At 49.9% G+C, this 70598-nt stretch overlaps 1 protein-coding gene and 1 non-coding gene across 2 annotated transcripts; one reads left to right on the forward strand and one right to left on the reverse strand.

The window, feature by feature from the left end:
• Positions 1-6990: 6990 nt before the first annotated feature.
• SLC9A1 (solute carrier family 9 member A1) lies at positions 6991-54205 on the forward strand. The gene is made up of 12 exons (XM_006196839.4): positions 6991-8162; positions 41392-41852; positions 44622-44872; positions 45767-45984; positions 46958-47160; positions 48747-48836; positions 49297-49367; positions 49487-49660; positions 49944-50058; positions 50203-50304; positions 51640-51712; positions 52345-54205. The coding sequence occupies exons 1-12, from the start codon at positions 7811-7813 to the stop codon at positions 52677-52679; spliced, it is 2445 nt and encodes an 814-aa protein (XP_006196901.2). The 5' UTR covers positions 6991-7810; the 3' UTR covers positions 52680-54205.
• On the reverse strand, positions 24730-24801 carry TRNAT-GGU (transfer RNA threonine (anticodon GGU)). The gene has a single exon. It is a non-coding gene; the product is annotated as a tRNA-Thr (tRNA).
• Positions 54206-70598: the final 16393 nt, after the last annotated feature.

Below are 70598 nucleotides of genomic sequence, written 5' to 3' on the forward strand. Positions count from 1 at the left end.
TGTCTGTGAGTCTATCTCTGCTTTGTAAATAAGTTCCTTTGTATCATTTTTTTAGATTCCACATATAAGTGATATCACATGACATTTGTCTTTCTCTGTGTGACTTACTTCACTTAGTATGAAAATCTCTAGATCTATCCATATTGCTGCAAATGGCATTATTTCATTCTTTTTATGGCTGAGTAGTATTCCATTATATACATCTTCTTTATCTGTTTATCTGTCGATGGACATTTAGATTGCTTCCATGTCTTGGCTATTGTAAATAGTGCTGCTATGAACATTGGATGCATGTATCCTTTCAAATTAGAGAGAGGATGTAGGGGTCAGAAAAGGCCTCATTGAGAGATAATGTCTGAGCAAAGATCCCAAGGAAATGAAGGAGGAAACCATGCAGATATCTGGGGTAACTGCATTCCAGGGAGAGGAAACAGTATGGTCAAAAGCTCAGAGGAAGCAGTAAACCTGGAGTGTTTGAAAAATAAATAGCAAGGAAGCCAAGGTGGCTGAAGCAGAGGGAATAAGAGGAAATAAGGCAAAGAGAGATGAGGCCAGAGAGACGTGGGGGCTAAATTAGATGGGGCCTTATAAGTCATACAGACCTTGAAGGGATCTGAGCAGGGGATGATAATATCTGATGCAGGCTTTAAAGTGATCCTTCCAGCTATTTTGTTGAGACAAGACTGCTCAGAAGCTATTATAATAATCTGGACAAGAAATGGTGATGGCTTGGAGGTGGTAAGAAGCAGTTGGATTCTGGAATGTATCTTGAAGATCAAATTGGCTGTGTTTGCTGAGGGTTGATATGACAGAGAGAGAGGAGTCAAGGATGACTCAGGTTTTCGGCCTGTGTAAGTGGGAAAACAGAGGGACTGTTTCCTGGATGGGGAAGCCAGTGGGACAAGCAGGTCTGGGGAGGGTGTGGGGAGGCCTGGAGTTCTGTTTGGACATGCTGAGTTTGAGATCTCTGTTGGACAACCAGGTGGACACGTTGAGTGTTCAGTTGGACATAGTAGTCTGGAGTTTCGAGCAGAGTAAATAAAAATCTATGTATTATCTGCATATAGATGTTACTTGAAACCACAAGAAAGGGTGTGATCACCAGAGAAATGAATACAGACATATAGCAGTGAAAAGGTGAGAACTGAACCCGGGGGCCCAGCATTCAGAGTTTGCTGCTGAGGAGGAGGAAGAGGAGAAGGGGAAGGATTCAGCAACAGGAGACTGACAAAGAACTGCCTGTGAAGTGGGAGGAAAGCCAGGAGAGAGAGCCAGCTAATTGAAGAAAGTGTTTCAAGAAGGATCAAGTGATCAAAGATGTTGAAGGCTGTTGATAGGTAAAGATGAGGACCAAGAAATGACCATTTGATTGAGCAACATGGAAGTGTAGGGTGGCAGAATGTGCCACCCCCAAAGATACCACCTTGGCATAAGAATTATGTTGAGCTAAAGGCAACTGAGAAGAAGCAAATACAAGAAAGTGCTCTCTGCTCTTCTCTAATTTGCATAAAAGCAGGACACAATGTTTATAATGTTTTATAAACGCCTACCCAGACGTTTATAAAGGTCTACCCAGAAGGACAAAGTTAATCACAGAGACAACTTCAGACCTGTATCAGCCTGGAGTCCCCACCGGAGGAATCTATATAACAAACTTTACTAACTAACCTTTATCTACCATCATTACCCATATATTTGCCATCCCTCAATTTGCCTCCCCTAGAGTTGGGTCCTTTTCCTTCGTCTTGTCAGTTCTCTAAAAGTTTATTTTTCCTTTGCTGAGATGCTAAGTAAGCCTGAGTTCTGACTAAACCTTTGAGTCACTCATCTCTGGGTCTACAATGCACATGTTTATGAACTTCTGTTTGTTTTTCTCTTGCTAATCTGTCTTTGGTCAGTCTAATATAGCAGGCCCCAGCTGGAGAAACTAAGATGAGTAGAGGGTGAAATTTTTCCTCCCCTAAGGAGGTCATTAGTGACACTGACAAGAGCAGTTTAGGTACAGCATATGAGGGTGAAAATCTAATTGAACCAGATTTGAAAGATTGGGAGATAAATGGTGCTGGCAGTACAGTCAGCTCTCTCAAGTTTTTGGCAGTAGCTGGAAGCAAGTGTAGGGTGAAGAGATGTGTGTTAAAGTGTCAAAATAACGCACTACATTCATGATACAGGTTGCTGTCATTGACAGAGGTTGATGTACATTCCATTCATGATAAGAGCTGATGTCAATGAAGGTTCAAAGAGACTTTAAAATTTGATAAAACAGGCCAGGTATCTATAAGAAAAAAATAGAAGCATCAAATACAAAAAAAAATTTAAAGCAAATGTAACAAACTGTAACAGCTGATAATTCAGAAAGGTAAAAATGTTGGTGTTTGTTATATTAACTTAATACTTTAAATTTTTCTTATAATTAGGGGGAAAAAAGTTTGTAGGCCTAAATGTGTGAAGTGCTGTGTCAGGAATGGGGCATGCAGCTGTCTAAACAGGGGGTGACCGTAGCTCAGAAAATTCTCCCTGAAAGCTGTGTGTAGGGCAGACTGGAGGTGGGAACAATAAAAATTTTACTTTAATAGTCCAGGCCAGAGCCTTCCAAAGTGTAGACAGGACCATCTGCATCAAAATCTCCCAAGTACACTTAATAAAATTCAAACCCTGGGCCCTTCCTCTCCAGCCTACTAAATCCTAATGTCTCTGTTAGGGCCAAGCAAGTCTGAATCTGACAACGTGGGGTGGTAGCAAGTTCAGGGGAAAGTGGGGGGTGGGAGGCTATGTTTAGTACCTGTGGAGATGGAGATGCCCACAGGACTTCCAGCCTGTGAATGGACACAAGAGTTTCAAGTTCACTGCTGGGTGTTTATCAGATTTATCATAGAGTCTCCCACTGCAGAGGAAGCACAGAGACTTGCACATAGTAGGTGTTAAATGAAAGAATTATTGACTGAATCTTGATTTTAGCTTAAAAGCCATTCACTGAATCCCAAATTCTACCTCCTTACCGGTTCTCTCCTTTTGCCTAGGGCGTGCATGTGTTTTCATGGTGATTATCAGCTCAGAAAGGTGAGAAAAGCCTGGACTTCAGAGTCAGACTGACTTAGGTCCACACCTGGCTCCCCTTCTTCCAGCTCTCTGGCCACAACTGACTCTGCTCTTGGAGTCTTGGTTTTCCAATAATGTACCCTCTGATTCATTCATTCATTCATTCATTCGTTTATTTGGGTTCTCCTGCTCTCCTGGAGCTCACATCCTAAGGAGGAGATGGCCTTAAATAATAAGTATAGTAACTAGGTTTATTATACAATATGTGAGAAGGTAAAAATTGCTATAGAGAAAAGAAAAAAAAGGAGCAGAGAGAGGGCTGGGACTGAGTGGTAGTGGTCATGGTGGTCAGGTGGGGGAAGCATCGTTATTAAAGTACCACGTAGTAGGCCATATTGAGAAGGGAGATTTGCAGGAAGGCTTAAGGGATGTGAGGGAGTGAGTTAAGCGGATATCTGGGGAAGAGTGTTCTAGGCAGAAGAAACAGCAAGTGCTAAGGCTCTGAGTCAGAAATGTGGCTGGCGGTGTTTGAGAAATAGCGAGGAGGCAGCATGCTTGAAGTGGAGTGATGGGGAAATTGGAAGAAGAGGGCCTCACAGTGGGTGACATTATATAACAAAGGAAAGAAGGAAATAAACAACAATGTGTAAGAAACTGAGCTTGACCTACATCAGCCACTTAATTCTTGCCATAACCTCAAAGGCAGGTACTACGACTTCATCCATCTTTCATACACATGAACAAATTGAGTGACAGAAACAAAATATGACTTGCTTAGCGTGTACAGCTAGGAAGAGGCCCAGGGGATCCTTTCCAAGTACCACACATCGTTTACTGTGTATCAGCCATAGATATAGCTATTTTATTCCATAAAATTCCCATTACTTTCAGTAAAAGGATTCAGTGAGGGGGACAGAGGAGCAGACATGGCCCAAGCAGAGGGAGATGCCACCCAGACCCAGGCATCATGGGATCTACAGAGGGGAGAGTCTGCAGAGCCCTGGGCCCTCTGAGTCAGGAGCAGTGTGGGCCTACAATGGTTAAAAAATGAGGACTTGCCATAACAGGGTTACAAATATTGCAGCATATTTTAACTGATTGCCTTTACCAAGATTGTGCTTTTAAAATGCATAATACACAGCAATATAATTTATCTAAAATTATTAAATTCATAGTACACAGCTGGTGCGGGATGATGGTGGGACCAGTTTCACAGATGGGAGGGACTTCTTTCTAGCCTGTGCCTCTGCGACTGAATGTGTAACTCCATGTGGCCCTAACACCAAAAGTCTGCATTTGAGGCCCTCAGTACATGTCAATAAAGATAAAGATGGTGAATATATGTGGTACTTGCTGGGTGCTGCCCTGAGTTCTGTTGGCTAAGACCCTCATAAGAGCCCCCTGAGACTGGTGTTACTGTTGCCCCCATATGATGGAGGAAGAAACTGTGGAACAGGGAGGTTAACTGATTTACCTAAGGTCTTCTAGAATGAGTAATGGTGCTGGGATTTGAACATAGACAATCTGGCTAAATTCTTAATCTCAACTCTTAGGCTATACTGTCTGGTCCAGGCTGGGCCATGGCCATGGGCTGTTCCAGGTGGTTTCTCTCAATGGCTCTTTCCTGACACTGTCATGTTGTTATAACCTTCTCCAGGTGGTGGAGGATCTCAGGGCTGATATTTCCATGGTCTGGTCTATGTGGGATCTGCTACCTCCCAGGCTGGTACTCAAGGACTGACTGCGGACTGGAGTGAGGAAGAGTCAGACAGGACAGAGGATCAGAGAACACCAGGGAATCTTGCCTTCAAGACAGGAAAGGACTATAGGTCTCAGGGTCCTGCACCCATGCCACCTGTTCAAAGTCCCTCCACTAGCCCCAGTCTTCCCTCCTTTCTTCTACATTGAACCTGTGGTATTTTGAAAGGGCTCTGGATTAAGACATTAGAAAACTGACTCAAGTCCTGGATCTGCTATCTAAGAGCTGTGTGACCTTGGACAAATCGCTTCATGTCTCTGAGCCTTAGTTTTTTTCATCAGTAAAATAAAAATGAGAATAAGAGCTACTATTTATTGAACACCAGGACTTGGATCATCAATAAACCTGGGGCATTTGGTTGTAAACTATAAAGGACTGAACCATTGTGAGGCATATTGTTGTTATTCTGATCCTTGCCCTAAATGGTTTCCTCTCTTTGGATATTTCCATTGTAGCTGATGTTCTCTTTTCATCTGCTTCCGGGTGAAAGGAGAGTATATCTCCTGAAAAGTGCAAAGATTATGCACAAAAAAGTGCTCAGTGAGTTATCACAAAACAATTACATCTGTGTAACCTTTGTAGTCACGACCCAGTAAAGAAATAAAACATTATCACACCCTAGAATCCCCTGTTGTACCCACTTTGTGGCCCCTCCCAATCACCACCACCTCCTTCCTACCTATGTCTATGTCTGTGTTGCCAGAGCCCAGGACAAAGCCTTATCAAGAGTTGCTAAACTGAACTGAACCCCTTTGAAATCATTTTGTGACCTTGAACTAGTCACGTTGACTTTCTTGGCCTTGATTTACTCTTCTGCAAAACAGAGATGGCATTTCAGTAATTTCAATAGTTCTCAACCCTCGCTATACATTAGAATCACCAGAGGGGAGCTTCTAAAAAACTATCCATAGTGCTTGGGCACTGCTCTGGAGGAAGTGGATACAAACCTCTGAAGGTCTCAGGCAATGGTAGTTTTTTAATTTTGGAGGGGGTGGGGATTAGGTTTATTTATTTTTAATGGAGTTGCTAGGAGTTGAACCCAGGCCTCATGCATGCTAAGCACTGCACTCTACCCCTGAGCCATACCCAACCCCAGCCCACCACTGCAATGGTAGTTTTTTAGCTTTCCAGTTATTCCAGTATACAGCCATGACCTCTTGAATCTTACCAATTCCAACCAATACCATATGTTCAAATCTCGGTTCTACAGAATACTGTCATTATTCTGCTGTGGGTTGAATTGCGTCATCCTCAAAGATGTTGAAGTTCTGTCAGTATATGTGAATGTAGCCTTATTTGGAAATAGAGTTATTGAAGATGATCAGGTTAAGATGAGATCACTAGGGTGGGCCCTTAATCCAGTGTGACTAGTGACCTTATAAAAAGGGGAAATCTGGACCCAGAGACAGAGAAACAGGGAAATCACCACGTGAAGATTGGAATTACACTGTCAGAATCAAGGAACACCAAAGATCGTTGGCAAACCACCAGAAGCTAGGAGAGAAGCATGGAATGGATTGTTCCTCACAGCCCTCAGAAGGAACCAAATCTGATGATACCTTGATTTCAGACCTCTAGCCTCCAGAATATGAGACAATAAATTTCGTTCTTTAAGTCATCCAGTTTGTGATACTTTGTTACAGTAGCCCTAGCAAACTAATACAACTATTTACATACTAGCTAAGGAACTCTAGCTGTTTCCTCATCTGCAAAACTGGAACCATAGTAATGGTCTATGTTTTGGGCTCCATTCTAAACACTTTAGATAGATTATCTCATTTAATCATCACATATACTACACTACAATATATGAGCTAACGAGTACTTATATGTATTCTTGTTACCTCCACTTTTTCAGTTGAGAAGGCTGTGGAACAGAAAGGTTAAGTAATTTGCTCAAGGTCATATGGTAACTAAATATATAAGATAGTACATCCTCCACAAGAATATTAGGAAGTCACCATGAGACTGTGGGTGGATGTGAAAGCCCTTTGTAAATAGCAGAGCATTTTACCCGTGTTATTAGAATCTTTGTAGATTCAGGACTTTTTTGCCATCTCTGACTCTCCCTCCTCTTTCAACGCGATACTTCCTCCCCTCGGAGACAGGGGTCGCTGCACCGCGCGGACGCTGACAGATCCTTCTAGCCCGCTGCACTGTCTGCTCGCTGGTGCCTATAAGTGGCAGCGCCGGGTTCAGCAAGGCATCAGTCAGCTGCCGCCGGTACTGGGGCCGGGGCTGGAGTTGGAGCTGGGGCTGGGGCTGGAGCTGGAGCTGGACGCGGAGGAGCTGAAGCTGGGCCGGGGCGCAACGCAGCGCCGCGCCGGGGCCGCAAGGAGGGGCGTTTTGCTGCTGGCCCACTGTGAGCCGCCCCCAGCCCGCGCCGAGGCATCCTCTCGCCAGGCCGCCTGCCTCCGCCTTCCGCCTCCCTCCATTTCCCCGGAATCTCAGCCCGGCGCGCCTGCACCCAGGTCCTTCTCTGGGTGGGGAAGCTCCCGGTCGCTTTCCGGCTTCACTCCTTCCTCGCAGCCTGGGCTCTCAGCCCCTTCTCTTCTTCTAGACTGGATCCCACCCGCTTTGATCCGCTTCCTTTAGCTCAGGCTCCCTGAGTCCCAGCTCCTCAGTCACTTTCCTCAGCCGAGGGTCCCCGCCTTCCCTTTTCCTTTTCCTTGCCTGGGGTCCAACCCATCCTGTCCCTTCCTCTGTCCCTTCCTCTGTCCCTAGGACGCAGTCTCTCCCCTCCCCCCACTCCCTTTCCCAGGCCTGGAGTTCCAGATCTTTTAATCTCCTCCTATGATCCTGACTGGGTTCTTGTCCGTCTTCCCAGTTTGGAGTTCTAGATCGTGAACCCCCAGCCTTCCTCCACCTCCAGAGGACTGCTTCCACAAAAACACATCTCTAAAACATGAACTTTGCCTAGAGACTACCCCAGTCTCTTCCTCCCTACTGACCCATTACTACCTATGTCCCAGGTCTTATTCTCACTTTGCTAAGGGTTGAGGGAACAGCAGGATGCTTCTGCGGTCTGGCATCTGTGGCCTCGCTCCGCCGCGAATCTTCCCTTCCTTGCTCGTGGTGATAGTCTTGGTGGGGCTGCTACCCGTTCTCAGAAGCCATGGCCTCCAGCCCAGCCCTACTGCTAGCACCATCAGAGGCTCAGAGCCGCCACGGGAACGCTCTATTGGGGATGTCACCACTGCCCCACCGGAGGTTGTCCCTGAGAGCCGCCCTGTTAACCATTCCGTCACTGAACACAGCATGAAAGATCGAAAGGCCTTTCCAGTCCTGGGCATCGACTACACACATGTGCGCACACCCTTCGAAATCTCCCTCTGGATCCTGCTGGCCTGCCTCATGAAGATAGGTAAGTCCAGTCTCCCCTATGCTTACGCTGCCCACAAACGGATGAGCTTTATGCCCCATCCTCACCATTTGAGGCTGCCCAGGAATAAGGGTCTGGACCTCTTCCGTAACATAGGCAGCCTCCATCCTGCCATCTTGGTCCTTCTCAGACTTGAGCTCTGTGGCCTCTGTGGTCTGAGGCCTCCTAAGATTGGAGCCAGCATTGTTCTTGGGAGAGAGCAGGACTGGAGAATGGGATGCTTCTGATACTAGGTACCTTCAGCGAGGCTTCCAGGCCTGGCAAGTCTCCCCTGGCTGGGCCAGACCCCAAGGGGAGCTAGGCACCCAGCTGTGTGAGGCAGAAAGTGTCTTCAGTAAGTGGCACAATCTGCTCTGTCAACAGCGACCAGTGCAATTACACGCTTCATGGGAGGGTGTTCCAGAATGGAGTATATTTCTACTTGATCTGTCTAAGGAGTTTGAGTATAATGAAGGACCTGTGTGCTGGAGACTTACAAGTGTAGTGGAAGATGAGGCATCCCCATGGTCTCACCTTCCTTCTTTCCCAGAATGTTATCTGTCAGCTCTGCCTGTCCAGACTGGCTGGGAGCCCCTGAGTCAGTTTCCTGCCCGGGAATGCATTCCTTATACAATTTATGGGCCGGGGGCCTTGGAAATTTCTGAAGTCTGGTTTGGGGATGGAAGAAGAGTGGAGGAGGTCCAAGCTCAGTCGGGCCGCAGCTTACCTCCAGGTTGGCACCCAGCTGTGTCTCAAGGTGCTATCTGGGCCAGCCAGTCATGTTGGCCTGCTGACTGCTCAACCAAGTGAGAGAGGGACAGGTAGAAGGGCTCAGGGAATGTTCTGGTCTGAAGAGACTTTGACACGTTCTTTTTGGGAGAAGGAAGCAGCAAAGTTGTTCCCTTCCAGAGTATCTCCCTGCTAGGCCTGAGCACTCTGTTCTGCTAGGTGATGGATGGGACTCATCAGAGCCTGCACAGCCCAGAAGTCCCTGGAAGTGGTATCCAAGGGGGCTTTGAAAGCTGCCTTTGCTTTTTTAGTCCCCAGCTAGCTGTGGATGGTACAAGGGCCTGGGACTCTGCTGGTTTGGGTTTGGAGAGTTTGTGACTCTTGGCAGGAAGCCTTGCAGCTTTCCCAAGGACATGCAGGAGCTGAGTGGCGATGCCAGGCTGATATGAGGCAGGCTCTGGGACATGCTGCAGGAGGGCACTGGTGACTCTGTTTTAACATATCCAGGAGGTGGTTTCCTGATACGGGGCTTTGGTGCTATGACAGTAGCAGGCCTGTGCATGGAGCTGGACTACCAGCACCTATCCCCTGGTGGCAGCCAGCTTCCTGGAAAAAATCAAGGACTGGGCAAGGAGAGCCAGGTGTAATGATTCTGACAAATACATGACCTTGAACAAGCCAGGGTCTTTTTCTGCAGGTCTTACCCATCTGTGAAACTGGCAAGAATCTCTAAATTTGACCAGATCAGTTGAATCACGAACCCTTGTGTCTTAATTTTTTGTAAGAAGCTGAAGTGACTGATGTGTCATTTGTCTGTGTGAGACCAGGAAGAGGCTTCACAAGCACTATTTATAAATTGCCCTTCTCTCTCCAACCCCCTCACCTCCCAGCCACACCTGGCATTGTGTTAGGGCACTGCAAGCACTATGGGTCTCAGTACCTACTGGTAGGTGGATAGCATGACCACCAAGATCTACTGTGAACAGTCAGTAGTTTGTCACTGCAGGCCTAATTATCTCTAATCCTAATGGGGTCAGGCTTGGCCTGCTTTGTCCCCACCAAAACCTGTGCCCGGGCCCCTGGGCAGCTGGAGAGCAGAGGTGGTGCCATAGCAAGGGTATCATCTAGAAGTTAGGAAACTTGGCCTCTTGTCCCACCTCCCTCTGTGACCTTGGGCCAGTCACGCCTTTCCATTTGTCAGTTGATCTTTGTGGCCTCTTCCAAGTCTGACATTTCTGCCATTCCACTGACTTGGGTAACCCTGGCAAGTCACTCAGCCTTGGGCCACTATTTTCCCATCATAGAATGAGGAAGCTGGATATGGTCTCTGAGGGCCTTTGCAGTTCTAAAGGACTGTCTCTGGCATGATGGGGCATTTTTCTGCCTCTGAAACAGGTGCCCTAGCATCTGGCCTTCCTGGAGAAGAGAATAGAGAGAAAGGTGGCCAAAAGATCTTGAGGGTCCCTGTTCGGATACGAAAAAGTGAAAGCCCACTATCCCCTTTACCTTTGCAGTGTTGGATCAAGGTTGGCCCCACTCTGCCATTTATCTTCCCTGAGCCTCAGTTTCCCCAAGTATAAAAAGGGCGAAATAATAGTATCTAGCTACAGTGCTGCTGATGTTATGATGACATAAATTCATGCACATAAAGCTGACTTTGTACCTACAGGAAACACTCAGTGAGTTGCAGGTGTCCCTGTTGGGTATGTTAACCAGCTAAGGTAAATTCATCCATCCCTACATCAGCCTCCTACGGTTTTCCTCTGAGCCTGGAGGATTACAAATCTCTCAACTTAGGCTGCCACTGGGTGTCCTTCCTTAAGATTTCAGGGTTTAGGGTGTGTCCTACTGCCTTTGCTCTTCCTTTCACTTAAGCTGCCTCCAGAGCAGGTCCTGGGAGGAGGGGACATGGCACCAACCGACTTGGGGGAAAGGGGTGGGGGGTTGAGGCCATGCTCCCTTTGCGCTATGAGATACTCAAGTTCCTAGGAGCTCATTTTAGGGTCTTGCCTCTTCTCTCAGCGCCCCAGCGTGGGTAGGAGCTGTGTTGGAGGCCTCATTCTGTCATCTGTGGCAGCTGCTTCCCTTTCAAGGTTCCCCTCCTTTAAGAATAGAAAGTGCTGTGTGCAATTCTCACTCCTGTCCTCATGGTTGAGCAGAGCCTCAGGTAGACTCTGTCAGAGATGGGTGTGGGAGGGGTGGGGTTACAGCTGAAGTTCTAGGGTAGATGCTTCTGGGTCCTTTTCTAACTGATTCAGTGGGTGACATTAGGCAAGTCGCTTCCCTTCTCTGGGCCTTTTTTCTCTCTTCAACAGGCAGGGATTCTTGCCTTTTCCTTGGTAGGGAGGGGCCAGTGGCATGAGTAGGAGTCAGACTGTTGGGAGAAGTGTGAGAGTGACCCCAAGCCTTAGGTAATCCCATGCCCCCGCCCCACATTGTGGTTTGGACGCTGCATGAATTCTGCTTTGTCCCTGTTCGCCTGGCTCCTGGTCCAGAGCTTGTTTCAAGGAAGAACCTCACCTTAACCCAGCTCATTACTGGCACCCCTGTGTTTGTTTACCCACATTCTTGACCCGGACCTCCTGGCGGCCCACGAAGCAGGTATTCATGTCTCCTCCTGACCAGAGACCAAAAAAGCCTTCCTTTGTCCCTTCACATCTTTTAGCTTTTTTTGGTTTTGGTCTTTGCAAGGTGTGTCCTGCCGTTTCCCCTTAGAAGAAGCCTGTGAGGAGGGGAGGTGGGGATGGTTACTGCCCACTTCACACCTGTGGAAATCAGACCCAGCAACTGGTTTCCTGTATCAGATTAGAACTCGCCTCTCTCACTTCTCAAAAGGACAGAGGAACAACTTAAAGGTCACCTTGAAACTATCTCAAGAATCCCAGATGGGACTCTCTAAAAAAAAAAAAGGTGACCTTTTTCTCTTTGAGAAAACAGCTAAGTGACTGCAGGATGGAAGGGGAGGTCAGCTGGGGACTGGGAGGAAGCTGCAGGTAGGACAGATGTGTCCTGAGGTGCCAGGGCACTTACAGGGCCTCTGTTGGTCACATTGCTCAGACTTCACTCAGCTGAGCTCCCACGAGGCACACCTTTCCTCTGCTTCCTGCCCCACCCAGCTCCTCCAGCTCTGTGGAGAGGATAGACCTGGTTACAAAGCCTGGGCTCTGCCCCTGCTTCTCAGTACTTGGGTTGCCAGGCGTCTGGTTTCTCAGAGCCTGACTTGCCTCATCCGGAAGCTAAGGATGATGCCTCTACCTTCCAGGATCGACGTAGAACCCGAACATGGGAATGCCCAGCATGGTGCCCCTATCGCTTTGGCAGCTTTCAGGTCCTGTTCAGATTCTTCCCCTTTGGGCGGTCTTCCCAGGCCACTGCAGCCCACAGCCATTGCTTTCATTTCTCCCCCAAAGCCGTATCCCTTATTGTTTATCCACAACTTTGGCGTTACGCCTAGCCTGCCCTATGACATCGCTTCTGTTGCGGGGGGGTGGTGTTTTAATAAGAATTACCATTTATTGAGTATCTACAGAGTCATGTCAGGCACTTTATAAAAGTAATCTTATTTAACTCCTACTAAGATCATATGAGATAAAGGCTATCTCTGTTTCACAGATGAGGAAACAGCTCAGAGGGGTTATCTGCTGTGATGCTGAATTGCCATTTATTTTCTGTTTGAGTCTTGGCATAGCCTCCTCGAGAGGTGCAGCTGCATCTCCTGTCCCCCATGTTCCCCCAGCAGATGCTCGGGACCCTGCCCGGAGGCGGGGCCCAGCTCACTGCACCTGCATTCAGGAATTTTAAGAGTCCCTCTTGGGGCTGGCAGGTGTTGGTGGGAGCTCTCCTTGCCTTGAAAAGCTGTAGAGGTTCTGTGCTGGCTTTGCCCATCCTCTGTCCCTGTGAGTCTGCATGTGTGCCCCTGAATCCCACAGCCAGGCTGGACCTATCCCTGTCCTTTGGTGGTGACCTTGCCTGTCATCTCTTTGCTATCTCAGTGGTCTGACCAAGCTTGCTTCTTCCCTGCTTTGGCAGGGGAGTGCCAATTAAATGGTAGTTTCCTTTAGCCAGCAGAGGGTGGCTAACCTGTGATTGCCATCCCCTGCCTCTGGGCTGGAAGGGGCCTGGGCTGCTTTTGGTTGCCCTCAGGGCCCAGCAGGATCCCCTGAGGGGCAGCCTCTGTGTTGGGAGCAGATGGCACAACTTTTTTTAGCCCTATAAGGCAGGTGGAATTTTAGCCGTAATTCTCATTAGTATTGTAACTTATTTCCAAAGCACTTGTATATACAGTATTTAAAGCTGATCTTCTCAATGGTCCTGTGGGCCAGAATAGCAGGTGGTACTGATGTACCCATTTTGCATCTAAGGAAGCTGAGTCTCAGGTTGAGACCTGCCTGAGGTCACTTAGCAAGTAGTGGCAAACGACACAATCCCTTGACTTCTAACCCAATGTCCTGTCCTGTTTCCTGCCTGGCTGACATGTTGGGTCATTGTGATGATCAAGGGGACCCGAGGTCCCAAGGGGCTTTAACCAGAGTAAATGACCAGGTATATCCACATTGGTAACCTGAGTGGTTGACAGGTGGGACACTCCTCCTGGAGCAGGGAAGGACTGAAGGAGCAGGGTGGTTTGGGGTGGTCTGGAGCCCAGTTCGTAAACCCTCAAGTACGTGTGTATTTATATGAAGAAAGAGTATGAAGGCTGACTTGGACTTGGGAGCTGTCATTCTCATGGTCTATGGTACAGCAAACTTTTGAAATGGAGGGCTTTTCCTTTCCCTTGATGTGTTGCAGGCCCTCTGGGAGGAGAAAGGAGAGGCAGAGAAGTGAATTACAACAGAAAACATGCCTGATGGGGCTGGAGGGGGAAGGTCAAGAGGCCTGAGATCTGGTCTGAGCTCTCTGCTGCCTAGCTGTGTGACTCAGGCAAGGCACTACTTCTCTGAGCCCTCGTTTCCTAATTTGTAGTATTTGTGTTAAATATTTGTTAATTGTATTAGCTGTCACTTGCTAAGCTCCTGTTTCAGAGGCTGTGTCAGGTCCTTGCACAGCCAGAAAACACTGGGGTTGAAGTCCAGATCTGTGTGACTCTGGGGCTCATATTCTTTTCATCATCATGCCTTGATCCCCTTTCAATTCAGAAGTTTTATTTTTCCCATAATCCTTTTGAACAGGGAAGGTTTAAAAGTTTTAGTATTTCAAGTCTTGGCTGCTCTCTGTTCCTCATTTCTTGGGTTTGGAGGGAAAACTGCGACCCTCTCCAAGTCCTACCATGAAGCAAATAGCCCTTCTCAGAGTTGGTGGCATTCAGAAACACAGGAGGGACAGGGAACTGGAGCTCAGGGGCCCTGGGCTCCCTTTGGGAATGCCAGCCTGTCCACAGCCGGCAGGCCTGCTTCCCTCCCTCCCTCCTCTTGTCACCCCACTTCCCGACCTGCCCCCTTTCCTTCTGTGGTAGGGAGAGAAGGCTCACTCAGCAAACCCAGGACCTGGGTTATTCCTGAGTCATCCATCGCCTGTGTGGGCCTCTTTCTGCAGCACTCACTCCCCCTGCAAATGTCTGAGTCAGACATGTCTCCCCAAGGTTGTCTGCACACACCGCGCTGGGCCAAACCGTCTCTTTGGATGCCGACAAGCATCAACTGATGCTTTCAGGCAGCCCGTGATTATATGTGGGTATTTTTAATCTTACGGGCTAATCTAATTTTAACTGAACTAAGTTTTGAGTTGGGCCAGGATCAGTGGGCTGTCCCTCTTCCCTGGGATCATGCTGACTTCATTTCCTTTCCCCTAAAGCTCTTTTCCATACGCTGGGCCAGTTTTGGGGTCTGTTGGGCCAGACATGACCCCTGAGTTCTAACACTGACTTTCTGAGAATCTGGATTTCCCCCAAATTACCCAGGCAAACTCTTGTCTGAAAACATATTTCCTTAAGCAGCTGTGAGTGAGGTCCAGGATGAGAAGTCTTGTTTCTTCCCAAGTCCCTTTTCTGGTCATTCCCTTGGGGGGCATTTACCCCTAAGTCCAGACTGGCCCTTCCACAGTACTCAGCCGGTTTGAGACCAGGCTGCTGAAGGCAGAGGTGACATCACAGCTGTGTGTCAGGCAGAGCCCATAAGCTCACCAAAATAATAAGTAGCTAACACTTAACATAGCATTTACTGTGTGCCTGGCACACTGAGACTGTGGCTTTGGGCTGGCCAACCAGGACTGAGCGCAGCTAATTAATTCGCCTGTCTGGGGTCAAAGAGGCAGGTCAGCTGAAACTGGCCAGCAGGCTTTGCGCTTGTGGCACAGAGAGGAACCAAGATTGAGACCCAGGCCTGGCTCACCAGGAGCTTCCAGTTTGCTTCGATCCCTGCTGAGGGCTGGGCAGACTTCTGGCAGAGGCAGTGTTCAGAGAGAGCAAGAGGTCCCTGAGGGCACCAGTGGTCAGGGAAGGTTTCTCAGAGGAGGTGGAACTTGAGCCAGTCTTGAAGATGGAGAGGAATTAGGCACAGGGGCAGGACAGAGAGAGCTATTCTTAGTACTTGATTCCTACAAGAATATAATCCCCTTGAGGGCAGAACCATTGTTTGCTTTCCTCTCTGTGCCAGCACAGATATCTGGGGAACAAATGAGTACATGACTGATTTCCATGTAGAGACAGGGTCCCTGTGAAGCCTTTGAGGCAGACGAGAAACCAGCTGGACACAGAGCGATGCTCCAGGCATCAGTCAGCCTGTGGGTACATGCTGCTGCCGCTCCCTCTCCCACTGCCTCCCTCGGCTTGGCTCTAATGGAGTGTCTGCAAGGGCATCCTCTCTGGGCTGGGTGGGGTCTTTCTGGGAAAGTCTGAGTCTGTTTGGTCTGCCCTCAATTTGTATAAGTAAAAGCAAGATATCAGAGCTTCCTCAGGGAGCTGCCGAGAGCCCTAATTGAATTAAGCTTTTCCCGGGAAGATTCCTTAAGCCATCAACTGCACCGTGACTGTGAATTCATGAGACCAGTGGCCGTAAACTATGCAAAAAAGCAATCTCATTAATTTTGTAGTTGTACCTGGACAAGTTGACTTATGGCTTCTCTTTGTTTTTATGTGTGTGTTGGGAGTGGGCTGGGGCCAGAATCTTCTTTCTGTGGCAGATTTATTTTTATAATTTGAATAAATAAAACAAGTTTGTGGTAAAAGAAAACAAACAAAAATAAAACCCAGCAGTACAGAGGGTGTTAAGGTAAAAAAATTTCCCTTGTCACTTCGCTGACCGTCTCTGCTGTCATACTCCCTGGACTGCTAACTTCCTCGTACATCTTTTCAGATATTCTCTCCTGCATATATGAATGTGGGAGTGTGAGGACAGAGTTAGTTTTCATAAGGCCACTTGTGTAAAGGAAGAGAGCTCTAGGCTGGGAATTAGGGACCAGGGACCTGGGTCCTGGTCCTGGGTCTGCCTGTTTCTGGAATATTGACCTATGGCATGTCATTTTGCCTCCCTGGGCCTAGTTTCCCTATTTGTTGATTTCAGTTATTGAAAGTCTCTCTGGAACTTTCTCGCAGGAAAGGCAGTCTCCCAAAGGAGCCCCTACTCTGGTGAGGCCTGGGCAGAGATCTCTACAACCCCATCCTTTGGGGGAATGGGCCACTGCTGTCATGAACCCTGGCCTCAAAACACAGAATTCTCAAGTTCATGATCATGGATCATCTCCAACTCCAGCTCAGGGTTATGGGGAGCTCAGGGTTATGGGGTTAAATGAATGAGTCTGCAGAGAGCCAGCTCTCTTGCTGGGGAAGTCAGACAACACACAGTAGAGAAGGCTCAAGTGGGAAATTGTGTGGCTCAGGCTGGGTTGCTGAGGGGCTCAGAGAGGAGCAGGAGAGGTGTGGGAAGGCTCCCTGAGGGAGGTGATCCTGAGCAGTGGGTCAGGTGAAAAGGAGCATCACTGGATGAGGGGCTTGCTCTTAGAAGGGATTTTTGGCTTAGGAGGGAGAATGGACTGGGTGACCTGCTGTTCTTCTAGGATCTAGGTTCCTAAGGGTCTTCCCTGAGTCCTTGATGAACTTCAGGGGACCCATAGGATCCCCCCCGACAAATAGTCTGCAGATGTGTATATTTTTATCAGAGGAAGAAAGCCCATAGTAGCCACAGATTCTCAGCAGGGTCTGTGCCCCTCCTTCCCCCGCTGCCACACACACACACACACAAAGGTTAAGAGCTTTAGCCCTTTCTCTTGTGGGAATTTGAAGAAGGGTAAAAGACTTTCCTTGGACGAAGTGGGATGAGTGGGGTTTGCCTGGGGAACTGCAGAACTCCTTCTAGGCAAGGAGATTGAACTCACTCTGCATGAATAAGCTGTGTCCTAGGAGAAGAGAAGGGAAAATGACTCCATAAAGTAGAGAAGAGCTTTTCTGGATTGAGGATCAAAGCAGACAAAGCAGTCTCGCCCTGCCCAGTGTAGACAGGGAAGGTACTGGGTTCATTCTGCCCCCTGGGTCTGCTGGGTTTCCAAGGCAAGCCAAGCTGACACCCCAGGAGGTAACTCAGGCCTCTCACCCTTTTTTCTAAAGTGGCTCCGCCCCAGACATACCTCTGAGACTTGTTAGGGGAAGCAGCTGCCTTGGAGGCAGCAGAAACAAGGGGTGATTGCCTCTGAAGGAGACAGACTTTGAGGGTGCAATGCTAGGTAGCCCTAAGTAGCCTCTGGTGTTTTCTGGATTGAGGACCCCTATCTCCTACTCCTTGCTTCTGGGAGTAAAAGTAGAGAATATCATTCTACCTCTAGAATTTTAGAGATAGAAAGAACCTTATCATAGCTATGGTCCCAGGACCCAAAGGGGGAATGGAGATGTTTTGATCCAGTTCTCTCACCTTCCCATTAAGGCCTAGAGAGGATGTGCCCAGAGCTGCACATGAATTAATGGCAGAGGGAGAGCCTTCCCTGCTCTGCTAACTAACCCAGGGGTCTCTAGGCAGTAAGAGCTGGACCAAGAGGTGGGGCCGTGGTCTTTGGCCTGGATGTTGGTATCTAAGCGTTGGTAGCTCTCAAGTGGGCCCTAAAAGCTTGAGGAAGGGCAGATTCCTGCTGGAGTATCCATCAGAAAGCTGTTTCTGTCAGGGAAGCCATTTGGCTTTGGCCACACAGGTCTCTGCAGGACAACCGAGTGCAAGGCTCAGGAGCCAGAGGCTTCTACCCTCACCCATCAAATTCCTCAGGCCTTTGTACTCCATCACAAGCCAATATTGAGCCTGAGTGCTCTGCTTTTATAACATCTTTGCCATCATACCAGGGAATGAGATCTTACCTCCTGAGTCCTAGGCCAGGGCCCATAGGAATCTCGATGCTGTACCAGGTAGGCAGCATGAGGCAGGGCCAGCTCACCTAGCTGAGTCCAGCCCAAGACTCAGGTTACAGTTCAGAGGGGAAGGGAGCTGGCACCCTACAGCACCCTTCTGGGCCTGCCTGGCTGGTGGAACAAACAGATGCTCAAGAATTGCTTCTCTCAAGGAGCTCAGGGACTGGTCTGAGAAATTTAATACAGATGCACAGGAATCAGGAAGTAGAAAGTGAGTGTGATTCCAGGTACAGACGGAATCCTTTTAGGGTTTAGAGGAGGCAGTAAGACCTTCCCACCTGGGAAGACTGGGGAGGCTTTATGGAGGTGACTGGTGAACTAGCCCCTGAAGGTTAGGTAGGATTTAGATGAGATGCTTGTGTGAAATGGCTCACTGGGCACTGCCAGAAGCTTCCACTTAGGGCAGGACCTTTGGATTGCAGAGGAATGTCTCCAAGCAGTTACCTTTGGAAACATGATGACTTTGCAGCTTGACAGACCTGGATTCAAATCTCAGCTCTACTACTTTGTAGCACTGTGACTTTGGGTAAGTCACTTCCCGCTATTTGAGTCTCAATATGATCATCTTGCAACATGGAATGACACTGGCAGGTATGTTGGGAGCATTCAGGGAGAGCACCCGTGTAAGATGCGTGGCATAGAGTTTGACACGTTCCGAACACATGATAAATGGTGGCACTTAGGAGTACCTCTAGGATCAGGAGGAGGGGAAGTACTGACTTGTTTTCTCTGACTCCTGAATCTCCCAGCAACTGAAAAATCATTCAGCTAGACTTACTGATGGCCTGCTGTGTGTCTAGTGCTGTGCTAAATGCAAGGGTGAGGTGGCTATGGATAAATAATATTTATCCTTTTAATGAGGTGGGTAGAACATTTTCTAGCATGTATCAGGAAGCCTTTTGGGGAGATACTGTCATTCTCCTTTATATAATTGAGGAAACTGAGGCCCAGCAAGGTTAGGTGACTTGCCTAGGGTCATACATCCTGACTGCGGCACAGCTGAAACCAGACCCAGGGCTTACATTTCAAGTCCTGTGCTGTTTCTCCTACATAACAGTCATTTCACCACTTTAAGCAAGACTTATCACTTGAAACATTTAATGAGCAAAGCGCGATTTTCTATGACAAGTTGATGTGTAACTATAAAAGCACTAAATTTTGCAGAGCAGATGATGGGTTTTAAAATAGGCCCAGCTATGATGAGGTGCCAGGTGATCTGTGCACATGTTAAGGGTAGAAGATTTTTCACTTCTTAACTCCATCACCTTGTCCGAGCCTCAGTTTCCCCAATCAAATGGGGTTATGTCTGTAAAGCCCCGAGCAGATCATAAGCTCTCAGAAATGGGAGTTGCCACTGTCCTGTAGCATTAAAGGAACAGATGAGAGTGAAGTCTAGCAGTGGAGGATGATTTTAGGTATGTAGGCCAGAGGGTACTGGGGTAGGGCTGAATGTCTCCAGGACTGGGGTGGGCATGCAGATGAGACCGTGAACAGAAATATCTAAGTTTGGTCTTCAGTTGGAAAAGGGGGAGACGCATACTCAGTAAACACTGATTCGTGCCTGATAAATGCTATGCTGAAGATGGAATGATGAATAAACATAATGCCAGCCTCCCAGGAGAGGCTGGCTGTAAATAGGCACTTGTGATGTGCCTGTGTGAAGTGCCACACACAGCAGGGGCCCATGGGCTGTAGGGGCATGGGAGGAGTGGGGCTGGGGGTGGATTAGGAAGATTTCCGAGACCTTGAAAGTTATGAGGAGTTTGCTCATCTCACATGGAAGGAGGAGCTGGAGAAAGGCAGACATGTGGATAATGCAAAGCCATAGATAATGCAGAGCCATTGACCTTTGCTTTGGGAACTTACTGGGGCATTCGTCACCCCCACCTCACCCCCACCTCACCCCCACACATACTTAACCCACCTGCCTGGCTGGGCAGAGAGACTGAGCCTCCCTGTAGGGCAGTGAGCACCAGGGATGGGTGCCCTCGTAGATAAGTGGTGAGGAGGGAGCTACCATTGATTGAGGATTGAGACCTACTGGCAGCCTGGCCTGGTGGTGGGGGCTCTCTGTGGCACATCATTGTCTGAGTGTCCTGACAACCCCGAAGGGTGCAAGCTGTGGTGTCTGCCTTTATCCAGCTTACAGCTACCTTGGGAAAGTGAAAGAGGGATAATTAAGTACTTGATGACTGTTGGGCCGCTGCCTCAAACCCAAAGCCCAGAAGGACTTCAGGGAGGGGAGGAATGTGGCTGGAATGAGCAGGGAACAGGGGCCTTTATGCAGGTGCCTTCACCAGACCCTCAGATAGGGAGGGGAAGTGGCAGCGGAGGTAGAAGTTCAGGCGAGGGTCGCCGCACAGCTCAGGCTCTGAACAGCCAGTGTATGGGTGGGCACCTGAGAAGGAGGCCCAGCCAGCCTGGGGGAAGTCTGGGCTGGGTCAGTGAGAAATAGGATTGAGTAGGTGGGCTGGGCTGGATTCCTGAGCATCTGGAACTCCAGGCAGAGGGATGTAAACTCGACCAGGCCTCTTGGGCTGGTGGAAAGCATGGCTCCATGGATTGAATGCCTGCCCCTTCCCTCCATTTCCACTTCTGCTCTCGCTGCCCAAGCCATGAGCATCTCTAACCTGGGTGACTCCAAAGGCCTCCAGCATGATCTCCTGGTCCCACTCCCCTCTGCCTGTAATCAGCTCTCCATAAAGCAGCCAGAGGAATGGTTTAGAAATGTAACCCAGAACGTGGTGTTCTCCTGCTAAAACCTTTAAATTGCTTCCTGATGAACTTGGGGTAAAAATCCAGGAAATGTATGCCCTATACCTCTCTCTCCTTCACTCCCCACTGCTCTTTCCTCTACTCCACTCACACCAGCTTCCCTGGGTTCCTCAAACACCAAACCTTGCCAGGCCTGTTCCTCCATACAGAACCCAGAACCTGGAAGGCTGCCTGGAGACCGCCGCAGGCCAACTGCCTCATTCAGGCTCTGGATCAGATGCCGTCTCCTCAGAGGCCTCTCTGGCCACCTGGTCTAATGTGTAGCACAACCCACCCCATCCCACGCATGTCAGACACTGTGTGCTGAGGACACAGCCAGGAGCAAGAAGAGGAGGTTCCTGATGTCAGGGGCTCCCAGGCCAGTGTGGGATGTTGGACAGTGGACACAATGTCAAGCTGTGTAAGTGTCCTGAAGAAGATAAATATGAGAAAGACATGCTACTTTGGATGGCCAGTGAAAGCCTCTCCAAGGAGATGGCTTTTGAGCTGAGCAAATGATAAGAAGGAGCCTGCCTTTCAAAGATCAGGGTCCCTAAGGAGAGTGTGTTTGAGGAAACTGGAGTGGAGTAAGAGGGAGGCGTGGTATGAGGACAGAGAGGAAGGTAGGAGTCAAACCATTTACTGCCTGGGGGCCTTGGGTTAGGCTCAGGATTGGACCTGGTGCTATGCAGTGCCACTGAGCAGGGCGCTGTGGTCTGACATAGTGAGGGATGTACAGAGCAGCCTAGGGGGCCAGAGGTGACTCCCAGCATTGGTTCCATCTTTGGGTTGGCTGCAGCAAGCTTAGCAAAGCAGGTCCCTGGCCCACAGCTACTTGACCAGGAAGTGTGAAAGAACAAGAACCAAACTTCCAAACAGGCACCCCTGGCTGGGCCAGAAGTGAGATGGAGGGCCGTGTCCAGAAAGAAGTGGACAGGGAGCGGAGCAGAGCAGGAGAGGGTGAGAGCGTGTGGGGAGGGGAGGGGCTGAGTGAGGTGCCAGGTTCTGCTCCACTCCTGCCGCCTCCCCTGCCCAGCCCAGCGCCCGCAGGCAGGATGTCACCAGACCTGTCATGTGGGAGGGCCCTGACATGCCTGCTCCTGGCTGAACCTTGTGGTCTCATGTGGCCTGGGGAGTTATCAGGCCCAGAGGGGCAGGTTTGGAATCAGAGAGTCAGAGTTTATTATTGGGAGGGAGCCTAGAGACAGAGTTAGGACCAGGAGGTGTAATGGAAAAAGATAAGGGGGTTGGGGACTAAAAGGCCTGGACTCCAATCCTGGCTCCTGCTCTTGCAGCTGTACGGTGACTGACGTGCAGAGTGTGGAGTTTCAGTGATAAAGCTGTGGAGGGCATCTAGCAGTGAGGGCTTGGCCAGCAGTGACAGAGCCTGGCCCTCATCTCACAGAGGAGGAAGCAGAGGCCAGAGCGGAAGTGACTTGCCCACAGGCCACGGTGGGTGGTGGCAGAGCTGGGGTTGGTTCAGGCCTTCCAACCCCCAGTCCAGAGCTCTTCTGTGGTGGCGTAAGTGGTTCTTCTCTCCTGCACTGTTCCCTCCGGGACAGTGCCCTGTTCCTTCTGCAGGGGCGAGGTGGTGGTCCCAGGCATCTCACCTCCTCTTCAACTTGCCTCTGAGCACCTACTGCGTATCCGCACGGCTGTGTGGGAGGTGGTTCCCACCCTTGCAGTGCTGACAGTTTTGTGTGGGAGATAGACATGTAAACAGCTTAAATACGAGGCAGGCTGAAGTGACACAGGGAGGCAGCACAATGCAGCGTGGGCCCTGGTGGCAGACGATCTCAGTTCTGGCACTGCCACTTAGAATGGAGCAGTGATGAGGCCTGAACCGAAGTTGGGACGGATCAGGAAGGCTTCTGATTCACTGCAGAGTAGGGTGGACTCTCCTGTAGTGGCGGGAACTGCAGAGGTTCGGGAGGGAGGCGTGGCCATGACTGTGTTTAGGAAGAAGGCTCTCCTGGCAGGTGGAGAATGAACTAGATGAAGTTTTTCCTAATATTCTTGGCTCTGGGAATTTTCCGCCTCCTCTCTCTATGGATAATTATCCTTCCTAAGAAATTGATCAGATGGGAAGCTGCAGGAAATTGTTCAGGAGCAGGATTGTGTAGGAGTTGGGGGGAGAGTGGAGAGGATGCTGCAGGAGAGGGGGACTCCATGCCAAACAGCAGGAGGTGGCTCCCTTTGGAGGGGGAGGGGGAGCTTAGGTAGGCTGGGAATTTAAAGCAGAGTGTGGGTGGCTCTGGGGAAGCCAAGTTCCTCAAAGTTCTTCTCCTCTTGGTGGGGAAGAAGGGTGAGATTGACCTGCAGGGTCCGGCTTTTCTGAGTCAACAGGAGCTGGGGTCCTAATGGGAGAAAGTGGGTCAGTGAAGCCTAGCATTTGGAGCGCTAGGCCAGGTGTCAGAGCCAAGCCCAGGTCCAGCTCTGCTGCTCGGCTATCATTCCACATCTGAAATTCCCATTGTGAACCAGGGCCTGTCATGGCAGATAGGCGTGCACCAGGCACCCTCTCCTGGCACAGAGCACTCCTCCTGTCCCAGCTCCCAGTGGGCTCTGTGGGCTTTTGTGGGCCGAGCCTCTGCTTCCTTCTTGCCTGACTGGTTAAACAGCAGCTCTCAGTGAGCTGAGCCTGAGGGACCTGGCTCCACTTGGTGTGAGCAGGTGACTGAGCCACAGTGACCAGTGGTTAACAGTGAGGAGCAAGCTGGTCGTGAACCCATGGGCAAGACTGCCTGTGCAGCGACACAGGGGCCCATTAGGAGACTCAAGGCATCCTTCAGGGCAGTCAAGGGTCAGTATAGCCTGGTGGCTTAAGATCTTCAGAGTCCAACAAACCTGGCTTTGAATCCCAGCTCTACTACCTGCCAGGTGTATGACCTTGGGCTAAGTGCTTGACCTGTGAGCATTTTTTTTCTGGAAATAATTTTCCCCTGCATGTTTTTTTTAAAAATCTTTTCCTCCCTCTATTTATTTAATTGAGGAATAATATACATACATACCCGCAGTAGAGTGCACTGATCTTAAATTGAACAGCTCAGTGATTACTTGCAAATGTTCACATCTATGTTAACCACCCAGATTGAGATATAGGACATCTGTGTGCCCTCCTAGAGTCCCCTCTGTCCTTCCCAGTCTGTACTCCCCTGAGGGAACCAACATTTTGACATCTGTCTTTGTCACTTGATTATACCTTTTCTTCAACTCCGTATACCTGCAGTTAGGTACTCTTGTGTCTGGCTTCTTTTGCTCAGCATTCTGTGAGGTTCCTCTCTATTGTCACATGTTCCAGAGTTATATTCTTTCTGTAGCTATGTGGCATTGCCTTGTGTGAATAAGCCACAGTTGCTTCATTCTCCTGTGGATGGGCATTTGCGTTAGTTCCCTCTTGACAATTATGCATAAAGCTGCTATGAACATCCTTATACTCCACTGGGGTTTCGTGGAAATCAGATGAGATAATCAAAGTTTAACATTGAGTTTTGACTTAGAGCCGGTGCTCAGAAATTTTCCCCCCAGATTTTTGTTGTTGTTGTTTGTAAAAAGGAAAAAAAAAAAACAACAAACAACAAATACTACACAAGTACTTAAGAAAAAAATGCAAGTCATATCCCTTTCACTCCCTTGCTCCTCAGATCTGATTACTCCCCACCGTTCAGTGTGTCTGACTAAACTCTTCCCCACAGTTGTGTGAAGTTCTTTTTATTTCTTTTTTCAGTTTAAAAAATTTTTAAATATTTATTTATTTTCCATGAACAGAGGCATTGGGGATTGAACCCAGAACCTCATGCATACCAAGCATGGGCTCTACCACTGAGCTACACCCCCCAACCCCCCGTGAAGTTCTTTTTAATAAAAATTGTTTCACCATAATGATCATGCTGTCCATATCTCTTGCAGCTTACTTTTGTCATTAAATCTGAGCTTTTAAAAGAGTCCCCTTATCTGCATCGTAGAAGCAACTTCGAGAGAGACAGGTAGGGTGAGCTCCTGAACTGGTCACTCAGGTCTTCCACCCTGGCCTGGTTGGGCCGCCCTCAGTGTTCCTCTACGTGGAGCCCAGGGTTTTGCTTCTGGAGCCCAGGGTGCAAGCCTTGGCTCTGTTGTACCCTATCTGGGTATGTTCTTGGGTTTAAATGCCCTGAGCTTTGGTTTGTTCACCTTTAACGTAGGAGGTTACTTGCCTCAGAAAGATGTCATGAGGTTTCAGTGCAACAAAGTATGGGAAGATACAAAGCAAAATGGAGAGTGATGCATGTGTGCCGGTTATTATATAAAATCCTGGGCTGTCAGAGCTAGAGGAGGCCTCTGAGAGGCTAACTCAGCCCATCATATTACACGTGAGGAAACAGTGGCCTGGGGAAGGTCACAGAGCCAGCAAATGATGGAGCCAGAACCAAGGGAGTCGTTGGAGCTACAGCTTCCCAGGGTGCCCCACTCCTCCCTCTTCAATTCCCACTCTCTCTGGATGAGAACTTGACCCCTCACTTATCTATGGGGACTCTCTGCTAGGGAGAAGGCACTACAGAAAATTTGCCAGACCTGATCTCCTCCTTGGTCCCTGGCTAAGACCACTGGAGTGATTAGGAAGTGATCTGTACTCACCCTCCCCGGGTCCAAGAGAGCAGAAAAGCAGACAGGTAGGGCAGAAGAGTGGGAATTTGGATGGGAACGAGATCCAGCCCTGGTCTTGGCTCAGTGCCTTCCCTGTCCTAACCGGACCCCCAAACCTGGGGTTCTGTGAGCTCACTTCCTCCTCTCTAAGATGCCAAGCTAGCACCCCTGCCCTGTCCTCTCAGGCAGATGAAGGCCTGGATCTGCGTAGTCTCTCAGATGTCTTCTAGCTCAGTGTTTAGAGCCCCTAAGCCTTCGCCCTCACAGCTTCTGCAAGAGAGTCGAGGGGTCCCCCAGGCCTATGAGATTACACCTGGGCTGAGGTCAAGAATCCGGAAACAAAACCCTGACCAGCATGGGCTGGGCCTTTGCCTCACTACTCTGCTCCTCCCAGGGAAGAATGTGGTGAGATAAGATTTGCTCGGTACCAGGCCAGGTGGGCCCCACTTTCCTCGGTATTTGGCTACTGCATGTGGTGCCAGGCACATGGCAGCAGATGTGGCTCCCCGCGCTCTGACTCCTGCTTGTCTTGGAGCCACAGCTCAGCTCATTATGAAAGCACCTGTGGTGATATCCTGGAGCCGGGAAGGCTGCACCTGGGAGTGCCCTGTTGGTCCAGGGTAGGGCTTGGGGAGGGGCTCTTAGCCCTGGTATCTGCTTTCAGGGTGAGGTTGTGGATGACACGTGTTCTAATGGCAGTGAATGGTGTCACAGGAGTTCTGCACGAAGAATAGGCACAACCACCTCATGCTCCAGCTTTTGCTCGCGTGACTCCATGTTCAGCCCTCTGCCTTCATTGTCTCGGTGGGCCTCACCTGACCCTGTGTGTGAGGTGGGTGGAGGTGTCCCCACTTATAAATGAGGGCCCTGCAGTCTGGAGAGGTTAACTAGCTTACCCAGGGTCACACGCACCAGAAAGTGGTGGAACTTGAATCCTAGGATGCCAGGGTGAAAGCTATTTTGAGGTTACCCCATCCTCTCCCCTCACAGAGGAGCAAACCCAAGGCCTAGAGTTAGGGCAGTGTGGGGACAGGCATTAGGGACAGTGTTCTTTCCATTCCACTGATAACAGCACTAGTTATTCCATACTGAGGCCCCCAGCCTCCTCCTTTGAACATCCTGAGACAGTTGTAGTCAGGTCCATCCTTTGGAGAATAGAGAAAAAAGTTATCCAGATCATGCTCTCTGTGGCTCAGATGAGGAACCCAGCTCAGAAACGCCCTGGAGGATGAGTACCTGTCAGCTCCAGAGTCAGCCTCCCGGGCTTGAGTCCTGTTTGGCCCTGCCGCTTTCCAGCTAAGAGGCCTTGGGCAGACAACCTACCTCTCTGACCCTCAGGCTCCTCATCTGTGATGTGGGTATGATAGGGCCTCCCTCACCAGGTACTTGTGAGGACTCAGGAGCCCTCTGTGAGTGCTGTCAGCATCAACAGCCCCGTCTCATGAGGACCAGTGAGTTGATAAGAGCAAGGACTCCAGCTGGAGTTCCAGGCCCTCTGTGTCCTGCCCTGCGGGGACTGCTTCCCCAGCTCCTGCTGCCACAGCCATCCCTGCCTTTGTGCCATGTGCAGGCTCATATGACAATGGGCCCTGCCCAGGGGGAAGCAGGCGCCGATGGAAGCTTTCTTTACTCAGCCTGCCTGGGACCTTGCTCATCACTGATGGGCTCCCGGCTTCCAGCCAGGCTCTCACCGCGCACAGCTCCACTGGAGCCAGAGGCCGGCACCTGTGCCCTGAGGATGAGAGCGACAGCAGGAAGCTGTTACATATCGTTTCCTATCGAGAAACCTGGCATGATGGCAGAGCTTGACCTCAGGGATCAGGCAGTCCTGGAATCGAATACCAGTTGTGTTGCTTGCTGGCTGTGTGCCATTTGGGCAAGTTCTTTAGGCTCTGAGCCTCAGTTTCTCCCCCAAGAATTGAAACTGTACCTACCTCGTGGCATTACTGAGGCAAAATGAGAAAGCACAGGGCTTGGTGTGATTCTCCCTTCCCATGCTGGTTGCAGGTAGAGGGCTGCACTGTGCCCCCCAAGGCAGTGTGTGCAGACATTAAGAAGGGGCCGTGCAGGCTGGACCCGAGCCTGGGAGGTGCCTCTAGAAGAGTTCCAGAAGGTGGGAGTAGGATGAAGGGTAGTACTGTATTCCAAGCAAGGACTGTCTTTGGAGTATGAGTCCTGGGTGTGAATCCTGGCTCTGCCACCACTTTGCAGTGTGACCTTGGCCAAGTCCCTGCCTGTCTCTGGGCATCATTCCTTGTATCTGTGAAGTGGAGGGGTCAGATTGAAATGGTCTGAGGAGGCCCTGCCTCTTCTAACCTCCTGTGGCTTTTTGCTGCCCCTCTTCTTCCCCAGGAGAGGCTGACTTCCCTTTGCTGTTTCTGGAGTGCTGGGCCTTCCTGGCACCAGGACCAAGGCCTGCAGCCGGCTGTGTCCTCATCTCTTCTCTGCAGTGTCCTCTAAAGGGCAGCCTCCTCTGAGCATACTCAGCTCTCCCATCCACTCCACGCATCTCCTGGCTCCTGGAGGCCTGAGGTGGCAAACTGTCCTAAGTGGACAGGGAGAGGAGGCAGGGAGAGGCCCACCAAGGGTGCCTACTGGTCCCCCTCTGTCTTGACACTCAGCTAGGTGGGCTGTTTTTAGGAGAAGTGTTTGGGGACTCAGGGCAGATCCTGAGACGGATGCCTCGGGCACCTGCTTAGGGGGAACTTGGCCTCCCCACGCCAGCAGCCTGCCTCAGGGACCCTGCTGCTGAGGTTGCAGGAAACCTGCGTCTGCACGGCCCAGCCACATCTGTGAGCCACATCCTCTTCACATCCATATTCAGGGACCCTGGAAGGAAGTTTTTTACAGATTTTACAGGGGACTAGAAGCAGGTTCAGTGGGGCTCCAGAGGGCTCCTACCTCTCTTCAGCCTCCCCTCTGCCTTCCCTCGGCACCTCTAGGGACTCCTGCCAGCCAGGCTCAGCCTGGATCCAATGATGACAGGGACGGGGCACCAAGCTCTGCTTCGGAGGGGCTGCCTCAGAGTGTGCTGTGTGGCTGTGCTCTGGGGCCATTGGGCCTTCTCTGGCCTGGGACTTGGGGGCAGTGATGGGACCATGTCCATCATCTCATCGGAGCAGATCTCTGAGATAGAAATGATTATGAGCCCTGTTTTTCAGATGAAGAAATCAAGACTCTGAAGTTGAGTACCTACCTGTGAGTAGGTGGCAGAGCCAGGAAACCTGGTGCTGGGTTCTCAAGACCATGCTGTGTCTTAATCACAGGCTCCCTGCCTTCCCTGACTGATAGCTGAGTTTGAGTTGAAACTTTGGACTGAACCCTGAGGCAACACCCTGTTTGTTTTTCCAATGTCTCCCTTCCCAGCCATCTCACTCGGGACCTCGCAGCCTGCACGTGGACTGCCTCCCCTAGCCCAGACCTCTACCTCAGTTCCCCAGAGTGCTGGCTGCCCACCCCCAAGAGGAGCTGCCCCTAGTGCAGACTCCCACATGACTGGTGGGTCCTCCTCTCACTGGGGCCTGTCTTTGGGGCTCGGCCTGGGTTCCAGAATGAGCCTCTGCTCCAATGGAGGGCGCAGGCCTCTGGTGTCACGATATTCCTGCTGTGCTCTTGTGGAAGCCAAGTCAGGTGGCGGCCACACTGGGCCACAGAGGAGGCCAAGTCCTGGAGGGCAGATGTGCCCTGCTCCTCAGGAGCAGAGAGGCCTCTTGCCATCCCACCCCTTCATCCAAGGTGTGTCCTCCACCCTATTCGTGTCTTCCTTGGAAGTGGAGTTGTCACACTGATTGCTGCAGCAATCTGAATGTTTGTTTTATTTTCCTCTCAGTGTTTTTACATCTATCCCCTCTTCTCTCTCAGAACCACCCTGTGCCACAGTATCGCTCATCCCCATGCTAGAGAGGAAGGAAGTGAGGTTCAGGGCAATACTATGATTTGCCAGAGATCACAGGAAAGTTCAGGTTTAGAACTGGGACAGAAGCCAGCTCCCTTGTTAGCAGACCAGGGCTCTTTACACTGCCCTATGCTGCTGCATGCAGCCTTGCTCTGCATGTGGACTGTTCTGGGCCCAGACACTGTGCTTGTTGGCCTGGACAGAGATGGTGGGTATTACAGAGCCCTGGCTTTGTCCATCAGCAGAGCTAATTGGTCAGATGTCAGAGCTGGAAAGGCTCTCAACATGCCTCTTAGGATGGGGAGGCTGAGGCCAGAGAAAGGCAAGGGCTTGTTCAAAGCACCTGGTGAGGTGATGGCAGGGTCTAGACTGGAACCCAGGTCTCCTGATCCCCAGCCTGGGGTTGGCTCCGGCCCCTTCTCTCTCCAAATGTAGCTTTCTAGTGTCTGCAGATATGTGGAAGTGAGATGGAGAGGGGGAATTATCCACCTGCTGAAATATGCAGGAGGCAGTGCCAGCTGCCCCTGGAACCCAGACTTAATGGCTGGGCAGTTGGAGAGCTCTGCTTCACCCCAGGGTGCTGAGCCTGGGGACCAGCACCATCTCCCTGACTCCCTCCCCCAGGTACTTTCCAGCAAGACTTTCGCCATCCTCTGTCAAAGCCCTGCAGCAGCTCTGCCTGCTTCACCAGGTTGACCCAGTATTCCCTCTCCAGGAAATTTAAGGCTTTTCACAATCTGGCCCTGGGTGAGTACTGGACTGGGAGTCAGCTGTCTCAGCTTTGTGACCTAGCTCTGCTGCTAACTATGTGACCTTGAGTGAATGTACGGACCTCTCTGAACTTCTGTTTCCTCACCTGTTGTCTTTTGCTCTGGGTTTTAGTGAGGACCAGAGGAAAAGCTGTTTTATAACTGCCTGAGAAATTATTTCCTCTTCAGCCTTCACTGTCATTTGTACCCAGTAGAAGTCCTCCAGCTACACCAGCGTCTTGCCTTTCCAGATGCTGGGACTTTTCCTGGAAACCCCAGCCCTTCCTTCAGGCTTAGGCCAGTTCAGGTAGCTTTTAGTGTACACAAGCTTCACGCCAACACTGGAGATTAAGTTAAATCCAACAATAGTCAGGCAAACTCAACAAACAAGTCTTATCCTTGCCATGTGCCAGATTCTGTGCTAAGGGCTGGAGAGTTGGCAGTGAATAGGACAGGGTCCCTGCCCTTGAGGAGTGGTCTGGAGAGGACACAGCCAACCAACCACACAGTGTGGGAAGACTCTTGGTGGAGGGCCGTGTGTCCCAGGCCCTGAAGGATCACAGCCCTGGGTGTGACTAGTTCTGCCCTGGGGGGTATTCGGGGAGAGCAGCTGGAGGAGCTAGTATGAGCGGCACCTGGGAGGACGGTTCTGCAGTAACCCACCCCGACAGGATCTCGTGGTCTGCTCAGTGCTCCCATGTCTAGGTCTCATGTGGTCCTCACAGCAACCTTGTTAGGTCACTGAGGCAGGAGACAGTCATCCACTGAGCCAGACCTGATTGAGAGCCTGCTGTATGGCAGGCACAGCTCTGGGTGCTAGAGACATGACAGCAATTGCGACAGCCTGCCCTGACGGAGCTCACATTCTAGGTCAGGGAAACCATCAGTGAGCACAGACAGACTGTCAGGAAGTGGTATGTGCTCTAAAGAACAATAAAGCAGGGAAGGCAGATAGGAGGGTAGGGAAAGACCCCCACTGAGGAGGTGGCATTCGAGCAGGGACCTAGTAAGAAGGGAGGGAATCTGCCATCCACCTATGCAGTGCAGAATGTTCCAGGCAGAGGAGCCAGCAAATGCAGAGGCCCTGGGGTGGAATCATATTTGCACTCAAGGAAAAGCAAGGAGGCCAGTAGAGCCAGAGGGGAGTGAGTAGAGTCAAATGCAGGGCTTGCCGCTGGTTTGGATGTGGGGTGTGAGAGAAAGAAAGGAGTCAGGATGATCCCAGTGTTTGGGGCCTGAGCAACTGAGGGATGCTGGGGAGACAGGGACCACTGAAGGAGGAGCAGGTTTGGGGGTGGGGAGATGAGAGCATAGCTCCTGTGTCCTTACCACTCTGCAGGTCCACCCCATCCCTACCCCTCCAGAAGTCTCCCCCTTCTCGGGCCCACTCCAAGCTCTGTCCTCTGCAAGTCATTTTCTTTCATCAGTTTCTTTTTGATGTTTCTGAGAGGTCACCAAAATGCTCAGGTTGAAGGGTTCCAGGCACCCCCTCTTCATCATCACCCCTAGATGCTGTCAAACACATAACAGACTCTGTAGTGATTGAGCTGGGAGGGGTCTAAGGGGCCCCAGATGCCTCCCTGGGCCGCTGCTCCCTCTCCCTCACCCGGCCAATGCCACCTTAGTCATGCTCTCCCTTTGCAGCGTCCCCTCCCTCCCCTGTAGCAGCTGAAAATGGGGGCGCCAGGACTTGCTTTCTTTTCTTGAAGGCTGTTGTCCTGGAAATGGTTGAATTTCTTGTGTTTCTTTCCAACAGCCACCTCTCTGTACTCCACCTCTCTTTATCTAAGTGTGATGATCTTGTGAGAAGTTCAAGTTATATATGATGGATTTAATTCATTGTTGTGCTTCTAAGCTAAGTGTCTTTCAACTAGGGCACGAAGAACAGCAGGTATTTGATATACTCAATTCCTGTTTTCTCTTAAATTTGCATTTTGCAAACTACACCCTACCCCCAGCAAAAAGAAAAGAAATGAAACATCCAGCTTTCCCAGGGCTCTAAAGTTTCTGGAAATGGAACCTCGCTTATCAAGCCTCTTGCTTCTTCCTTACCCCAGGTGTGGGGCAGACTGGTGCTTGGAACTCCTGCTGCTGCCTGCAAGTCCTTGGGGACAGTCTGGCAGGAGTGAGGACAGGGCCAGGGACAGGGATGGGCCAGAAAGGGGAGAGCCCGTGCTGGGGAGCTGCACACCTTGGGGCACCAGGAAAGGAGGGAGACCTTGGTTTGAAACCAGACTCATCCCAGGTTCTTTTCCAGCTCAAGCATTTGGTGCTTTCCTCTCCTCCACACTCCATGGCTGAAATCTGGGGAGCCCAGAAGGGCCTCCTTTGCAAAAGATGTGATTTAGATTTTTTTGACGCCAGTGGTACCTCTGGGTCAGGAGAAAGCAGAAGCCAAGGCCTCCTGGTTTCACTCCCAAACACAGAGGGAGGGCCTGTCTGGGGCTCTTAGTGGAGGATCTCAGAGTTTAAGAAACTAGCCTTCAGCCTAAAGCCACCGTGGAGGGACCATCCAGTACATGATGGCACAGGCAAGGCCATACACACAGTGAAGGGGGCAGGGGTGGGGAAGAGGGGAGGGGCAGGTCGGCCTGGGTCTGAAACACTGCTCTGTAGCCCTGGCTCTGTGATCTTAGGGCATGTAAGTGGTCATCCCTCTGACCTCTTTGCTTACCTTAAAATGAGGACAATAATAGTATCTACTGCAGTAGGGTTGTTTAGAGAATTAAACCAGACGCTGCAGTGAAGTGCTTAGCGTGGTCTCTGCCCCACAGAAGCAGTTACAGCACAGTATGTGGAATATACCACTGAAACACAAAATCTTAAATTATAGGTGCAGAAAAATTTGGAAGTTTGTGTATCAAACTGTTAACAGTGTGGATTAGGGGGTTGGGAGGGTGTGTGGTGGGTACAGGAAAGGGAGAATCATTGACAAATTATTCTCCTTTGACTTAGTGCACTTATATATTGTTGAGGAAAAGTTTTAAATGACCATGGGATTCGTTTAAAATGACAAAACTAATATGTATTTTGAAAAAGATTAAAAGAAACCAGTGTATATCACATGGTCACCAAACCAGCCACGGGAGTCTTTGGAGCCTGAGGTCCTACCCCACCCCCCTGAGCTGCCACCCTGACTGGCTGCGTGGAGACCTCTCCCTGCCAGGCCCTGCCGTTGGCTGCTGGAGCTCTGTATCTTGTCAACACACATAGACTGTTTACTGCCAGTCCCTGGTCTGTGTCCCTCCCTCCCCTCCCCTGTGAGTCATCCTCCATCTCTACTACATGGGGACTCTCCATCCAGCACCTTTCCTGTGGGGGCTGGGGAGAATCTGCCAGAGTGAAATTCATTCAACAAATGTTTATGGAGAGCTTAGATGAGTGGGGAGGCTGAGCTGGGTGCCTAGAGGTGCCACCCCAGCACGACCTGCCTACTCCAGCCGTGTGCCAGCACTTCCCTCACTTTCAGTCTCATTTCAGGCTGGGGCCTCGGGGTTCTTGGAAGGCTTTTGAGATGCCTTCTCTGTTCATTTGTTCACTATTCTCCCAGCCGCCCCCCGCCCCAACCTCTGCGAGCCAGACGCAACTTCAATTCTATGTCCTTTAGGAAGCTTCCGTCATTCCTTTAACCCTCTTATCCTGAATGTCACCTTTGTGGGGTCCTGGGCTGTGTCCTGGGCTGCCAAGCCAACTAGAACACCAGCTATAGAGCTGAGCTCCCATTCCTCAGTTTGCAGCAACATGTGACTCAGCCTAGGAGTTCAGGGAAGACCTCCCAGAAGAAGTAACACCTGCACTGGGTTTTGAAAGGTGGATAGAAGTTCAAGGTGAAGAATTCCCCTCTGTGTGCACAGAGATGGGGTTTGGGTACTTCTTGCAACACGAGTACAGGAATTGGTTTAGTGCTAAGGGGTAACCTTGAGCTCAGCTAGCTCCCGAAACCCAGAATCCTGATCACAGCCTCTCCTGCCTGGTCTCCGAGAGGGCTGGCAGTCGCAGCACCACTCTACCTATTGCTCTCAAGTCTCCTTGGTCCCCAGGCCCATGTGGCATTTCTGTCCTTATCTCTCTCTGAAGTTTGTCTGCCATTTCACAATGTACAGGGTGCTTCTGTGTCAGGTCCTTTGATTCTCACTTGTCTGCACATGAGGAAACTGAGGCCTGTCTGTAGTGTAATGATTTGCTCAACGCCTCCTGGTTACTCAAGGGAAGAACTGGGCCTCAAACCTGAGTTTTGGCCTCCTGGCCCAGTCCTTGTTTTCCCATGCCTCAGGTGGCCCAGCATACGGTACTGTGTTCTCAACTAGCTTATTAGCTAATTTCCCACCCAGACTTGAGTTCCCGGAGAGTAGGGCCCTATCTCCCTGAGATGTGGATTGAAGCAGGCAGGAGAAACAGGTGCCATTTGGAAGAATGATGGGGGAAGGCCCAGAGAGAGACTGACTCCCCTGGCATGGAGAACGATTCCACCCCAGGTACCTGAATCAGAGTTATTTATGGCTGTTTTTCAGGGGAGGCATATTGCAGACTTGAATTCTCTTCCTGTTGATGCCGACAGGCTTAGTTAGCAGCCTGGCACAAAGAAATGGCAATTAGGAGACTCAGGTTCTAATTTTGACTCTGCCCCTTCCTACCTAGGTAGCCTTGGGCAAGTCACTTCACCTCTCTGAGCCTCAGTTTCTTCATCTGTCAAATGGGGGTCAGGATATGAGATGAAATGAGAGGAAATACATAAAAGCTTCAGCACAGCACCTTGCATCAGACACTCTAAGTGTCCAGTATGTGTTTTTCTCCTTCTTTGTGCTGGAGATTGTATCTTAAAGTGAATCAAGATCAAATACAGTCTTACTGAGTGGGCACTGTTGGTTTACATTTTTTAAAAAATTGCAATTCATTGGGTGACTCCTTTGGCCCAGGAGCTCTAAATAAATGATCTCAGTGACACAGACACCCTGGCAGTGGCATCTTCATCCCAGTTACAGAAGAGGGACCAACTCAGAGACACGTGTCACAGGTATTGTGCGAAGTGTTTTACAGACATCATCTCATTTAATCTTCCCAGCAGCACTCATATTTGGATATTGGCAAAGGCCTGGTGAGGTCAGCCTGCCTTTCTGTTGTCTTTTTCTTTCCTTGTTTTTCATTCCTTCATTACCCATACATCCATTTGCTACATGCAGGATACTTGTGCTGGGCTCTTTAGAGAATACAGACCCTAGAATGGCTTTTTTCCTGCTTCTCTTTCTGGTAAACTTCTATTGATCCTTCAAAGCCCAGTTCAGATGGTCTCTACTCTGGGAGCGTCACCTACTCTTGAAACTTCAGAGCCTTCCCCACCATCTCCTTTCTCTTTCCCACACTTCACATCTGAAAGTCAGTTTTATCTCAGTTCACAAATAGGTAATGCCTGTTCTGTGCTGAAAGCTGAAGACCCAGATGACTCTGAAAAGTTCCCACCCTTAGGGAGCTTAAAGCCCAGTGATGAGCAAGTGCTCACCAGTAGGTCATGATATTGTAGACTGATTCATGTTATACCTGGGTTTTGAAGAAGGCTATAATAATAGCAGTCACCACTTTTGCTAATGTTGAGTGCCAGCATTATTTGGCATTCTTCAGCCTTAAATGTCCTCTTTTGCTCCAGAAACCTTCTGAAGTAGGCTCTTCCACAAATGGGAGAACTAAGGTTGGGAGATATAACTTGCCCAAGGCCACCAGGCTATTCAGTAGCTGCACCCCGGTTAGAACCCAGGGCAGAGTGGCGAGTGCTCTGCTGATCTGGCTGCAAACCTACTGAGGCAGCAGCTGCGTCTGGTTTATCTTTCTCCCTGGTCCTCAGAGCTGACGTTGATGGTGGGAACCATCAACACTGAGAAGAATCTGACTCAAGAAAAATCAGAGCCCCTCCTGCCCCAAAGGACCCTCCAGCCCCAGTGGAAACCAGGCAGGCAGGGGCTGAGCAGTCTGAGAATTCCCACCTCCTGCCCTAGGAGTTTAGGGGAAGACTGACCCCTTCTGGCCAAGTTGACTGGGGAGAGAAGGAACTGGCAGAAAAGGTAGGAAAGATTCCCCCAAGGTCTCTGCGAGGCCTCTAGTGTGGAAAGCAGCCGTGAGATTTCCCTGGAGAAGAGCTCATGGAAAGAAATACCACCTCTGGCTCAGGGAACCACTTTGGGGCTCTTCAGTTTTGGGTTCTGATACTCCCCTTAGGAATAAAATAAGAATAAAGCCAGGGGTAATGGAAGTGACTAGGAGCATAGCCTGGAGTCAGAGACTGCCTGGATTTGAATTGGTTCCCAGCTACTTGACTTTGAGCAAGTTGTTTCCCCTTTCTGTGCCTCAGTTTCTTCATTTCTAAAATGAAGGGATGGTAATTGTGACGTCCCAGAGCTTGGCGAGATGCAGACGAGTTACTCAGAGGATACTGCTGTAAACTGTAGAGTGCCAGGCTTTCATCAGGAGGTTATTACCTTTCATTACCTTTCATTACTATAGTTGAGACTGGTTGCTGGGGCAGTTGAAGAGGGAGTTAAAGAAATGGAATTGTTGTGTAACCAGGAATCCCTTGGGACCTGGCCAAGTTGCAGCCCCACAGCAGACCTCAGGCCTGGAACTAGGGCGGCAGAGCCCCTCACATGCACCGGGGTCCCTGGTGACCCGGCACTGGAGGGCCAGGGAGGCCCCTCTTCCCGGCACTCCCCTCTGACCGCCCAGGCCAGGGAACAGATGTGGGAAGTGGGATCAGGGGTGTCTAGTCACCCTGGCAACCAAGGGAGACATGGGACTGCCTTGCCTGCCTGCTCCACTGTGCCAGTCCTAGCAGATGGGGACAGTCGGAGGAGATGTAAGTAAAATGTCCTCACAGTGACAATCAGGGAGGCTGCAGAGGACCAGGAGCCCCTCACCAGTTTGAAGTTTGGTCAAGAGTCTGTTCAATTTGAGTACATGTGAGTGTGTGTAAGAAAGTAAGAGTGTAGGTGAGAGTGAGAGAGGGCAAGAATGTAGGCTATTGTGTGCATAGGGGAGTGGGTGTGAGAGGGTGAGTGTGTCAGAGAGTTGAGAATGCAGGGAATGTGTATGTGTGTGTGTTCCCCAGTGCCCCCAGTTGCCCCACTGCCACCTGTGCTGGACAGAGTGAGAAACACTTCTCCCTTCCCTCAGCCTCTTCATCTAAAAGGGAGGCCAGCCCCCAAGTGTGTCGGCAGGTTTGCCCTGTGGCGGGGAGCTGCTGAATTCCACACCTTCTCCGTCCTCCATGCTCTGGGAGGACTGGGTGCTCCAGCAGGAGGCCATATGGCCTGAGTGATCACTGGCCTTGGAGCTTTGTGGGTTCTCGTGGTGGGACTGGTCGTGACCACTGATGGGTCACCGCTTCTCTTGGAGTCTCAGTTTCTCTAACCCTGTAATGGAGGATTTGGATGCTCTCCAAAGTCTGTTTCAGCTCTCAGGGCTCTGGATCTAACTGCCTCTGCCCCACCCCCTGATTCCATCCTGGTGACATCACCTCTGCCACAAGTTCAGGCCCTGGAAGCTTTGCCTTGTTTTTTGGCACTTTGGGGTCCCACCTCAATGCTGGGCCTTTGTCAGGGGACCAGGGGCCCCAGCTGCACCCCTTTCACCACACTCAGTGTAAGCAAGCTTCCTGCACTTCGAAGGGACTCTCCAGGGATACAGGGTGGGGATGACCGGTAGAGTCAGGGCCTTGGGAGAGGACAAGCCAGAACAGGCCCACAGGCCCCCCCCACCCCGCCCTGAGCCACTGCACCTGATGACAGAATCCACCCCTCCCCCTGAAGCTGCTTTCCAGTAACGTGCCGCCTACCCATGGGCGAGGAGCCAGAGTGGATCCCAGACCTTCTTCCTCCTCAGCCTGGACCTGCCCTCCCCTTCCTCATTAGGGCCCGGAGTTCATTCTGCACCCTGAGAGGCAGGGCCAACACAGGAAGACCTGGGGGATCTGCTCCCGGAATGTGGCCCCAGCCCAGGTACTCTGGGAGCTGGCTTATTTGGAAGAAAGTGCCCTACACCCGTGTCTGGAGGTCTGGGACCTAGTCCTGGGTGACCTGGGCATGTTCTGCCTCCTCTGAACACCAGGTTTTCATCCGCCAAGTAGCTGTCTCTTCATCTAGGGATGGAGGCCTGCTAGCCTGAAGGTCCCCAGGTTGGGAAAAGCATGGCCATCCTCACAAGCTCCGCACAGAGGTTCTGACCCTGGGCAACCTCAGTGCTCCGAGTGCACAGCGCCGCCTGGCTCAGAGAACACACCTGCGCCTGCGTAAAGGGTTACTTAGCTCTGCCACAGGTTTGAGATGTTCTGAGCTAGAGGGGAACTGCTACTTTATTTATTTATTTATTCTTTTGGAACTCCTACTTTAGACTCTGGGGAAGCTACTGAATGTTGCCAAGCCTCAGCTTCCTCTTCTGCAAAATGGGGACAATATCTATCCAACAGGGCTTTTGTGAGGACTAAAGAGGTGACGTGCCAGGTTCCCAGCACAAGGCCTGGCATCTGGTGCCCCTTTAGGAGTAATGAACATTCTTCATGTTATTGCTCTCGGCTCGTTTCACACACACGACCCCCAGTACCCCCACCCCAGGGGACTGTGGCTTACTTGTCTCTGGGTCTCCAGTGCATGCCTGGCACTTCCTGGGGCCAGAAAGCTCTGTGGATTGGACCAATGGCAAGAGAGCAGGGAGACAGTTTCAGAGCCTAACTTGCTAGGTGGAGGTGGAAGCCGTCCTCCACCTACCCTGGGCTGTCTCTTTAGATTCTGCCTTCTCCTGAAGCAGCTATTGGTGCTCAACTCCCGGGCAGTGGGGAAGGGAGGGTGTTGAGAAGGTCAGCTGGCAGAAGCCAGTCTGTGCCTGCAGGAGTTCTACTCCCTGGACCCTCCATGCTGTCCTGTCTCCCCTGCAGGGCAGTGCAGATCTCAGCTATAGTGCCATTGTCCTGTCCTCGCTGCTTCTACCTCTGTTGTCTGACCTTGCTGGGTGCCAAGAAGAGAGGAGCCTGGGCGATGACTGTGGATAGAAGGTTATGATAGGGGAGACACCAGAGAAGGACTTTTGCCCTAACCTAGGCAGACAAGGGTGGTCAGGGAATGCTTCCCGGAGGAGGAAGCAGGCAGAAGGATATGGTATCAGCCACACACAGTTGGGGTAGAGGTACAGAAGTGGTATTCTGGAGAGGCAAACTAGACTAGGCAAAGTTCTACCACCAAAAGAGGATAAAGCTCATTTGGGGGAATTACAAGGAATTTGTCAAAGTTGAAACATAAGGATTGAGAGTGGGGAGCATGGGAAGCGAGCAAGACCTGATGACAGAGGCAGTGCTGGAAGTTTGGACTTTACAGCAGAGAGACTTGGAGTCAGTATGATCTCTCCCCTGTGCACCAGCCAAGTCAGCACTGGGAGTTACTGGTGAACACTACAAAGATGGAGGGACTTTTCATCAAAAGAGGTGACTTTTGGTCAGGTTTGTTTGAAGTCTCCTGGCCTAGGATGGAGATTTATTTTTGCCAACATGTTTTGAGTGTCTCCTAGGTGCTTGGCTCTGTGACAAGGTTCTGGGCCTAGACGGTGTATTGAGTCCTGACTTGTAGCTTCACTGGCACTACCCAGATCAGCCCCAGAGAGTAGGAGGGGCTTTGGGCATGAGGAAGGATGTTCCTCTCCCTTCCCAGGGATCTCGGGGGTGAGGAGAGGAGAGGCCTGGCCAGGTAGGTTGTCGGGAATCACGTGGGTCCTGGCCCAGCCCTTGGCATTTTCAAATCCATAGATACTTGTTGAGCAGCTACTGTGTCCCCAGCCCTGGGGATATATAATCATAAACTATATGGAATCTACCTGCACAAAACTTACAGGCTAGGGAGAGGAGAGCGAGAGCTTTCACTGTGAGCACAGCGTCATGCCCTCTTAACCACGTGGACCCTGGGGGTTATGTGCCCAACATGTAGCTAGATGCTCAGGTCTTCACCCGCCTCCCCACCCAAAACAAACCAAAAACCAATAAGGAGCTTGGGGCCAAACCTGATATTAAGAGGGGACCTCTCCGAAGGAGATTTTTGCTACCTCTCAGCTCTGGGTTTGAAGCCCCAAGGGGTCCTGCTGCAGAGGGTGACCTGCTGCTGCTGCAGCTGCTGGTCAGCACGTGGCTTGGGGAGATGGTTGGCAGGTCTCAGGCAAAAGGGCATTTTATGCCTGAATGGGAAGGAAGGAGGGGTTGACTTACAGAACTGCAGAGTTTGATGGGAGCTAGTGGGTCAGACCTGGATTCTGTCCTGGTTCTGCTACTGATTTGTTGTGTGGCCTCAGGCAAGTCCCTTCCCCTTTCTGAGCTTCAGTTGCCCCATCTTTAAAGTGCATGTGATTGGGTTCAGGAAACAGGGTGGCAAATAGGTTTTGTCTCACATGCAAAACTGATTGATGGCCGTTGGCTTCCTGAGCAGCTCTCTGGGCTCAGCAGGAAAGCATGTGGCTCCGGGGTTGGAGGTCGCTGCGTGTGTTCTGCATGTTTGCAAACCCTGGGCAGTATGAGCCCCAGGTTCCCTCCTGTGCTGATGTTCTTTGATTCCTCTGCTTTCTCCTGTCTCCTGTGTCACTTCACCAGCCAGTTGCCTGCCTTCTGCTTAAACACCTCCATGACGGGGTACTTGCTGTCTTCCCTTGGACAGAATTATTAGATTGTTATGCCCAGTCTTGAGCTCATAGCTGCCTCCCTGAACACGTGCCTGAAAAGATGACTTGGGTTCAGGTGTAGGTAATGCCCTTTGGATTGTGGATTGAAGTTGTGAGAAGGGAAGGCACCAGAGTAGGACTCCTGCGCTCACCTGGGCTGACAGGGTGATAATTTCTGCTTTCTAGAGGCATACAGAGCTGCTGCTTTCTACTACTTTATGACAGTGACAGAGATCACATCTGTATGTCTTTTGATAAAAGCGCTTTAACAACATCGTCACTTAGTTTGTACAGCAACCCTGTGAAGCTGCGATTATCACCTCCATTTTACAGGTGAGGAAGATGAGGTTCAGAGAGTTAACAGAGCAGCCCTCTGAAACCAAACCTGTGCCCCTCTCACCAGCTGCCCCTGTCCCCGGCCCTGTCTGCGGCCTGCCCTCCTGGCTCCCCACAAGCCTATGGCCTCCCATTCTTTCACCTCCACAGGTTTCCATGTGATCCCCACTATCTCCAGCATCGTCCCGGAGAGCTGCCTGCTGATCGTGGTGGGGCTGCTGGTAGGGGGCCTCATCAAGGGCGTGGGCGAGACCCCCCCTTTCCTGCAGTCGGATGTCTTCTTCCTTTTCCTGCTGCCGCCCATCATCCTGGATGCGGGCTATTTCCTGCCACTGAGGCAGTTCACAGAGAACCTGGGCACCATCCTCATCTTCGCCGTGGTGGGCACGCTGTGGAACGCCTTCTTCCTGGGTGGCCTCATGTACGCCGTGTGCCTGGTGGGCGGTGAGCAGATTAACAACATTGGCCTCCTGGATAACCTGCTCTTTGGCAGCATCATCTCAGCCGTGGACCCCGTGGCCGTGCTAGCCGTCTTCGAGGAAATTCACATCAACGAGCTGCTACATATCCTTGTCTTCGGGGAGTCCCTGCTCAACGATGCTGTCACTGTGGTGAGGGGGCAGGGACCACACCCACCTGCACACAAGACAGACCCGAATCCAGGTCCAGAGTGAATCCCACATCCACCTGCTAAGAATAGTAATAAGATAGCAAATGTCCGTTCCTGCTTACTGTGGGCCAGCCATCGTACTGGGCACTGGACATGGGTTATCTCATTTCATCCTCGTGACCACTTTAAGAGGTGCTTATTATTCTCACTTTACAGAGGAGTTGTCAGGCTCAAAGATATTAGGTAGCTTGCTAGAATATGATAGAAACAAATTTAGAAACCAGGTCTGTCTGACACCAGAGTCTGAGCTCTTTGCCTTACCAGGTCGTATGTCCGTCTCTGGAGGATTGTGACATGGTCTTGGTTAAGTTACTTATCCTCTTTGTACCTCAGTTTACACTTTATAGACCATTTAGTCTCTGAGGGGCATTTCAGCTTTCGTGTTGACTGTGTCTTAAGTTAAAGTTTGTTTTGTGCCAAGTTTTGGGGCAGCAGTTGTGGAAGGGTACCTTGCCTCTAAAACCTCCAGAAAGTGATAAGTAAAATGGGTTGATCTGGGTTGGCCCCCTTACTTACTGTGTGACCTTAAGCAAGTGACTGTGCCTCTCTGGGCCTCACCCATGATAGCTGCAAAGTGGCAAAGTATTTAGTGCTTTCCTCCTGGGTCTAGCAAGTACAGACACCCGCACTGCAGGGTCTGCACATGGCAACACTGTGTATGTTTATAAATGCCCTTCCTCCCAGCCGGCTTCCTCAGGAAACAGGTATGTGTATGTGCACACATCGTATTGTGAAAACACCTCCATCCCCCTCATAGCTGGACCCCTCAGAGAGCAGCTGCGCCCACAGGAAAATGAAGGGACATGTGTGCACGCCTCATGCATGCTCACACCCACACTCCCACTTCACCCCCAGCCCCTCAGGAAGCTGCACCTCAAAGAAGAGGCAGGCAGTGGTGGTCAGCTGCCGACAGCTTCGCTTCCTCTCCCATTTCCTCCCCTGCCGCCCTCGTCAGCTCCTCGTGAGGCCAGTAACACAGCGGCCTGGCCTGAGCAGGCCGGCCTCCATCCTGTGTCTTCTAGCGCCAGCTCTTGCCCAGGGTTACCACACCAGCCGTTTCCCCACCTGTAACAGGGATTGCAGTTCTTAGCCTGCATCTGGGGTTCTTACGGATGTCACACTCACTGATGTCTGCAAAACCAGAGACAAAGCCCTCCCCAGAGGATCTGTGTGTTGGGGTTCAGGTTGGCACTATTGGGGAGCAGTGGGGCACATTTGCAAGAGTGGATGCCTCAGTCCGGCCACCTGGGGTGCAAGGCCATGCCTCCCTGGGATGGTGGCAGTGGTGGTAGTAATCGGTGTTCATTGAGCCCTTCCTGTCTGAATGTGTATTGCCTCATCTAGTCCTCACAGAAACTCCATGAAGTTGGCACTGTAATTATTCCCAGTTTTTCTAGGTGAGGAAACTGAGGCACTGAGAGATTAAGAAACTTGTCCAAGGTCAGATTAGCTGATAGGTGACGTAGTTGGGGTTCAGATCTATACAGTCTGAGGCCAGAGCTCAGATGCTTACCACTATGCTACTCTGCCTCTCCAGTCCCAGTGATAATGGAACCAGGCTGGAAAGGAGGTCCTTTGCCCTGGAGCAGGTCACCTCCCCGACCCCTGCTTCTACATGCTGCCCAGGTACTGTGGGCTTTGGATGGCTCCCTCTCAGGGATCCTCAGGTCCCCTCTCCCTCAGCACCCCCCAGGCATGGACACTCCCCAGCTGGTTTCCTGGCAGAGCTATCTAGGAGGAGATCCGGCAGCCAGCACCTAGGAGGTGGCAGAACCTCAAAGTGGACCCCAAGGAGGCCCCACCCACTGCTGTCCAGGAGCAAGTTCTTAGCTCAGTTCTGCTGCTGCTGGGCTGGGGGCCCTCTGACAAGTCACTTCACCACTCTGAGCCTCAGTTTAGCAAGGGAGCAAGCATCCTTAGCTCGCCCACCTCACGAGGCTGTGGTATGCCGAGCAGGATAACCATAATCAAAGTGCTTTACAATGTATGAAGTGCCACTTAAATTTCTGATGATAGTGTTACAATGACCGTTTATTGCCCCGTCCCAGAGGTGGGGAAGCAGTAGAGAGCCTCTAGTTCCATAGCGTCTGAACTGGGTTCATTGCAACCACCTGGGGAGCTTACTGAGCAGAGATTTCTGGGCCCCAGTTCCAGACAGTCTGTGTGGGGTCTGGCCTGGCTGTATGTCTTTTCAGAGAGTTTCCACAGTTAAGAAGTCCTGTTCTATTTCATTGTCTGAACTTCCCCTGCTTTGTGCTGAAGGAGAAACTGAAATTCAGACAGGGACACAAGAGACGAACTGGTGCAGTGGGAGCTAATGCTGGGATGGGCACTTTACCTTCATTACTAATTTAATCTCACAGTAGCCCTGTAAGGTTGGTACTGTTACCCCCTTTTTATGGAAAGGAAAACTGAAGCATGGGGAGATTTGAGTAACTTGCCCATGTATACAGCTGGGGAGCGGCAGAGCCAGAATCCAAGCCCAGGCAGTTTGGCCGCAGAGCTGTGTTCTTAACCGCAGAGCAGGCTGCAGGCCTGAAGACCCCCTGGCCCCGAGACCAGTGGTTTTGAGCACCTGCTTGGCGCCAGGGTTTCTCTACTATCACGTAGCGGTGGTCACTGGAGGGGACGGGCTCATCCTGGGTGGACCTCAGGGAGTCAGGGAGCAGGGCCCCACTCTCCTGCCAAACAGCCTGCACACCCTCCCCAGGTCCTGTATCACCTCTTTGAGGAGTTTGCCAACTACGACCGCGTGGGCATCGTGGACATCGTCCTCGGCTTCCTGAGCTTCTTTGTGGTGTCCCTGGGCGGGGTGTTTGTAGGCGTGGTCTACGGGGTCATCGCGGCCTTCACGTCCCGGTTCACCTCCCACATCCGTGTCATCGAGCCGCTGTTCGTCTTCCTCTACAGCTACATGGCCTACCTGTCAGCCGAGCTCTTCCACCTGTCGGGCATCATGGCGTGAGTCCGGGCCCGATGGGGGCCACCAGCGTGGATTCCCCAGGCTCGTAGGAGCACAGCAGAGCTCCGCAGGCCTAGCCTCAGCTAGTTCTTCCCTTCAATTGTTTCATGGGAGCCCCTTGGTGGTAGCTGGATGCAGGCACTCACACTCACTGCTCCCCTCAGCAGTCAGGCAAGGAGGCTCCCCTGGAGGGAGAAGTCCTGGAGATCCTGAGGTTTCATCGGGGTCTTGAAGTTGGGAATGTGGAGAGGCAGTGAGGTGGACATTGTAGGGGAGGACATTGTACGGAGGCTGGATTAGGGGGTAACAGTGAGGAGGCCGGGCCAGCAGGAGTGGAACCCAGCTGTAGGCGCCAGGCTAGGAGGGCTTGGGCTGCTGCTTGGAGCTGGAAGACAGCAATCTGCGAGATCAGGCTGTTGACCCGTAGGACACAGTAGAAGTTTGAAATCAAGCAGCCGATATATGGCTCCCCTATGGGGACCCCCATATGTTAAGGGGACCTCACACTCGAGGGGATAAACCTGAGGCCACAGACTTGACTCCTGTTAGGTAGAGAGGCAGTGTGACTTTGGGAGGAGACTCAGGCTTAGGAGTTGGGCAGACAGACCTTCACCTGGTCCTAGCTCTGCCACTCGCTGACAGTATGACAGCGGATGGACAACTTTATTTCTCCAAGCCTCAGATCTCTTGTCTGGAAAATGCAAGAATACACTCATGTCTGCAGGGTTGGGTGAGAGGACTGAGTGAGAACAGGCGTGTGAAGCCCGCAGGGGCATCTGACCTGTAGGAGGAGCTCTGGAGATGGGCCCCTGTCTGCCTCCCTGGCCATGGAGGTGCTCGGGGATGGTGCAGCTCAACTCTGAATCCTAAACCTTACCCTTCCATGACCCCAGACTCATTGCCTCAGGAGTGGTGATGCGCCCCTACGTGGAGGCCAACATCTCCCACAAGTCCCACACGACCATCAAATATTTCCTGAAGATGTGGAGCAGTGTCAGCGAGACCCTCATCTTCATCTTCCTCGGTGTCTCCACGGTGGCCGGCTCCCACCACTGGAACTGGACCTTTGTCATCAGCACCCTACTCTTCTGCCTCGTCGCCCGAGTGTTGGGTGAGGTCGCGGGCCCAAGTCAGGGGAACTGCACTGTGTGGAGGGCCGGGGGTGGCTCCTGGCTGCTCCCAGCACAGCAGGATGGGGGCTTCCCCACGCCTGCTCTCCACAATGCTGAGGCTGTGATGGGCCCTTGAGGGGAGAGATGGACAGGATCTCTGGGGAGACTGTCGTGGTGTGCCAGTGGAGGGGCCTCAGGAACCCTGCAATTCTAAGCCTGTCAGTGTCTGAGGAGGGGACTAAGGCCCACAGAGCCAGGTCTGTGTCTCTGCACCACTTTGTGGCACCGGTGGCTTTAGCACTTGCCAAGCTGTGGCGGCTCCTCCAAACTTCTACTGCCAGCCACAGGGTGCACACACAGACCCAGGCCTTGGGCTCTTGGGTTCTGCTTGTACCTTCCAGACGTATGTTACCTCAGTGACTGTGTGGCTTCTCCCCTCTGGATCTCACCTCCTCTCTGAGATTAGGCCTGAGCGTCACATTTACTTGCTGCACTGTCTTAAAACCCCTTTAATCCTGGGCCTCATCCTCCAGAGAGTCTGGTTCTATGCGTTGGGGTTGAACTCTGACCTCTGCTTTTTTTTTTTAAGCCGAAGTACGGGAGATGGAACCCAGGATCTCGTGCATGCTAAAATCTCGAACATGTAGAAAAGTAGACCCCACATACCCATCATATTTAAAATATATCAGTTTGTGGCCACTCCTGTTCATCTCTTCTCCCATCCCCCTCCTGACCTTCTGCCACTGGAGGCCTCTATGATGTCTCTAAAGTACATTCAGGTTGGGGGACCCCCTTAAAGATCCATCTAGCTCTTGGATTGAGGGATTTGGAGCGCCTTGGGCCAAGGGACCCAAGAAATGAATGCGCTGGGTGGGCTTACTGGTGGAGGCTTCCTCCAGACAGAGGAGTCTCTGGTGCAGAAGCCAGGAGAGGTGGGGACAGCCTGACCCTTCTCTATCCCCTCCCTGGCAGGTGTGCTGGGCCTGACCTGGTTCATCAACAAGTTCCGCATCGTGAAGCTGACCCCCAAGGACCAATTCATCATTGCCTACGGGGGCCTGCGCGGGGCCATTGCCTTCTCCCTGGGCTACCTCCTGGACAAGAAGCACTTCCCCATGTGTGACCTGTTCCTCACGGCCATCATCACCGTCATCTTCTTCACCGTCTTTGTGCAGGTGCTGGACAGGGTGGAGCAGCCCTGCCTGGGGACCCTGACTCTGCCAGTGAAAAGAGGAAGCACGTGACCTGAGAGGGGGCCACGGGTTCTAGTCCCAGCTCCACTGATAACTTGCACAACCTTCGACAAGCCACTGCCCCTTTCTGGGCCTCAGTGTCCTCCACTGTAAAGGGAGAGTTATGATAATGAGTCATTGCAAAGTGACCAATCAGAATGTAAAGTAACCAGAATGCTGCCTCGCTTAGTTAGGAACCCAGACAGCATTAGAGAAGTGGGTTCAGTCAGCAGTCCCAGGGCGCTCATTGTAGGGCTTTAGGGAAGTGATTTAATATCTTAAGATCTTAGTTTTTGCATCTGTAAAATGCACTATAGCACAACATGAGGAACTGGAAAGGTCAGTTCCAGAAGGTGGTCTGGAGTCAGATGAAGCTCTGCTGCGGTCAGTGTGACCCCAAGAAAGACTCTCCTCCCATCTCTGGGTCTCAGATCTCTATCTGTGAAGGGAGGGGACTGGACTAGAGGATCCTGAAGAATTCCTTCCAGCCTGCTGGTCATGATTTCTGTGCATTTAAATGACCCAGGCTTAGTTGAGGGCCCACCCCCACCCCTCACCTCCCCTCAGAGGCCCCAAGGAAGCCCAGCCTGGGATGATGTAAATTGCTCCTCCTTACCTGACCTGTGACCTTGAGCAAGTGAGAAACACTGTGTGGGCCTCTGTTTCTCTACCATCCCCTCCATCTTTCCTGGACACTAATCCTGGCGAAGTCCTAGACGGGAAACTTCATTCTTCTCGGGAGAAAACAAGGTAGAGGAAACCTCCTGGGGCTGGACTTGTTTTCTGTCATTTAAAAGGAGAGGAGGCTGCTTCTTTTGTCATCTTGCCCTGCTTCCATCTTCAGAAATATTTTATTACCTTGACTTTGCAGTTGTATACACTAATGGTTTACCAAGGCCATTTTTAATAAGGCAGCATTGAGGTAGGGAACCTCCCTGCCTGGATTTGAATCCAGCTTTACTACTTCTGTGAGACCTCAGAAAGTTCTTAACCTCTCCATGTATCGGTTGCCTCATCTGTAAAATGGGGACAGTGAAAGGGCCTGCCTCTTAGAGCTGTCATGAATGTTGTAGAGCTAATACTAGTAAAGCACAGGGGCTTTGGCACATGGCAAGTGTGCAGTTAAATCAGCTGCTGCTGCTCTTTCTAGGTCCTTGCTCGCAGGCCTACAAGGGGGCAGAGGAGATGATCCTCCCTGCTAGCCAGGCCTGGCTTCCCTGGGGTTACAGAACACGTCTGTGGTAGAGCTCACACTTGAACCTGGGCCCTCTGAGCCCTGGCCTGGGCTAGATAACCTGTGTGTGTCACTTGGCTAGATGGACTGTGAAACCTCTGGCTGTGTCTTCAGGAAGATGTGGGCCTTAAGGACCTGCCTTTATATAAGTGCTGGCATAGAGCTTGGGAGATTGAAAACCTCAGAGCAGAGGGCACCCCAGACTCAGGGACCCTGGGGGTTGGGGGAAGTGGGTTCTGTGGCCTCCCTGCCAGGGTAGCAGAACTAGAGTGCCTGACACTCACCTGCCCCCCAGGGCATGACCATTCGGCCCCTGGTAGACCTGCTGGCTGTGAAGAAAAAGCAAGAAACGAAGCGCTCCATCAACGAGGAGATCCACACGCAGGTATGGAAGCTGGGCCCGGACCCTCCAATGCAGGAGGGGGCTCAGGGAGCTGGGGAGCAGCTAGGCCTCGAGCCCGTGCCCTCAGTCAGCCCTTCCTCTCTCATCCCAGTGCTGGGTGGTCCTTCAGGCTCCTGAGGTCACCAGGGTACACCATAGGGAGGTGTGGTATGAACAGCTAAGAGCCTGAGGAGGGGGCTTCATACCACCACTGCCTCTGCAGGAGCCTGTCCCAAGTGTGGTGCACAAGTGGGTTCAGAGAAGGGGGCTCAGCCAGCCCTGCGGAGGGGCCACTGGGGTTCAGGATGAGTGGTGTATTGGCGCCACCTCCTGGCTGCTCTTGGAACTACAGGGCTGGGCTGAGCAGAGCTGCCCTGGGGTGGAAGATGGGGGGCCCATGCAGAAGTCTTGGTAGGGGAGGAGCCCAGTAGCGAGGCTTGACCTGGCCCTGGGCCCATTTCAGTTCCTGGACCACCTTCTGACAGGCATCGAAGACATCTGTGGCCACTATGGCCACCACCACTGGAAGGACAAGTAGGTGGCAGGCCTGGTGGGCAGGAGGGCGGGGAGGGGCAGGTAAGGGTCTCCCGGGGCCTGGGCATCACTGCACCTCTAGGAGCTGGCTCCATCCATCTCCTTCCTCCTTCCACCAGGCTCAACCGGTTTAATAAGAAGTACGTGAAGAAGTGTCTGATAGCTGGCGAGCGCTCCAAGGAGCCCCAGCTCATCGCTTTCTACCACAAGATGGAGATGAAGCAGGCTATTGAGCTGGTGGAAAGTGGGGGCATGGGCAAAATCCCCTCCGCCGTCTCCACTGTTTCCATGCAGTGAGTGCTAGGGGCCAACCCGGCAGCTTCTGCAGCCACATACTGACCTCTGGGCACCCACCTGGAGCAGACCACTTTGGTGGGTGGGGGGTAGGGGTAACAGTGAGCACAGCCCCTCTGTCATCCTATCAGGGCGGGCATGAGAGCTGCAGGGCCACACTGAGTACCTAAGCCTTGGCCCACCCACCTGAGCCATCCCCAGGGGACCCTTCTGGCCCAGCCCAGCAGGCTCCAGGGTCCTAGGAATTTTCTTGGGGCCCTAATCTGTGCCTTGTTGTTCCAGGAACATCCACCCCAAGTCCCTGCCTGCTGAGCGCATCCTGCCAGCACTGTCCAAGGACAAGGAAGAGGAGATCCGCAAAATCCTGAGGAACAACTTGCAGAAGACCAGGCAGCGGGTGAGGCTGCTCCCTGCCCACTCCCCACCCCAGCAGAGGAGCCCCTACACCCCCTTTCTGCTCCAGCCCTGCCCCCCACACACCCCAAGCCACCCCGGCCCCTCCAGGCCCAGCTTCTGGACCTGACAGCAGTTCCTCCCACAGCTGCGGTCTTACAACAGACACACGCTGGTGGCTGACCCCTACGAGGAAGCCTGGAACCAGATGCTGCTCCGCAGACAGAAGGCCCGGCAACTGGAGCAGAAGGTGTGTCCGGGACTGGAGCTGGCTCCCACCTTTCTCCAGGAACCTGGCTTTTTCTCCTTCCTGCATCCCCACTACCAAGCCCTTTTGGGGACTGAGCCACTCTGAGCTGGGTTTTGACCTCCTCCGCTTTTTTCAAGGCCAAGACCCAGGGCAGGTTCCAGAAAGCTGCCTCCTCCACCTCCTCCCCACTCAGCAGCGAAGAGGCCAGGGCCCCCTCTTGTATCCTCTGGCAGCTGAACTAGAAGAGTCTATCCACGTGCTCTAATCCTTCATTTTCTAGCGAGAAAACTCAGGCCCGGGGGGAAAGGGACCTGTCCAAAGTCACAAAGCAAAGCACACACACATTCGTTCATTTGTTCAGGAAGCACTTGAGGAGCGGTTCCTAAGTGCCAGGCAGCAGAGTAGCCTCTGAATCCGCGGTGAGTCAGCTCAGTCCTTCCTTCCCTTACACAGTTTCTCACGCAGTGACCCACGCAGGACAGGAAGTGCAAGGGGCCCTACGCACTTTGAGCAGGGAGGTGGTCAGGGCAAGCTTAGGAGTGAGAGCCGGGGGGAGGGAGTGTGGGCAGAGGAAGGTCAGGCAGAAGGAAGAAGCTGTGCATAGTTCCTGACCGCAGACTGAGGGGCCTCAGCTTTCAAGGAAGCTTCTTAATTAGTAAGGGTTTGGGCTATATGCCAAGGATTCTAAGCAAGGGAGTGACATGGAGAGGGGAGGAGGTGGCCCAGATTAGGGCGGTGGTGGGGGAGATGGAAAGGAGCGGGTAAACTCAAGGGACACTTAGGAGGTGGAAGTAGCAAGACTCAGTCACCAGTTTGAGGGGGTGCTGAGAGAAGAGGAAAGGAGTCAGGGGTCAGGTCTAGCCTTCTGATTGGGATAGCGGGAGTGGCCGCTGAGATAGGGGACGCTGAGGGAGGAACAGGTTTTGAAGGAAGACAAGGAGCTGAGTTCAGCATCTTGGGCTGCTTTGAGATCCCTGGGAGCTGTCCGGGGCCCAAGTGTCCTCTCCTCAATGGACTCCATGGGTCTGTACCTCAGGAGCAGGGGTGGGCTGGAGCTGGAGGCCAGGGCAGTGTCACCGTGGGAGAAGCAGGGCAGCGTGGGGTGTTCATGGCTGCCCTGGAGACAGCATAGCTTGCTGAGAGCCTCGGCCACGCCCTGGAGAACCCTGAGGTGCCAGCCTGGCTCCAGTGCTGGCACAGGCAGACAAAGAGCCTGATGAGGACCTGCCAGAGAGGGAGTGGGCACTGTAGCACACCGAAGGAGGGTGTAGACACCAGTCTTGGGCACTGTCCAGGAGCTGCCCATGCTCAGCCCGTCTGCTCTTTCTCTGTCAGATCAACAACTACTTGACGGTGCCAGCCCACAAGCTGGACTCGCCCACCATGTCTCGGGCCCGCATCGGCTCAGGTAAGGCAGGGCGTAGAGTGCCTGGTGAGGGACCTCAAGGCTGGGCGCTCAGTGACCCTGTCGCCTGAGGATGAGGCTCCAACAGGAACAGGCCCCAGGGAGCTAGAAGGGAGGATGCCTTCTCCCTCCCTGACCTCCTCCCAAGCCGTAAGCTTCTCCTACATCAGGTAGAGGAGGGGGTTCACCCAGTGGGGCAGAAGAGTGGCCCTGCTGTCCTCCCCAAGGACAGAGTGTTCCACGGGGGCTCTAGCTGAGGTGCCTGGCAGGGAGGCTGCTGCACCTTTGGGATCTCCAGCATTGGGGGAAACAAGGGCAGGCCTTCTCCCAGGACAGGGTGACTCAGGAGGGCGCCTGAATTCTTGGAGGGAGTCTGAGGAGGGACTCCTATGGGAACCCCAGGTCTGAGGAGGGGAACACGATCCTACCTTTGAGACCCCAGTCCGAGAGGAAGAGAACCTACCTGACTTCTGATGAGGGCTCATAAAGGCCCACGTGTAAGTGATTTGAATGTACCAGGATTGCTACTGTCATAGGAAAGTTCTCTAGGAGTTGCTGGCATGGGCTGAGGTGGGGCGCACGCTGGGCAGGGCTCTGGGGCAGAAGCCAGCTTGTGTCTTGCTCTTGATCCCCAGACCCGCTAGCTTATGAGCCAAAGGCCGACTTGCCTGTGATCACCATCGACCCAGCCTCCCCACAGTCGCCCGAGTCTGTGGACCTGGTGAACGAGGATCTGAAGGGCAAGGTCTTGGGGCTGAGCCGGGATCCAGCGAGGATTACTGAGGACGATGATGACGATGGGGGCATCGTGATGCGGACCAAGGAGCCCTCATCCCCGGGCACCGACGACGTCTTCACTCCTGCACCAAGTGACAGCCCCAGCTCCCAGAGGATACAGCGCTGCCTCAGTGACCCAGGCCCCCACCCTGAGCCTGGGGAGGGAGAGCCTTTCATCCCCAAGGGCCAGTAGCACTGGGGCCAGCGGGCAGTGCCCGTCTCACCACAGACTCTCCCACCAGAGCAGGGGCTGCTGGGGGGGCTCCCCTCGTCCTTCCCGACCTGGATTGGCCCCGCCCCTCCCCCACGCATGGCAGCTGGGCCCACAGCCCCACCGCAGCACGGCTCCCCCTGCCTCCCGGGAAGCGTCCTCCCTCCCACCAGAACTGCCTTCCCAATCCATTTGGCAGACCTGCTGGGCTGTGAGGCAAACCCTGCCCCTTCTCAGTCTAGGCTCTCCCACACCTGGACCAAGGTCTCTGAGTTTCCCAGACCCCAGAGGACCCCCTCCCATTCTGTCACCCTCCACATTCAGATTGATCTTAGTTTCTAACCAAAGAGCCTCTGGCTCAGCCTTGGTCCCTCCTGGGAAGGGAAGGAGCCAAGGAGTCCTTTAGCGTAGGCCAGGCCCTCCGTTAACAGGGGGAAGACTAGGGGACCAGGCATCTGACTGGGGGAGGAATTGGTGACCCATGGCAGTCCCACCCTCCCCCTGCTGGCACTGTCACCCTGGCCAGCCACCTGACCTGCCCTTACTCAGAGCTGCAGGCTGAGGGCATCTCTGAGCTTCTCTGTCTGGAGCTGGGGCCCTTTGGATGATGGTATGACTCAGCTTTCCAGACTGCTCCAGCGGGGACCACTGGGCCCTTCAGGGGCTGCTGTCAGGGGTTCCAGAAAGTGCTGCCTTTTTATCTGTTTTGTTTGTTCACACTTCCATGTATGATTCTGTTTGCACAGAGGGCATTCCTGTTTTTAAAACATTTTGAAAACCTCTTTCTGAACAGAGGTCTGGCCATGCTACTCCAGAGAATTACCTGTCCTCATTTGTGCCTGTCTGCCCAACACTTTATCCCAAATCAGTCCTCCATCTCCTGGGCTCTTAACCATGGCCCCAAGGTTCTGATTTCAGAAGTGACCCCCCCTTCCCCAAACCCTAATCAATTTTTCTCTAACTCACAGATGCTGGGCCTCTTGGCACCTCCTTTTTCTTGGGCCTGACTCAGTTCCTGTTGGTCTCTCTTCTTTCATCACTCCCCCTGCCCCTACTGGCTCCTGGAACCTCTCTTACAAGCACTGCACCCGGCTTTCTGTGGAGCTGAGTCCTCAGGGGAGGAGGCCTCCCCTGAGCATCTCCCACCTGCCAGGGCTGGTGGGTGGGCAGGTCCTGGGCCCCCAGAGGCCTTTGCTCACAGGCACACACTCCTACCCCCACTGCCACCATGGGCCAGGCCCAGGCCTGCTGGTGTCTGTCCTCCTCCCTAGGGTACACCCTTCCCCAAGGTTGTGCAATAGTCAGAGTGTTCCCCTTCCCAGTGGACTGGGCAGTGGGCGCTCATCTGTCCCCCTCTCCTCTCCATGTAAGTGCTGTTTTGGGCAGGAGTCACCATCCAAGGGTGACGTTGACAACCATGTTCAAAGCCACCACAGCTACTGCTGCTCTGCCGCCTGTACAGAAGAAACCGAATCTTTTTCATATTCTAATAAATCCGTGTGAATTTTTGATAGGGTCGAGGGCTGCTTCCTGGGGACCAGGGACTTTGGGGAGAAGGGTGACCCAGGGGCCTGAAGGACTTAGCTCAGTGGCTGGCACAGAGAAACACTTAGTCCATGTCAGGAGCTGGTATGGTTATTGCCATGGGCCAGCCACCAGGGATACAACCGTGAGCAAAGCATGGTGCTCCTTCAGCCCCTGGGGAAGAGCAGCATTAATCAGTCACACCAGGAAAACCCTGTGTGTGTGTGAGTGACCGTGAGGGAAGAGAGGGGATGGTGAGGAGGACTTTCCTAAGTGATATTCTAGAAGAGGACTATAGAATGAGCTGAGGTTTGAGAGTTTCCAGATATTTTAATTGAGAGCTGCACCTGGGAGAACTCTGGGATCTGCGGAAGGGCTGGGAGCTGGGTCAGAGTGATAGGAGGGGAAGTGAAGATGGGACCTTGCAGCCCGCGGTCAAATTTTGGCTTGTACTAAGGGCAATGGGGAGGCTCTCCCTTGTAAAGTGGGGACAACAACCCCTGGCTGAAATGTATTCGGGTGTGTAATGGGCTCAGCACAGTGCCCTGTGGGTTTAGTTCAACTGAGGTTGGATCCCTAAGGTGCATTTTCAGAAGCTGACCACCAGAGGGCAGTGGGACCTTGGCATACACCCCAGGCACCTTTGGGACCTGGGCTGTTGAGAGCAGCTCCTTTGTGCAGACCGGGACCTGTGAATGGAGCTGGTTTCACCCACAAATCCAAAGTGGCCAACGCCAAAAAGACCATGGGGAGGGACCACACCATCCACTCCTGTATCGGTGTCCCTGCAAGAAACATGGTATGCTCAAAGGGTTACTGAAGTGCTTTCAGTTAAGGGGGTCTTTGCAGTGTGAGCAGGGTTAAGGGAACCTACCAGGAATGCTCACACTTCAGGAAGCCATTATGACCTAGACCTGAAGCAAACCTAGACCTGAAGGGCAAGAGGAGGGAGCTGTTCCTGTGGAAGAGGAAGCCACCCTGCTGGAGCTGCAGCCACCAGGCAGGGAGCCAGGGGATGGAGATTCTGACTTGGACCCTGCTGGTGCCTCCCTTTGGTCAAGCCCACCTGAAAACCAAAAGGGAAGGCACCTGAGTGACTTCACTGAGCGCAGTCCACACAGGCCAGCTTTCCAGTAATGGAGCAAGGTGAGAGTGGGTTTAGAAGGGAGATGGGATATCCCAGCAGAGCCGTTCGTTTTGCCCCCTCCCCCACCACCCACTCTTGTCCTTCAGATGAAGAACTCACATCCCTATTGCCTAAAGGTTACAAAATTTCTGTCTGAGGTAATGAAAAGTCTTTGGAAATAGATCATGGTGATGGTTGAACAGCATCTTGAAGCTACTAAGTGCCATTGATTGTTCACTTTAAAATGGTTTGTTTTATGTTATGTGAATTTCACCTCAAGTCTTCAAAAATTAAGGGGTTAAAAAAAGCTCATCCCTAACAGGGAAAACAGTCTCATCAACCACAATATCCTTGTCATACCCACCATGTCCTTGACATCCTTCAGTCATACTCACTTGGAGCCCAACAGTCATCATCAAGGGTCTTTGAATAAGACAGGAGAGGGGATAATGCAGAAACCTGCTTCAGCACCCCTGCTGTATCTGGTCCCAAGGCCTGAGTTAGCAGGCATGCCTTCCTCCTTCCGTCCCTTGCACATTCCTCTTACTAGCTACCGGCCCTTTGGCTGATCGGGCTCTTTACCAGGTGTGTGTGTGCGCACATGTGTGTGTGCACGTCCTAAGTCTATATTCCTATGCAGTTCAGGTTCTTATTGATCTTTGGTTTGTCAGGTTAGCAAGTTTTCCACTTACAGTCATTATTGGACATGTGAGATCCGAGAGGCACCCAGGCAATCCTTCGGATTCCAGACGTGGCCTTCCTGCCCACCCTCCACTTTCTGCATCCATTGGTCTCTCTGGTACCGTTGATTCCCTCTCTGCCTTCTGGTTAAGCACCATACAGAGCTCAGGATGACCAGAAAGAAGACTCTATTTCAATTTAAAGGAGCCACATCTGTGTTCCCTGGAGGAGGTATTCCTCCCTTGGGCACTAAGGACTCCAGACCCACTGAACACAAAGGTGAGGGGATGGAAGGCAAAAATTCCTCCAGGAGATTATTTGGAATAACAGTGAGAGGAGCCACCCTCATTTCCACCCCTGGGTCCCTGGGCCTCTGCATTCTGGCTGTGTGAGAGGTGGAGCCTTATATCGGCTGCTTGATTTCAAACTTCTACTGTGTCCTACGGGTCAATAGCCTGATCTTGCAGATTGCTGTCTTCCAGCTCCCAGCTGGTTTCTGTCTGCAGTCAGCTGCTTCTGAATGATGGGGCACATTGTACGTCTAGTGCATTGCATGGGCAAGACCATTGCTGTGCACTTTCACTATAAAATGAAGACAGGCAATGTATCGGACAGCACAGTGATGAACGAACAAGTCCAAAAGTGACGGGGCTGCCAGAAGCATTGCAGTCAGGGAAGGCAAGTCCATAGCAGGAACATATAGTCATTACCATGAGGTAATAGATAACTGTCCCCTTTTTGAAGGAAGGGGACAAAGCAATCAACCTGCCAATAGGCAGCTGGCTGGTCCCCCTAAGGCTGTGCTTCTCAAGTGTTTTGTTCTCAGGATCCCTTTACATTCTTTTTTTTTTTTTGAAGGGGGAGGTAATTGGGTTTATTTATTTATTTATAGGATCCCTTTACACTCTTGAAAAAAATATTTTTATACTTTTAAGAATTACTGAAAAATTATACTCTTAAAAATTGCAAAGTGTTTTTGTGAATGTGGGTTATATCTATTTTACTGGATTAGAAATTGAAGTTTTAAGCTATGTATGTATGTATTTAAAACTAATAAGCCCATTACAAATAATCTAAATATAATATTTTAATGAAAAATAACCTTTTCAAAACAAAAATTGTGAGAAGAGTGGCATTATTTGACATTTTTGCAAGTCTCTTTAGAGTCTAGCTTAATAAAAGACAGCTAGATTCTCGGGTCTGCCTCAGCATTCAGTATGTTGTATACACGTCGTGAAGGCTCTGAAAAATTCCACAATGCACTCATAAAAGAATGACAATGAAAAAGGCACATACTGTCTTAGTATTAATAAAACAAGTTTGACCTCATAGAACCCCTGGAAAAGTCTTGGGAACCACTAGGGGTTCCTGGTTCACACTTAGAGAACCATTCCCTGGGGGAATGGTGTCATGTAGGAAACTCAGCTTTGTCTTTGCTGCTGGCAGCTTGGGCACTCAGCAGTGCCAACTCCCCGATCAGATGTGTGGAGTCTGTGTATTTGTTTGGTGTGGCAGCTGTAATGGATTTACCACAAACCTAGTGGCTTAAAATCACACAAATTTATTATCTTATAGTTCGGGAGGTCAGAAGCCTGAAATGAGTCTAACTGGGCTAAACTCAAGCTGCCACAAGGCTGCAGTCCTTTCTGGAGTTTCCAGAAGAGAATCTGTTTTCTTGCCTTTTCCAGCTTCTAGAGGCTGCCTGCATTCCTTGGCTTGCTCCCTCTTTCCATCTTCAAAATAGTCGTGACCGGTAGAATCTTTCTCACATCACACCAGCATGGCACTAACTCTGCCTCCTGCTTTGACATTTAAAGATGCTTGTGATTACACTGGGCTCACCCAGGTAATTCAGCTGATTGGCAACCTGAATTCTATCTGCTACCTTAATTAACCCTTTGCCATAGAAAATATAACATACCCACAGGTCCCAAGGATTAGGACAAAGACGTCTTTGGGAGGTCATTATTCATCTACCACACTATGCACACCCCCTATCCTTGCCACACAGCCATCTGTACTTGGGCTCATTGAGCAAGAACCAGGGTTGCCAGGGAAAGAAGTTGACGTCAACAGAATAGGTCATTGTGTCCACCTGATCACTGAGACCCTCCATCACAATGGAGGCCCTTTCAGGGCGTTTGCGTGGGACAAAAATAGCCTCACCACCTGTGCCCATTTCAAGCAGTTCATCCGTATAGCTTTCCCTTAGACTTCTTCATCACCAGTCTGTCAATCTTTCTATTTTCAAGTTTTATTTTCAAGTCAACTTGTTAGCCACTGCTCATGAATCAGAGTAGATCTGTACCTCTGGTCATTTCTCCTTCCTCTGAAAATGGACCATCAGTGTAACAAGAAGTTCTGCCTACAGAGGATATCTCTTCATCATTGTCTTTTACAGACCCTCTGCATGTGGCTTTAATGCTACAGTTATCCATTTGTGACTGGCGCTAATATACCATGCAGATTCATTTAAAATTCATGTCTGTGCTTTTTCCTCCATGATAACTGGTCACAGCAACATTCCCAACTGTGGGCTGAGAGAGAAGCAGTGAAGCAGTAACAGTACCTACCATGGGAATTTGAGCCACCTGTTCATGCAATTTCTTTGTGCCTTCTGGACTTGCTCAGACCTGATCTCATATATATTATTTAATAATAGAATGTTGCCATGCATGTCCAATTTTATGATTAGATGGATCAGATAATACCCAGTTCCAGTTGCATGGGTCACTTGGTGTCTCACAGTCAGGCATTCAGTCTCCACCGTGCCCAGCTGTGAGCCAGGAGCTGTTTTTAAATGGAGAATTGTTATTGGCAGAAAAGGGCATGAATTAATCCAAAACCCTGAGGGTCTGTAACTGTACTGCAGCTCTCCTATTGGAGCTTGTTCATACGGCATCTTTTTCTGCCATAGTCACTTCCAAATCCTAAAGCTCATGTGACAGGGCAGCTTGCTCTGCAGTCTGGATCTGCTGCAGAGTCTTATCTTGCTGCAGGCCTCACTCGAAACTTGCGGTATGATGGGGTTTTCCAGTAAGTAGGAGAACAGCATGACCAAATGTAGTATATATGGCCTCAAAAATCCAGGGTCCCATCAAACATTTTGCCATGCTGTCATCAATAAAATGGGCCAGCATAATATTAGGACTCCCTGAGTCAGGAAATCAGTGGCAGGATTCTGCCAATTAATTTATAGACACAGGGTCAGTCTGAGGTCTCACTGGGTTCACTCTAGCTAAGAACTAACTGAAATCCTTGAACTCATGACTTGACTCAAGGGTGGACATTCAGGAAGCCTCTAGAATGGCTCTGAAGGAATCTTTGATCTCTGGTAGCCACAGAGCAGATATAGAAGAGGACCAAGCTCAGGCCTTGACTGTCAGGGTCTCAGGGTTGCAGAGCCAATTAAAGGTGCCACCCCACCAAGTCTTTCACACTAACCAGAGGGCACTGGTTAGAAAGGAATGGGATGCCAAGGCAAGGGCTGATGACATTTGGATAGAACTTAGAACCCCCCAAAACCCCTCAATCTTCCTTGTTGGTGAAGGCAGCATTCTCCTGCCTTCAGTCTGAGAAAACCAGACTTCCTAGCATAAAAATCCTTCAGTGACTTCGCTTGGGGCAATTTCCTCACAGGAGATGGATGCTGATTTTCCCCAGGACACTCCATCACCTCTCATTGCCTCTAGGCCCATAATGAGAATTATATCCCATATAGCCCAGCTCAAGGCTCTCAGCCTGTTTTTTTTTTCTTTGTGTATGTTTTCGAGGGCGATCAAACATAGAGTCAGAAGGCCATTCCAGTCTTTGAAATCACCAGTGTCACCATAGTGACTAAGTGTCTTAGCTACTTGATCTCCTCACATCTTACCAGTCCCTCTCATGCCACCACTGGTCATAAAGTCAGTAACTGTGATGCCACTGCATGCAGGGATTACCACTGTCCATTCCCCCCTGACGAGGAGATTATTCCCACACTAATCAAGATGTGTGAGCAACCCAACCCCAGAATCCCAGCCAAGAATCTGTTTCCCAGGGCTATTCTGGTACCAATTATTGTAGCAGTCAGGGCGCTGGATGGAAACAGATGGCACATTTAAAGGGGTAATTGAAAAGGGTTTGATGAAGGGATTATTACAAAGTGGTGGGAGTTACAGAGTTAAAGGAGCGAGGAAAGGCCAATGTGGTACTCGGGGGCAGCAGCACAGGAAGCTTTACCACCTGGGGAGCCAGGGATGCTGATGAGAGCTGCAGACTTGGGAAAGGTCAGCCTCCGCTGACCAGTGCAGAATGGAGAGAAGTAAAGAGTGGGCCTGTTCTGGCAAGTGGAGAGCATCAGACACAACGTCTCAGTTTACAGATAAGGAAACTGAGGCTTGGCTGTCCCCATGCAATTCAGCAAACAGGCCCAGAGCAGGGGTGTGTGTTGGTGTGAAGAGAGGGAAGCACAGAGAGCCCTGTCCTTATCTGAAACAAGGGATTCCTAATTTCTGCCCACATCACAAACTCAGTAAAAGGATCATGCCAGTGAGAACCAGGAAAAAAATTTTCCATCAAGGAATATTTTTTGAGGGTTCACTGGGTGCTGTACTCTGTGCTCAGGGAAAGGATGGGGGTGGGAAGGGACAGTTGTAGGGAGTTGAAGCCCAGCTTCCTAGCCCCAGGGGTGTCCCAGAGAGGGATTCGAGGAAGGAGAGCCAGGGGGATTGAACCCAGGAGCAGGACTCCCTGAGTCCCAGGTGGAAAATCTGGGAGCCGCAAAGAGAGAGAAGAGGGTGGCTGTTTCTCCTTTTGCATCCCAAAGGAGCCCCAGGTACCAGCCTGCATCGTAGAAGGCGGGGGGGGGGGGGGGGGGGGGAGGCCGGGGTGACTCTGAAACTAGGTGGCCGGTCTTCAGAGAAGACTGTGTTCTGATGTGATCTGCGTCTGCTGGGCTCGGCATGTGCCCTGGAGGACACATCAACCAGACCCACTGTTTCAGCAGCCCTGGGTCCACTGGCTGCCTTTCCAGGTCCACCATCCAGCTCCCCAAGATCTCTTTTGCTTAGCCTGTTCCACTGGTTCCACTTTGCTGTAGTATCTGAATTTGAGCATAAACAGTGTGATGCTAGATGTGCGTTAGTTTAAGCTCTGCTCCAGGGAGCAGACAGTTGCTCTGATTGGGAATTCACACTGAGAGGGAAGAGGATGGAAGTTATCAGCCCTCATTTAGCCAGAAGGGCTGTTCTCCAGTCCTGGCCGCCACCAGAGCTTCAGTTTATTTTATTTCCCATCAACCCGGAAGCTGTGCCAGTTAGAACACTGAATATTAGAAATGGGTCTCATTGGTTAAAAAAAAGTGGTGTCAAGATATGTGAATTGGCTGGAATATTATAGAAACACTCATTGCCCTTGCCTGAACAAGGAATAAAAATCCAGCTACCAACAGTGGTTGTCTATGGGGTTTAGGGATTGACTGGAAGAGGGCAAGTAGGAATTTGAGGGGTGTGGGTAGGTGATTGATAGAAGTGTTCTATATCTTGATCAGTGTTACCAAAACTCATTTAATTGTACACTTAGGATGTATGCATTTTATTATATGTAAATTTTTTAAATGATATTTAAAAAAAAAATCTAGCCACCAGCCCTAAAGTCACATCCTGAATAATTCATCTGTGTGGCATGCAGTGTTCTGCTGCTACTTGGGAGGCTTCTGGGAGCCTGGCTGGTTAGCTGTCAGCCCAGCCCCACAGCTAGAATAGGTCCCCTTCTCCACAGGTTCACCATCCGTGCCAAGGTGAAACAGTCAGTGGGCTGGTGGGGCAGATGGAAAATAAACAAGTACACACATCGATCTGTTTGTGCTCAGCGCACTGAAGGAGATGAGGGAACAATGGGAGGGAAGCCTTTAGATTCAGTGGTAAGTGAAGGGCTCTCTGCAAAGGTGCTAAGTGACAGCTGAAAGAAAGAGAGAACCCACCAGGATGAGTAGTAGAGATCCTTGGGTCAGAGGGATGGGCAGGATGGGACATTTTTGAGAGCTTGAAAAAAGGCAATGGTCAAATTACACAGACTTCATAGGCCAGAGAGGAAAATGAATTTTATTTGAAGTGCATTGGGAAATTATTCACTTGATTTAAGCAGGAAAGTTATATTACCTCATCTGTTCTTTTAAAGGATGACTTTGGGCCGTATGGAGAATTGACTGAAGAGTGTCTGGAATGGAAGTAGCAAGTAAGGAGACTGGAGCAGTGGTCCAGGCAGGTGATGGAGGCCAGGACTAGGGCGCAGACGGTGCTGCTGCAGGTGTGTGTAATGTAGTGGTATAATGACAGACTCTGACAGGCTGCATATGAGAAGTGAGGGAAAGACGGGAATCAGGGAAAACCCCAGGTTCCTGGTGCTCTGACTGGGTGGGGGATGGTGCGGCCACTCGGAGGGAGAACAGGTTTAGGAGCAGGAAATCCGGAGTTGGCTGTAGGACATGTTTAGTTAGAGATGCCAATGAGAAAGCTGGATGGAGCTATCACGTTAAGTCTCCACATAAATGAGTCTGGAGCCTGGGGGAGAGGTTTGGGCTACAAATAAAGTGGTGAGTCTTTCAGTATCTAAATGGCATTTAAAGCCACAAGACCAGATGAACTGACACTAATCTAGGGAGAGGATCTGGATAGAGAAGCTGAGTTCTGCCACCAACTAGTGAGCTTGGAGAGGAACCTGAGCCTCAGAGGAGATCACAGCCTTGGCCAGCATCTTGCTCTCAGCCTGGTGAGACCCTGGGCAGAGAACCCAGCGAAAACTTGCTGGACTTCTGACCCACAGAAACTGTGATGCAATAAATCTGGGTTGTTTTAAGGACTAAGTTTGTGGTTGTGTGTTATATAAAATGAATACAGATGTTGGTCTTGTCTTGTCGAGGGAGATGGGAGATATTAGACATATTTGTAAGCTGTTGGGAGATGACCCAGTTGAGAAGGAGACACTTTGAGAACATAAAAGGAGTAGAGATTCAGAGTCAGACACTCTTGAGAGAAGAGGAGACAGATTCTCCAGAGCCTGCAGGAGCAGATGGGTTTGCAGATTTAGTGGGAGAAAGATGAAACATGTCGGTGCAATTGAAGGCTTTAAATCTCTCAGTGAAGAATTAGGCAAGGTCACCAGATGAAAATGGACCTGGAAAAGGAGGTAGGAAATTTGAGGAATGAGGCAAAGAGAGGAAACAGTAATCTTGAGAGAGTAGAAAAGAAGGAAATTGTGCTTATTTCAATGTAGCATTTTCCCTGTTGAGTCCATCAGATGTTTGAGAACAGGAAACCAGTCAGCCTAACTGTATGATTTTATCAGTGATCTTCAGATATTTGAGTACAGGCACCAGAAAGATGAGTTTTGCTAAGTAAGATAAAATGGAAGAGGGGCTAAGGAGTTGATATTTCAGAGGTGTGATTATCATAAGAAACCATAGAATCTAGAAGCTATCCCAGAAGAAGTAAAGATGGCAGGATGAAGAACTGTGGTCAATGGACTGGCCATCTCCAGCAGAGGGGAACACTGTTAAGTGGGTTTGTATTAGCTAGGGGGAAAGGCGAAGGTACTGTAACAAAAATATCTCAAAATACAGTGACTTCACAGAGTTAGAGTTTTTCTCATGTAACAATCCTGAGATAAGTGGTCCTGATTGTTTGGACCACTGTGCTCCCTGCAGTCTTTCGGTGACCAGGTCCCTCCCATCTTGTGACTTTGACATCTCCTAAGGTGGTGTCTTCATCTTCATAGTTAAAATCATGGCCCGTGTTTAGCCCAATGGAAGAGAATTGGGCATGGAGAAGAACACACTTAAACTTGAAGGCCTGGGCTTGGAGAGGACACCCATCACTTCTGCCCACATCCACTGATAGTGACCTATCTGTAGACACACCCAGCCACAAGGGAGGCTGGGAAATGTAGTTTCTAGCTGGGCAGCTAAGTAAACCTACTACTAATAGAAAAGAAGGAGAGAACAGATTTAGATAGCCATCTGGCAGTCTGTCATAGTGGGTACTTTAGAGAATGAGCACGGTAATTGTCATATGTGATATCATAATTTAATAATTCCCCCGTTTGAGCATTACCTATTATACCTAATTTTTCTGTATTTTAACTAATTTTCCAATTAACATCTTAGTACTTGAAATCTTTGGGAGTAAAATTTCTGGTAAGTATTTTCCTGAAAACATCTTCCTGAAAAGAAGATATATTTTAGGAATATGCTTATAATGAATAAGCATCCTTGAATTCTGACAAGTTTATACTGAATAACTAGGCAAAATCTAAGTGAAATAGGAGAGGTAAGTCAAGGTCTGGAGCTGTTTTTCCCTGAGGTCATTTATCAGTCTTGGGTTTGATGGTCCCACAAAGCCAAGGACCTAACCAAAAAGGAGAATCTGATAAAAGACCTCAAAAGGGCCATACTCTGAATGTAAGAGCGAACCAGGAGAAACTAATGCTGCACTCCCCAGGGACTCCAAGGAAGCATGCCATGGTGCCACAAAGAGCAGGAAGATGGAAGTCATATCCCCGAGACATTGCTTCCTGAAGCTGTTCCCTATGCAAAATTGCATACAATTCACCTCACCTATCGTGATCTACAAATACTGAGACTGTAAATTTAGTTTAAAATGATCCTGGGCTTGTAATGCCCTTAGCACCTGATGGAAGAGAATGCACCACCATCCTAAGCCTCAAAGATGTCAGCAAATTACGTTTTTAAAAATGTGAACTGCTAACCATGCAAACAAGGGAACAAGTTACCATGAGTGACCATAAATGAAAAGATAGATACATTAATTATATCAAAACCCACAAACTCCATAAAGAGAATGAAAAGACAAGCAAAACAATGGAATAATAGTTGAACATAAGTAACTGATAAAGCAGTTTGATCTCGAAATTACAGAGTTCCTATAAATCAACAAGAAAAGACAAACCCACCCAACAGATAAATGGGCAAATAAATTCAATGCATATTTTGTAAAAAAGAAAATCCAAATGGCCAAGAAGAACATAGTGAAGTCTTAACTCCATAAATAATCAAGGAAGTACAAACATTAAAATGAACTACTACTGTACACACACCAGTTGGGTAAAGTTCAAAAGTGTGACAAAGACCAAGCAGTGACAAGGATGTGGTGCAACAGGAGCTCTCACACACCGCTGGTGACTATTAGCCCAACTACTTTGGGGGAAATTTTGGCATTTTCCAGCAAAGTGGTGCAAATACTCATAACCTATGACCCAGCAACATCACCCTGGAAAAATGTCCTGAGAAGTGCATTAACAGGGAGTGAGGGGTATAGCTCAGTGGTAGAGCACATGCTTAGCATGCACAAGGTCCTGGGTTCAATCTCCAATACCTCCAATACATAAGCAAACAAACGTAATTACCTCCCCCACACCAAAAAAAAAAAAAAAGAAAGATTGAGAAGTGCCTTTACTATGCACCAGGAGACATGTACAAAAATGTTCAGAGGAGAATTGTTTATTGAGCCCCAAACTGGAGATAATCAAACTGCCTATCAATAGTAAAATAGATAAATTTTGATATAATCATACCATGGACTATTAAACAGCGATGAAAATAAACAAACTAGAACTTTATGACATAAATTAATGTTATAAATCCAATGCTGAGCAAAAGAAATGAAATACAAAAGATACAGAGGGAATTTTTTCATTTATTTAAAATTCAAAGTCAGAAAAATCTAAACCCTATTGTATAAGGATAGATAAACTATATATAACTTTAAAACTATAACACTAGGCAGAGAAAACCATAAATACGAGAATGATTACTCCTACCAGGAAAGGAGGGGATGTGACTGAGAAGGGGCACATGCGGATTCCTGTGGTGCTGGTGATATTCTGTTTCTTGACTTGGGCGGTGATTACACAGATGTTTGCTTTCTAATTATACATCATACTACGCATTTATGTTTTATGCACCTTTCTGTATGTGAGTTATAGTTCACAATCAAGTTTTAAAACAGAAAGAAGATGAACAACTTTATGCCAACATATTTGAAAATTTAGGCACAATGAGCAAGTTTCTGGAAAACTATTACTTTCCAAAACTGAATCAAAAAAATAAGATATCTGAATAGTTCTATAGCCAGTAATCTATTGCTCTGTAACAAGTTACAACAAACTTATCAGCTTAAAAACATACATTTATCGTCTCATAATTTCTATGGGTTAGGAGTCTGGGCACATCTTAGCTGGGTGCTTTGTTTCAGAATCTCTGACAAGGCTGCAATCATTAGCCAGGGCTGGGTTTCATCTAAAGGCTCACCTGGGGAAGGACTCACTTGTAGGTTCGCATGGCTGTTAGCAGAATCCATCTCAAAGGTTGTTGGACTGTGGGCCTCAGTTCCTAGCTGGCTACTGACCTATTGACCGTCTGTTTCTTGCCACATGGACTTCTCCAACACAGCCACTTGCTTCATCAGAGGGTGCACGCCAAGATGGCAGTAGAGTCCACTAGCAAGATGGAAGTTACAATCTTATATAACCTAATCATGGACATAACATTCCATCCCTTTTGCCATAATCTATTGGTTAGAAGCAAATCACATGTCTTGCCCCCACTCAAAGGGAGCAGATTACACAAAGGCTTCATACCAGGAGGCAGAGAACACTGAGGGGCAATCTTAGAGTCTGCTCACCGCATAAGTAAAGGAATTGAATCAGCAATCAAATATCTGCCCACAAAGAAAATTTCAAGCATTCTTGGAAGTTCTGCCAAGTGTTATAGTAACAATTCTAATTTTACATACATCTTTGTTCTAATTTCCAATTATTCCCTAAGAATAGGGAAATTAATGGTGCAAGGCTCTTGATAAATGTTGCTGAATATTTTCCCAGGAATGTTGAACTAACTTACAATCTTACTATTTCTCTACATCTAATTTTCCCAATATTTAATTAGGAAAAATTTCAAACATACATAAAAGTGGAAGAAACTGTACAGTGAATGTAGGTATACTCACCACCTGGATTCTACAGTTGTTAACATTTTGCTGTATTTGCTTTATTATATATCTATCCCTTTATGTATCTATCAATGCACCTTATTTTATCTGTTTATTTCAATTGTGGTAAAATATGTGTAACATAAAGTTGCCCATTTTAACCACTTTTAAGTGTATAGTTTTGTAGCATTAAGTACATTCACATTATGCAACCATCACCACCATCTCCACACATTTTCCATCTTGCAAAACTGAAACTCTATACCTATTAAATAATAACTCCCATTCCCCTCAACCCCAGCCCCTGGAAACTACCATTCTTTCCATCTCTATGCATTTGACTACTCTAAGAACCTCATACGAGTGGAATCATTGGGGTTTTTTTTTGTCTTTTTGTAACTTGTTTATTTCACTTAGCATAATTTCTTCAAGGTTTGTTCATGATGTAGCATATGTCAGAATTTCCTTCTTTTTTAAAGCTGAATAATATTTCATTGTGTGTCTGTACCACATTTTGTTTATTCATTCATCTGTTAATGGACACTTGGATTGCTTCCACCTTTTGACTATTGTGAATAACAATGCATCTTATGCTTAATGCATTTCAAAGTAATTTGCAGATATAAGTACACTTTATTCCTGAACACTTCAGCATGAATAGCATTGTCTAGAGCTCAATATTTGTTTACAGTTCTTTTTTTCTTTTTTTAACTGAAGTATGGTTGTTGTACAATGTTATACAAGTGACAGGTGTACAATAGAGTGATTCACAATTTTTAAAGGTTATACTCCATTTATAGTTATTATAAAAATAGTGGCTATATTCCCTGTGTTGTACAATATATCCTTGTAACTTATTTTATACATAAAACTTATACCTCTTAATCCTCTACTCCTATATTACCCCTCTCCCATCTCCTCTCCCCACTGGTAACCACTAATACATTCTATATATTTGTAAGTCCTTTTCTTTTTTGTTATATTCACTAGTTTGTTGTATTTTCAGATTTACATATAATTGACATCATACAGTATTTGTCTTTCTCTGTCTGACATATTTCACTTAGCTTAATACCCTCTAAGTCCACCCATCTTGTTGCAAATGGCAACATTTCATTCTCTTTTATGGCTGAGTAGTATTCCATTGTATATGTATACCACATCTTTAACAGTTCATCTATTGGTGGACACTTAGGTTGCTTCCATATCTTGGCAATTATAAATAATGTTACTATGAACATTGGGGTGCACATATCTTTTTGAATTCATGGTTTTGTTTCTTTTGGATATATACCCAAGAGTGGAACTGCTGGGTCATATAGTTTTCTATTTCTGTTTTTTTGAGAAATATCCACACTGTCTTCCACAATGGTTACACCAATTTACATTCCCACCAACAGTGTATGAGGGTTCCCTTTTCTCCACATCCTCACCAACATTTATTATTTGTGGTCTTCTTGATGATAGCCATTCTGACAGATGGGAGGTGATATCACATTGTGGGCTTTTTTGTTTGTTTTGGGGGGAGATGATTACGTTTATTTATTTATTTTTATTTAGTGGAGGTACTGGGGATTGAACCCAGGAACTGGTGCAGGCTAGGCATGCACTCAACCACTGAACTATACTCTCTCCCCCTTCATTATGGTTTTGATTTGCATTTCCTTGATAGTTAACAATGTTGATAATCTTTTCATGTGCCTGTTGGCCATCTGCATATCCTCTTTGGGAAAATGTCTATTCAGGTCTTCTGCCCCCTTTTTTTCTTTTGAGATAAAATTTAGACTCAGTGAAATGCAGATTTTAAGTGTACCATTAGGTGAATTTTGGCAAATGCAATATATCCATGTTTCCCAGACCCTCATCAATAAACAGAACATCTCCATCACCCCCAGAAAATTCCCTCATGCTCCTTCCTAGTCAATTCTCAGTTGCCCTTGGCAGCCACCGTTATCATTTTTTTAACCATAGATTGTTTGTGCTTGTTCTAGAACTTCATGTAAGTGGAACCATACAATATGTGCTCTTTTGTGTCTGTCTTTTGTCCCTCAGCCTGTTTCTGAGATTCAACCATGTGGCTGCCATCCATCAGTGGTCCCTTCTACTTTATTGATCTGTATCCTATTGTAAGTATACAGTTGAATCCAGTGTCCCATTGACAACGCTTGGACTGTTTCCAACATGGGCTGTTGTGAATAAAGCTGCCATAAACCTTGTTGTCCATATCTTTTTGTGGACATATGTTTTCATTTCTCTTTTGTAAAGACCTACAAGTGGACTTGCCAGTCACAGGTTATGTGAATGTTTAGTTTTATAAGAAACTGCTGGACCTTTTCCCAAAGTGGCTGAGCCATTTTATCCTCCCCATCAATACATGAGCATCCCAGGTGCTCCACATCCTTGGCATCTTTTGGGGCAGTCTTTTCATTTTTAGCCGTTCTAATGGGTTGTGCAGGGGTATCTCATTGTGGCTTTAATTTATGTACGTTACATAATGATGTTAAACATCTTGTCCTAAACTTACTGGCCATGAACATGTCTTTCTTTGTGAAGTATCTGTTCAAATCTTTTGCCCATTTTAAAATTGGGCATTTGTCTTTTCATTTTTGAGTTTTAGAAACTCTGTATATTTTGGAAACAAGTCATTTGTCAAGATACAGGTTTTGTGAATATTTTCTCCCTCTCTGTGGCTTGTCTATTCATTTTCTTCATGATGACTTTTGATGAGCAGAAGTTTTAAATTGTGATGAAGTCTAATTTACTGTGTTTTAATGATTATTATTTTCTCTGTCCAGTCTAAGAAACTTTTGCTTACCTCCCGATTGTAAAATTTTTCTCTTCTGTTTTCTTCTAGAAACGTTATGGTTTTAGTTCTACATTTAATTTCAACAACAACTCATAAGAGTTAGGAACTTTCCCCCCATTTACAGAGAAGGAAACTGTGGCCACAAAAAAATCTAAGTAACTTGCACATGGACACACACACACAGAGACACACACATACACCCTTAGTAAGTTGTTGTGCTGGGACAGTGCCCAGTCTCAGCTTCCACTTCAGAGGAATCATTCTTGTATCTCTTGGTGGACCCAGTTCTCCTCCTGGACCTAACCTCCCTCCTCTGGCTTCCAGACCCACGTATTTGACTCCAGGAGAACTAGCGTCCCGTGTGGTTACTGGCTCAGAGCACACGCCACCACCTGCAGGCCAGCAGGTCTCACACGGTCGTGTCTCAACCACAACCAAGCCTGCGTTGGGACATTCCCTGAGCCTTGAGACCACCTTGTTCTGGGTGAGGGGCCCAAGGAAAGACCAGTGAACCCCATGGGCACTGGCCTATTGGTGTACGTCTTTGGTCTTCACAGAAACATGAGCTTCTTGGTGGGAAGCCTTGTTGTGTTCGACAAGGCCCAGCAGTGCCATTCGGTACATTTAAGAATGGAAGTACGGAGGGAGGCGGAGGGAAGGTGGGGAAGCAAATCCAACTCTGCAGTAAGGCTCTGCCATTGGTGGACAAGTCGCCACCCCTCCACCAATGAAGTTTGTTGGTTTTTTTTTCGTGGAGGCACGAGGGATCGAACCAGGAC

This window comes from Vicugna pacos, chromosome 13 (genome assembly GCF_048564905.1).
Source record: "Vicugna pacos chromosome 13, VicPac4, whole genome shotgun sequence".
Taxonomy (NCBI): Eukaryota; Metazoa; Chordata; class Mammalia; order Artiodactyla; family Camelidae; genus Vicugna; species Vicugna pacos.

Bases quoted from the DNA above. Each gene is read 5' to 3' on its own strand.
- SLC9A1 (XM_006196839.4), top strand. From the start codon at position 7,811: ATGCTTCTGCGGTCTGGCATCTGTGGCCTCGCTCCGCCGCGAATCTTC. The intron at 45,985-46,957 runs GTGAGGTCGCGG...CCTCCCTGGCAG, and splicing joins CCTCGTCGCCCGAGTGTTGG to GTGTGCTGGGCCTGACCTGG. The intron at 48,837-49,296 runs GTATGGAAGCTG...GGCCCATTTCAG, and splicing joins ACGAGGAGATCCACACGCAG to TTCCTGGACCACCTTCTGAC.